The sequence below is a fragment of the Prionailurus bengalensis genome, chromosome C2 (assembly GCF_016509475.1).
Source record: "Prionailurus bengalensis isolate Pbe53 chromosome C2, Fcat_Pben_1.1_paternal_pri, whole genome shotgun sequence".
Taxonomy (NCBI): Eukaryota; Metazoa; Chordata; class Mammalia; order Carnivora; family Felidae; genus Prionailurus; species Prionailurus bengalensis.
Window position 1 is genome coordinate 26,166,077 of NC_057350.1, and position 72,089 is coordinate 26,238,165.

The 72,089-nt window shown below is 38.1% G+C and overlaps 1 protein-coding gene and 1 pseudogene across 3 annotated transcripts; one reads left to right on the forward strand and one right to left on the reverse strand.

Moving 5' to 3' along the window:
• The first annotated feature begins 2,567 nt into the window (after positions 1-2,567).
• Positions 2,568-36,127, forward strand: CC2H21orf91 (chromosome C2 C21orf91 homolog). Of its 3 annotated transcripts, none has more exons than XM_043593824.1 (5): positions 2,568-2,947; positions 3,852-3,985; positions 28,642-29,178; positions 30,194-30,256; positions 31,431-36,127. In XM_043593824.1, exons 1-5 carry the CDS (start codon positions 2,814-2,816, stop codon positions 31,595-31,597), a joined length of 1,035 nt encoding a protein of 344 aa, XP_043449759.1. In that variant the 5' UTR covers positions 2,568-2,813; the 3' UTR covers positions 31,598-36,127. The 3 variants fall into 3 exon arrangements, with proteins under 3 accessions (XP_043449759.1, XP_043449761.1, XP_043449760.1); XM_043593826.1 differs by lacking the exon at positions 2,568-2,947 and adding an exon at positions 2,987-3,212 and having other exon boundaries at positions 3,853-3,985; XM_043593825.1 differs by lacking the exon at positions 2,568-2,947 and adding an exon at positions 3,262-3,501.
• A 30,677-nt stretch (positions 36,128-66,804) lies between these two features.
• On the reverse strand, positions 66,805-67,738 carry LOC122490946 (annotated as a pseudogene).
• Between the last annotated feature and the right edge of the window lie 4,351 nt (positions 67,739-72,089).

Genomic DNA, 72,089 nt, shown 5'->3' on the forward strand with positions numbered 1-72,089 from the left:
GAAGCCCTGCAAAAAGGTAAAAGGAACAAAGAACATATAGAACAAATAGAAAACAAATAATAAGATAGTAGACTTAACCCAACTATATCAATAATTGCATTAAACATAAATGGACTGAACACACCAATTAAAAGACAGAGATTGTCAGACTGAATTTAAAAAGCAAGACACAACTATATTTGTCTACAAAAAAAAAACATGTAGTAATATAAAGACAGAAGAGGTAAAAATAAAAAAAAGAGAAAAAGATACACATGCAAACACTCATTATAAGAAAGCAGGAGTGGCATCAGAGAAAGCAGATTTCAGAAGAACTATTACCAGAAATAAAAAAAATTGTATAGTAATAAAAGGATTAATTCATCAAGAAGACATAACAGCACTAACTGCATAAAATGGTATAACTTCTGGGGCACCTGGGTGGCTCAGTCAGCTAAGCGTCCAACTCTTGACTTCAGCTTGGGTCATAACCTCATGGTTCATGGGATCAAGCCCTGCACCTGGCTCCATGGTGAGCATGCAGCCTGCTTGGGATTCTCTCTCTTCCTCTCTCTCTCTCTCTCTCTCTCTCTCTGCCCCTCCTCTACTCACTCTCCCTCTCTCAAAACAAAAAAAAACATTTTTTTAAAAAATGGTATAACTGCTTGGGAAAGCACTTGGGCAATTTCTTTTAAAAGTAAATATGCACTGGGTGCCTGGGTGGCCTAGTCCGTTAAGCATCCGACTTCAGCTCATGTCATGATCTCGCAGTCCGTGAGTTTGAGCCCCGCGTCAGGCTCTGTGCTGACAGCTCAGAGCCTGCAGCCTGCTTTGGATTCTGTGTCTCCCGCTCTCTCTGCCCCTCCCCTGCTCATGCTCTGTCTCTCTCTGTCTCAAAAATAAATAAAAACATTAAACAAAATTAAAAAAAAAAAGTAAATATGCACTTACCATATTACTCATCAATTCCACTCCTAGGTATTTACCTGAAAGAAAGAATACATGAAAACACAAAAAGACTTTTAAATGAATATTCATAATAGCTTTATAATAATAGTTCCAAAACTAGAAACAACTCACAGGGATAACAAATTGTGCAATATTACTCAGTAGTAAAAAGAAACTACTACAAAGCTCATCATAAATTGCAAAAACATGCTGCATAAAAGTAGCCAATCACAAAAGAATACATACCATTTAACTCCATGTATGTGAAGTTCTAGAAAAGTCAAAACTTGCCTTTAAGGATATAAATTAAATCAGAGGTGGGGGGAGGTTGACTTGGGAGAGACATAAGGGAATTTGGGGGTTGTGCAAAGGTTCAATAAATTGATTGGCGTGGTGGTTACACAGTGTGTACATTTGTAGAAATTCACTGACTATTTTTAAAATAGGAAAATTTTATTTCTGTAAATTAGGCCTGGATTTCTTAACTTAAACAACAACAAGAAGGGTCAGGAGTTTTAAGGAGAATTAACAGGGTAAAATGCCACAGGAAGTAAGATAATTCTGAGAAATGAAAAGAACTTGTTTCACTGCAAGAAGTGTGATTTTAGAAAACACCTTTATTGAAAAGATGTGTAGAATCCATGATGCAAGACATTTTGGTTATACTTACCTAGACTGAAAAATTCAAATAGAAAAGGCATAGACTATTCTATTTCAGTTAATGCTTCTCAAACTTCTATTTCAAATGTTTCTTTAATGTCCATAGGAATCACCTAAAGGTCTTGTTAAAATGCCGGTTCTGATTCAGGAAATCTTGGGTAAGATCTGAGATTCTACATTTCTAACAAAACACCAGGTGATTCTGATGCTGCTGGTTCATCCACTACACTTTAAGCATCAAGAACACAAATAACATTACTGAGGCATCGATGGTTTGTATCCAGTGCCAATTTGGTCTAGAAGTTTCCCAGATCTATGGAATCCATTCCTATCATCCGTTACATGCAGACTGACAACCCAGCCCGCTTCCTGTCTGTGAATGTAACCAGTGCAGGTGCTTATGATGCTGTGGAAAATAACAGTGATTTTACATCGGCAGCCCTGGGTCCAAGTCCCAGTTCTGTTTCTAACCAACTATAATCTGAGTTTGTCATTCATAGCTATGAAATGAGAGAATAGTTCCGGTTTCTCCTAAGCTGTTGTGAAGATTACAACAGAAAATGTAAGCGAAAGTATAGCATGAAGTACAACCTTAAAAAAATAATGGCTTAAAATGTCAAGCAAAGTAGGCAGAAGATTTCAAGTACCACACAGTTTGAGAACAGGGCGGGACCTAAAAATATGAGGCGGGGCTCTGGGATTATCCCGTGGGCGTGCAAGGAATAGACCATATTATACGGAAGGGAAGCCCCATTTAAAAAGTAAGCGTCTGTATTTAACATTATCCCTAAAGGATGAAACCTGAAATCTGAACTTTTCCCTTATTAAATGTTTCAACTGGAACCTAACTCGACGTTCAGTGATACTACTTTTTCAGTCTAGTGATTTCAAACAAAATCCTACCCACGCATTTCTGTCCCCTTCTCCGATCCATTCGTCACTTTTCTGCCCCCGCCCCCTGCGGCCCCCGCCCGAGGGCAGTAGTTTCCACTACGCTGAAGGGGGAGGTGGTAACGGACTCCGGTATCTACTTGCCTCGAGGAGGGGGGTGTATCAGCAACCGTAAGAGATGTGGGCCAAGAGACTCGGAATCACGAGAAAATCCTAGCCAAGAACGCGGCGTCGGAGCAAGCGGAGAAACGCAGGGCCTGCAGCCGCCTGGCCAGCGTGCAGCTTTGCTCTAGGCCGCGTCCTCCCCTGCGCGTCCCCCTACCAGCCTCCGCCGGATGGCACCGGCGGGAGGGGGCGGGGCTGGGCGCGCTGCTGCCTCCTCTGCTGCGGCCGCCTCCGCTGCGGCCGGAAACAATAGTGGAGGAGCCCGAGCCGTGCGGAACGGCTGCTGCGGCGCGCGAAGCCGACGGTAAAGACCTCGCGTCCCGATCCCAGACCCGCAAGCGCCTCGGCCCCGAGATCCCGCGGTTCCGCCGCCTTCGCGCTCCGAGCCCCGCGGCCCTTCGCACTGCTCTTCGCGGGGCGCCTGGACGGAAAGAGAGTCGGACTCGGGTCCGCGGCTTCGTGAGGGACGGGCGCGCCCCCCCAACGCCGGATGTGGAGTGGGGGCCTGGCTCCCCGAGGCGTTGAGTCCCGGGCTGTCCGGCTGCCTTGGCACTTGGACGCCTTCTTGGGTGGGAAGAAGTCCAGGGCGAGGGGTCCCCAAGACTCCTACCAGCTCGGCTTGGACACCCCGGCTCCGGCCGTGTCCGACCCGTGCGGTGGAGACGCTGCCCGGCCTTCGGTGCGGGTCCTTTGGACGCTGCCGGGACGCCCTTTTCGGGTGTTCGCGCTGGCACGTGTGTTTTTCTGCCGCGTATCTCTGATAGGAAGCCTCGCTACATCGAGTTAGCGAAACCCATCAATGAAGTTAGCAAAGCAGTGTCCCGAAGAGATCGTTTTTCCTGAGTTTAACAGTGTGAAGTAGGTTGAAAGACCCCTGGCAGCGCTGCTAAGCATTCAGTGCCAGGGCCGGGGATGGGGCAGAGCAGAACACCCGCAAACCGCTTTCCTTCAGCTCATCTCCTCAACCAAATGAAGTACGAGATCAAAAAAGGCGCTCAGGCTTAGTGACGCCTATGGCAAGGCTTTAAGTTTTACTAGCTTTGTGACTTTACACGATAAAAGTGTGATACTCAAGTACAAGCATGGCGATGCTTGTTTGATGGGGCTGTGACATTAGATAAACAGCATCCTTCCCCTAGAAGTTCCTGTTATTGCCATACCGTCAAGTTCTTGAAATTGCATAACCTACCCTTTCTGTTTCTTAACAGGGGCACTATGAACGAAGAGGAGCAGTTTGTAAACATTGATTTGAATGATGACAACATTTGCAGTGTTTGTAAACTGGGAACAGACAAAGAAACACTCTCCTTCTGCCACGTTTGTTTTGAGCTAAATATTGAGGGTAAGGATACAGTATAGATTCATTTTAATGGCGTGAACTTTACACAACTGATTTTGCTGAACTAACTATACGGAAAAACTAAAATTTCTTGAATGATTGGCACTTGTGCCAAGTATGATGTGTGAAGATCTGTGGAAGATAAAAATTTATGGAAGGGAGGCCGAAGTTCTCACAGCTGTGAATTTAAGATAAATCTTTTCCTTTTTTTAATTCCCAGGGTACTAACCCCATTTTTGCTAATATAAAAACAAGGTATGAGCATTGAGTAGGAAACGTGTTTTCTGGTTTGAGACCCTATTAAATTGTCAGGTGGATGCTTTTGTTCGTTGTATATTAAGAATGAACATAACCAAACATTTACATGGATGAGAAAATGTAATTTAATTCCTTTGGCCTCTCATGCTGGTACCTGACTGAGGTGAACGAGAACTCTTTTCCCCAGTCATGTCTTATCTGGAAAAACATTTTTAAATTTTTAGATAATTTCTAAAAGGTGATCACACACACCTTTAATAATTTTTAAAAACTAAAAAGGTTTTTTACATTTCTTAATAGTAATTTTGAAAGTATATGAAAGAGTTCTCCAACTATTAAAAAAAAGTCTCTTATTAAATGTACTATTTGTTTGGATTCGTGTACAGTTAATATGTGTATGGACATTAGTAGTTTGCCCCCAAGAAACATGTGGGATATGTTTCTTTAATCTTGATATTATGATAAAACTCAGGTTTTTAAAAAAAAATATTTATGACTCAAACTAAAACGAATCTTAATATTCTTGTGATTAAAAAGTTTATGTGTCATTTGAATTTTGAATTGTAACATATCAGTACAGAGATTTTGTTAGACTTTTAGATTTGGGACAGTTTCAAAACAGTATTTAATTTTTTTTTTTTTCCTGGACTGTATATTTGAAAAATTTCATTACCTTTACTTTTTCTGTTAAGTAACTAGAGATGTGAAATGTTCTTATAGTTAACCCTAATGTATTTGTTGTTACTGTTTTCAGTTTCCTTTTGAGATTCCTGTTAGGACTTTTCAGATATTGTTGTAGGCACCAAATTAATATATTTAGCTATTCTGTAGTAACAAGCCAAAATTGTAATCATAAGTAGACACTAAAATCATAATAAATTGCATGACATTCATCTTCCCCTTACGATCGTATTGGTTATGTTAGTTTTGCCATTTTACCTTCTGGAAGAATTGTAGTTCCTGAGCATGATAGTTGATGGAAGATCATAGATTTCTTGGGAATAAATAGAATACATATAACTTGGGCCTTAATAAGTGTAGTAATTATAACTAATTTGAAAGGACTGACTTAAAAATATGATTCCTCTATAGCATTTAAATTACCATGTCCTTGATTATGCCAAGGTGACAGATCTAAATTTATGTTCTTTGGAAATAGAGTTGGCCCTATATATTCTTCTACATTGTAGATTTTAATTTTGAATGGGCAAAGGCATTAGAAATGATCCAGCCCAAACCTGTATTTTAATTGAAGGAAACTGAGGGTCAAATAATAGAACTGTTCAAGGTTGCAGTGGTGATGGCAAACTGTCATTAGGTGCCAGGCACTGTAGTAAGCACCTTACGTGGATTATCGTATTGAATGAACTCAAAATAGCTCTGGGATGGCTTCTGTTATCCATTTTAAAGGTAATGGGACCTAACCATTGAGACCTTCAAGAAAGGCACTTTGAAGTCACACAGCAGTAATTGACATGCTGGGGTTTGAAGCCTGGTGATCTCCTTCCAGTATATATTTAAGTCCATTGATCTTTTGTCAATAGTTATTTTAATATCGGAAACCCATTTTCCTGAATCTTAATTAGCTATCCTTGCTATTGAGTCAGCCAACATTTCTTAACCAGTGCTTCCTAATAAATCATCATTAGTGGTGTTCATGCTGTGATAGAATTTTTCCACAGAAACCTAAACTTCCATAATTGCTTTTCTAGCCTTTCAAAAATATGCCTTTCAACTTGTTTTCTGTCATTATATAGAGAACATACAAATATTCTTCAGGTACCACCTTTGTAAATATTTCATCTCTGATAACATCTATTTTAATATATAAGCATAACATAAGTCATGTTGTTGAAATAATAGTGATGTGTAACTTAAAAAACAAAGAGTTCTCAATTTGAATCAGAACTGTTTCATTTTATGCTCTACATACACTGAAGATTTTATATTTTAAGATGTGAATTAAACTTCATGGAGAAAAATTATTTCAGAATTAAATTTTCTTCTCCATTTATCTGATGTTGCTCTTCCAAATGTATACATTTTTATACTTAACTACAGTGACAAGCTAGTCTATTATAACCATTTTAACTTAATGTCATAAGATTATTATAGGAGGAAAGGGAATGAGAACTCTGAATTCCACAAAGTTTCAGTTTTCATATCAGTATACAGGTCTTTAAAACTCAATGAAAAAAAGTGATAATAAAGTAATCGCATACCTGAAAAATAACAAGGTATATTCTGCTCTTTGTCAGTAAATCTTTTAAAGTGTTTTAAATTTTCTCTTCCTTATGAAGTTGTTAGCACAATACCAGCCAATAAATATTAGAATATAAGAGGAACTTTTAAAAACAATGGCATTTAACTACAGTAGTTTGGTGTAAGTCTTTGTAGTATGGTAATGTTGCTCTTACTTGTTTTTTTAGTTTACTAATTGCTAAATTTGTTCTAAAGCATTCTGTATTCTCCAAGAGGCCAGTTTGAAGAATAATAACAGTTTACCTAATTTTGAGTCCACACATTTGTAGTAAACAGGAAATTTTGTATCTTTTGGGTTGTTGATTACATCAAATCAAAACTGGTCCAATCAAATGGCCTGTTGTTTAAAGCTGTGTACCTGCATATATTTATAAATGAAGATGAAAGAAGAAAGAAATAACAAAAGACAGTCAAATCTTCTTGGAGAGATTTCGTATTCTGAGCATGGCTCTAAATTGCCTTTTTTCTGTGACTTCACAGTTATTAAAAGGAAATGGTACCTATATTTTTTATACTTCCTTGTATACTTCAAGGACCTAAGAAATGTACTTTGAGGACTTAACTGTTTTGAAATGCTTGCAAGATTGATTTTTCTTTGTACCTGTAATTCACATTAAAATAACTTGTCTACTTCTAGGATTAGAAAACAGATGCATAAACTTCCTAATACTCATGGCCTATCCTAGGCTCTAAGACACTATAAACTTTTTTATGCATGTATAATCAGATACTCTAATATGCATCATAGTTCATGATACTAAAATCTTTACAATTAGTGACCATATTACTACCTTTCCCTAAGCTATTGAGGCTGGGAAGAAGATAGCCCAGGATAGTCAGGAGCCAATAATAAAACTCAGCTGTAATGTAACAAAGTTGGAAATGAAGCTAGAGGGGACAAAAGTCCAGGACTCCAATCTGTTACTTCATACAGTTTTCATTTTCTGCCAAAAGACTGTGCAAATAATTTTTAGAGCATTCTTACCTTCCTCTAATAACTGACTTCCTCTCTTTTCTTTTCTGTGGAGATAAACTTTTTTATAAAACTGGATTGGGGGCGCCTGGGTGGCTCAGTCGGTTAGGCATCCAACTTCAGCCCAGGCCATGATTTCACGGTTTGTGAGTTGGAGCCCCGCGTTGGGCTCTGCTGACAGCTCAGAGCCTGGATCCTGCTTCAGATCCTTCACTCACGCTCTGCCTCATTCTCTCTCTCTCTCTCTCTCTCTCTCTCTCTCTGTCTCTCTCTCTCTCTCTCAAAAATAAATAAACATTTAAAAAATTTTAAAAAAAAAAGACCGGATTGGTTCCTCTTATGCCAAGCAAAGTTTTCAGTCTAACTTGATGGTTGATTAGTAAGCACCACCAATGCTTACTAGTTCGTCTCCGACTTCATTCTCCCCCTAATTTGTTGAAGCTTCTAGAAACTTTTCTAGAAGCTGACCCAAATTCATATCCTTGGTAATCTTTCCAGCAAGAAAAACCTATAGGTGTTTTCTCACTGGTGAACCCAGTGCTTACTTTTAATCTTGTTCTTCCTTGATTTTATGTCTTTGACCAAAACATTGTTCACATGGTTAGTAGTCAGTAGTCAGTGAGCAGTTTGAATCTCAACATTAAATCCTGATTCAGTTTGGTTGTCAAGACTGGTCATTTACTACTCAAAGTCTGCCAATAGCTCTTCCTTTGTCCTGCTTCTGACACACTAGCATCTTTCCACTTAAGTAAAAAGATCCACCTCTTGTGATAGGGAAACTGTATTTATAGCTAACTGTATCTGGCATTAGCCTCTTGTTTCATATAATTGCAAATGTGATATATTGGTATTAACTAAGAGAATACTTTTATTTTTTTTAATTTTTTTATGCTTATTTATTTTGGATAGAAAGAAAGACTGTGAGCAGGGGAGGGGCAGAGAGAGAGGGAGACACAGAATCTGAAGCAGGCTCCAGGCTCTGAGCTGTCAGCACAGAGCCCGATGTGGGTCTCAAACTCGCGGACTGCGAGATCATGACCTGAGCCGAAGTCGGCCACTTAACCAACAGAGCCACCCAGGTGCCCCGAGAATACTTGTAAATATAAAGCTCAGTGTGACTTTTAAACTTTAACTTGGCTATCTTTGATATACTTAGAAATACAGGCACAAAGTTAATTCTTTAACTGCCTTTTAATGTCACTTTAAATAAATTTGAATGCTTTTTAAATGGCTGCAACAGTAAAACCTCATTATTTGGACAGGAGTAGGGAGGGATGAAAGTGGAAAGTAGTTTTAACTGGTGATAAGTTTAAATTATAGAATACTTTAAAAGAAAAATAATTGAATCTAGGCTAACAGAATCTAATGAAGACTTGTGACTTAACTACCAACCCATTTATAAGGAGCCAGGTTCTAGAATCATCCCTGTGCTAATTATGTTTGCCTCTTTTTAGTTACTCCCAGCTTTTCCTCCCTTTTAACTTTGTGAAGCTTTCTAATTCTAAAGTCTAGGATGAATTTAAAACCTAGATCGTACACAAATTTTGATGGGGAAGATACATCCATCAGGAATGAGATCTGGCCGCAAATAACAGGAAATCCAAATAATGTGAAATAAAATGGAATGGATATTTATATCTCCCATATAAAAATAAGTTGGACCTGGACTTGGTATGATAGCTCCCTGATCAGAAGGACTCAAGCTACTTCTGTTTTTGTATTCCACTTCCCTTACCACATAGGTAACTATCTTCAAGGTCATCTCATGAGCCAAAGTGGCTGCTGGAACTCCAGCCATTGCTTCCTTATTCTCAGACAAGAAAGAAAGGACAGCAGGACATCTGACAAAAGATGCATATTAGCAATCTTGCATCTAAAAAGGGGTTTTTCGTGAAGTCCCAGCTAATAGTTTCTTACACATTTCATTGCCCCTAAGAGAAGCTGCTCCAAATAACGTCAGTGTTTCACAAAGATGGGACAAAGGATATTGAGTAGGCAAGAAGTAAAATCAGGCAGAGAGGGGCCTTCCTAGTAATTAAAGGTTATTCCATGTTGGAGACAAACTATTTGAGCTACAGCTAATACTAACAAGTAATGCTCTGATGATTCTTCCAGTCCTGGAGTTAGAACTGGAAGGGATTTTAGCGGAATGAGGGATTGTATTCTGAGGATGGGCATGCAGGCAGATCACATGTGGACTTGTTGCCAGAAAGCTGTAAGAGTTTTGAAGTATCTAACCTATCTCATTATGTATCATGTAAGGATTGATGTTACTGTTCTGAAAGAGGTCCCCCAATTTTTGTCTGGAAGAAATTTGTGTGGTTAAGCAATTTAGAGATTATAAACTTGGGAAAACTTTTCCCTCCTCTCTCCCAGACTCTGTTAATGGTAGACTCATATGGTTTCTACCTCCCTCATACTTTTACAGGGAAGATTGCTTTTCCGCAGCCGGGTGCATCTGCCACTGCTCACTTCTGTTCTGCTGATTAAGCACGTGGGTCCTAGACTCAGACCTGGCCTTGCATTTGACCCTGCCACATAACTAGTTGGGTTTTCTTGGCAAGATATCTAAGTTTTTGTGTCATACTGGTTCTCAAATGTCACCAGTAAGAGCAGTTTCCTATTTGTATTTCTTAACCTTGAAATTATTGTGCCAGAATCTCATTCCGAAGGCTGAACTCCCATAGTTGCCATTTGTTCCAAGAAGAGCACTTGGCAAAATAAGCAGTGGATCTCAGGTTTGTTCGTTCTTGATGCTGAGGATGAAGCTGCAGAGTAGCAAGCAGTGATTGGGAGCACACGTTCCTAAAACTGCTCCAGAGGCCCAACACCTCCAGCTGGGGCACACACTGCAGAGCCAGACTGAATTCAAATTCCCATTCACCAACCAGGAGAACTTGGGCAAGTTGCTTAAGTGTATTATGATCCTGTCAATTCAGCTGGAGGCATATGCCTATCTGAGTTTTAAATAGGAAACGATTAAGATTTATTTTCTCTTCTTTAGTGATACAGTGTATAGTTAAAATACCTGTAGAAATGACTAGAAAGGTTGGAAAGCCTGACTTTGCCTACTAATTTTTAAGCATAACCAAGCATTTATTAGAGCTAACAGAGCGCTCCCGTCAGGACTAAGAAGTAAGTGGTAATATTCCCAATATATATGTGGTGAAATAAAGGCTCTGGGGTCAAGCAAACTTGCCTAAAGTCACATAGACAGTAAACGACACAGAAGGGATTCCAATCAGGTGTCTCATCAGAGCTGTTGTACCACTGTGGGAAATGGACATTTCTGTTTCCTTTGTCATATTTTAACAGCTTAAATTGTAGACCAGCACCTCTATAATGATGCCATTCACTCATTCACTCACTGGTTTTCTTAATGTTTTTGAGTGGTCCTGATAATCTGTATAGGTCTCTTTAAAAAAAAAAAAAAAAAGAAAAATTTAATGTTGGCCTCCTCTGTCCTAGGCTTTTCATCCTCACTCTGGGCTTTCATAACCTTTTATATGATGAAAACTAACAAAACAACCCCTTGCCTCCTCCTCCTTCCCTTCACCCCCACCCCCAGCTATACATCAATATATGTAACTAATTTTTAGACATCTTCACCTATGTAACCAATAAGTACTTCCAAGTTACATGTCTAAAGCTTTAAGCTGTTATTCCTACCCTAGCCATATCTCTTTTCAGAGTGAGTGAATGAATAAATAAGTAAATTCCCCTTCTATCCCTGAAACCAAAAATATCAAAGTTGGAAGTCAAGGGTGGAGAAGGTAAAGATTTACATGCCTAACTAAAATCTGTGCAGGTTAGCTCCACAGAGAGAGCCTGCCTGTTTCTTAATTCTTAGAAAGTTACTTCTCAAAGGAGCCTTCCCTGCCTTTTAATTCTCCTCCCCCCAGCCCCTCCCCACCACCACTACTCTCCCCAATATTCTTTTCCTCATAGCACCCTTTTTTTTCATGGCACTTGTTATAATTGTTTACTGTAGTTCTTTGCTTGTGTGTTTGTTTAATGTGCTTCCCTCCCCCCCCCCCCATTTGTAATTCTGTAAGGACATGGATTTATTTTAGAGTGTGTTTTGTTTGCTAGTACATAATCAGCAGTAGCACAGGACTGGCAAAGAGAAATGAATAAATATTTGACTGAAGACTGACTGCATCAATCTAAAGGAGACTTTAGAGTACTGTTTCTCTTTACATTATTTTTCCTTTAAACTTGCTCACACTGAAACTTTTCTACTATTTTTCTGCCCTTTTAGAGAATTTCATGAGATCTTTTTGGAGTCTACTAGAAGTTTTATGAATCTTAACTAATAGAACTTTGTACCATATTCAAAAAAAGATGTAGCCAATAATACTAATAGTGATAATTGGTTCTTTTTCAGTCAGGGTAAAAAACAGACGTAAGTATTTTTCCCCAAATACAGAGCAAGAAGTTTTAACAGGGCTGTGTCAAGAATGGGAGTTTCTAGATTCATTTTACGCATTGCATTTCTCTTTTTCTGGACACCCCAACATAGTGTTGTGTGCTCATAATGATGACCCCTAGGCATTTGATGACCCTGAGTCCTCTTTAAATCAGTGATAAAAATATATTCGTTAAATCAGTGATTTAAAGTTGAAAACAAGGAAGCAGAATATACAACCCAGAATATCTTAGTAATAAGAACATCGTAATTATAAATAAAAAGGATTTGTTAGAATGTTAAAAATGTGGCATTCTGGTTCAGCTTCATAATTCTTTCATCCCATTGTGTTGACAAAGATGACAAATATTTTATGAGATATGGAAATACATTAAATCTAGATTGAAAATCTTTAATATGTAGGTCAAAATTATCTATTCTCAGTAAATGGATATGATTTATGTGACTTAAAATAATTTAAAACTGTTACTGAAAAGTTGATAAAGAGAAATCAGCTACCTAGAAATAAAAGGGTAATTTTTCTATCACATGCAAAATAATGTCCTGTGAAGAAAGAAGACAAAGATAGGTTTCTCTGTTCTCTGGAAGAAGTGAACTATCACTCTCAAGTTAGGAAGAAGCTAGTTCAACTGTCGGTAAATACTTAAGTGACTTGCACTTTCAGATAAGAGACTTATTTAAATAATAGGTATTGTTTGTCGAGTATTATACACTTTACATGCATTGTTTCTATTGTTATCCCAATTTGATGAATAAGGAAAGTGAGCAGACAGGCTAGGTAACTGGTCCAAAATTGCACAGCTTACAAGTTCAAACCCAAGGTCTCTGATTCCAAAAAACCAAGTGCCTAAATCATTTCTGCTTCCAAAGAAAATTACATGAACTATTAAAATTTAGGAGATATTAAGTTAGGCAAAGTCAGAGATGAATTATACAAATGTGAATATTGAGGCAAGGAACAAAATCTGGGTCTCAGGAGACAAAATTTTTTTAAATTATTTCTCCCCATGGTATTAATACATGTTCAGTGGAATATCTGAAAATATACATTTCTGATGACTTAAGAGAGTAGGATGATGCAGTCTCCACATGGATTGTAATCTCAATGTGTTGTAATCTCAACAATCTGTCAAGAAGATACAATTTTTAGAACCCTTGGATTGGGCTGGTTAATGATCAGAGAGAAGGGAACACACCTTGACTATCTTGCCGCTCCTGCCCAGAAAGGATAAGCTTATTGAGCTGTAGACTGACATTTGCTAGAGAATCATGCAGGTGTCGACTGGTAATGAGGCAGTGGTTCTAACACTATTCTCTGTCCTCCCAACCATCTGGGTAATGGAGGCTTATCCTGATTATCAGTCTTTCAAGAGGGAATAGGGATCTGAGTAAATGGATGCAGTCAGTGCAAACACAAGTGAAAATGTTAGCACCATTCCTGGAAATTGCACACCATGGTCCTTTTGCTCATCGGCCTCAATAAGTGCCTGGGGCACTTTCAGAAAGAGAAAAATAGGTAGTTTATGAGATGAGTTTTCTAGTTTCTGGGTTTAGAAGGTAATGAGCATTGAACTTAACTACATCAATAGAAGATTTTAGAAATACTTAGAACATATTCAGAAATACAGCACCTCTGCTGATATTCTGCTTAAAAAAAACTTAAATTTTCCAGTGTTTATTACTGAAAATAAAGACCTCATACCTTTATATTTGCATAGTACTTTAGAAAGTGAAAGGTGCTTTTACAGCACCTTAATCTCCACATTATATAGGAAGTTAACATTGTGAATTTCAAATATAGTAATACATGAAAAATGTATAAGTGATTAAAATCAAAGAGGCTAACACTGAAAACTTATCAAAATGTGGTAACTATAGTTCTAGTTAGAGTGGATTTAAATTATGCTAATCCAATTTGGCACACCATATGGTCCATTACGATTTTGATAAGGGGAATAAACCCATTAAACACAGCCTTGGATTTATAGTTTGTAATAAGGGAAACTTGCCTGTTTGTTTACAAATAATTTTAAACTAGTGTATCTCTGGTAATTTTTTGCATTCCTGTCTCAATTGTATACCAGTAAAGCAGAATAATTTGTGTGTACCCATTAAAATCTAAATCTCATAATTAAAGCTGTGTGGTTGGGTCCATAGCAATTTTTAAGCACAATTATTCAGTAAATATTAACTAAGCAACCACTCTGTGCTGGAAGTTATTCTAGTAGCTGAGTATAAGACATGGAATAAAACAAACATAAATCTCATAAAGCTTATATGAGAGGAGGGAAAAGACAATAGAATAAATTAATTATATAGTATGTTGGAAGAGGATATGGAATTATTTGCCTTTATGAAGTATAGATTAAATCACTAGTATATTTTTCCATGTATTACCTTACTTGAAATTTACACTTAATGTTCATTTCTTATGAAATAACGTGGAGATTAAGTAGACAGTGAAAGCACCTTCCAATCTCTAAAGTGCTATTCAAATATACTTAAATGACATTTTTAATATCTAAAACTTAGGATAACTGTTGGAATAATATCTACAATGAATGTAGTGAACAAAAATTGCTAGTCTGATTTGAAAACAGAACCCATATGTTAAAGTTTAGGGTATTGGGGAGTGTTTCAAAATTAACATAAAGTACTCTTCATATTTTTGTATTTCTATCTTTAAATACTTACAGATCTTTAAGTATTGGGTACAATGTAAAATATTTTCAAGTTTTTGTATTCTTTCTACTTCCTTACTAACACTGTTTGTTAATATATTTGTCCTGATAACATTTCTGTTTATTATTAAAATATTCTTTATAATCTTGATTATGTTACTTTGGCTTATTCAGAGTATTTTCAGGATATCAACAATCAGTTTTCAACTCCGTGTCAAGCAACATTTTGATTGTATTTCTGCTACGAAGTAGAATCAATATATATAGATTAAATATAACAGTATAGATAAAATATAATTCCTACATACTGTAACAGAAAGTTCTCCAAAAACTCAGTTTTAGGTTACCAGTGTATTAACTAAATGTGTCTGGTAAATACCAGCCGCAAGTATCTTGAGAAAGAAACTAAAATCTCACAATTCTATATCCAGTTAGGACTAGATGTAGAAAAATATGCTTTTTACAGACTGTCTTTTCTACCACCCACTCTTCTTAATTCATTTATTTACTCTCTCCTCCATTTGTTGTAACTTCTGCTTACTCATCATCTTGCCTACCTACAGTTACTATCTCTGTATCCTGGCAGATTGACCAAAAAGATGGTTAGAGTGGCAGAAATGCTCATGTCTCCCACACTTAAAAGAAAAAATCATAAACCATATGATTTCTTTCCCTGAAACCATAGTTCTTGGAAGAGTCGTGTTCATTCAGGGTCTACTCAGTCCTCCCATCCTATCCTTCAGTGCCCTTACAATTTGCCATCCTCCTTTACTCTCACTAGTGACCTCCTTGTAGTCAATGCAGTAAATAGTCTCATGTTCGTGCCATTATCAAAATCTGACATTTAACATTTTCTTTTGAAACACTTGACTCCATGGGTTCTGTGAGAAAAGAGCTGTGTCCTCTTATTTCTGCCCACTTTTCTGTCTTCTCGGGTTCATTGCCAGGTACAAGTCCCTAAAATACTAGTGTTTCATTGAATTCTGTCCTTCTCTTATTGCACTCATCTACTTCTTTCATTGACATGTCTTTAGCTATACCTCTGTACTATACCACAGACACATTGCCAGGCCAAACCAAATCTTTCTTCTGAGTGCCAGACCTGTATATTCAACTGTCTTGAATATTTTGTGCCTTCCATTTGAATATTTTGTACCTGTCTTGAATTTAAGTTCCTCAGAACTAAATGGATCTCTATTTCCATATACACATGCATTTTATATTTCATTCATCTTTGGTTCAAATGGAACTCTGGGATCCACATGCAGAGATTTTGATTTCATAGGTCTAGAGTTGATCTTGAAATTTGCATTTTAACAAGAGTCCCAGCTAACTATTCTGCAAATGACCTCAGGACCAAACCTTGAAAAACTGCCATTAGTGAATGAATGGTTCCTGGTTCTTCAGGACTTTCCATGTAGAGTTGTGTAGGTACAATGATAATGTAGCCTAGAATCTGATCTAGGCTCTGCTGTTCAAGCTGTGTACCCTGGTAGGGATGACTTTCCAATATATAAAGGCAAGTTGGCCTATGGCCTAGCAGCAGGTCCTGTCTGTTACCCGACGGCTTCCACCCGCCCTCTCTTTGCACTCTGTCCCTGAGTCCTATTGATTCTCTCCCATTTGTTTCCTACTTTTCATTCCCACTGCTATACTTTTGTCCAGGCCCTTTTTCCTCCTTACCAATATTACCCCAAGACTACTTAATTAGCTGCATAGATTTAATCTTTTTATCCCCACCGCTACCCTACCTCCCCAGTTCTTTCTCAGTATCACCAGAAAGGTCTTTTACTTTAAAGATCTGATCATGCCATTCACTGTCATAGAACTAACTATCCATTGACTCCTTGCTATTTTACTCAGATTATTAGCTTCCTAATACAACACATAAAACATGTCATGACTGGGTTATGTCTGTTCAACTGGCCACCTTCATCTTTCATTACTCTTCCAAAGGCACTCTACAAGCCAGTCTGTGTGCCAACTCTATCTCTGTCTTTCTCACTCTGGTTCATTCCCTCCATTTATTTCTCACTTTCATGTCTAAGTTTCCTCTGTCTTAAATTCCATTTCCTTCTCCTTCCTCCTAGTATGCAACTGCTCAACTTTTAGAGTACATGTATTAAATAAAGGCGATGATAAACAACATCAATGCCTGTGTTCAAGGAGCAGTGTGAGGGTCACATCAAATGATGAGTATAGAGGAGCCTTGTGGTAAATATAGTATATGAAACAAATGTTAGTATTTAAATTCAAATATTTAGAAGGATCTGAAAAGATGAAATACTGCTTGTATATTGAACATCTTCTCCATTGACAAAAATAATTTAATGTTTTATTGTACATTGAGGAGGTTTGAATTTACCTGATTTTACCTTTCTATGATTTGGTTTCATTAGGTTTTTCTGCTCTAGCTTTCATTTCTGTTTTGTAGCAGCTGCTCAGCAAATCCTTTCACCATACATTCTTTGTTTTTTTAATCAACAGTATGAACTGTCTTCACTCATCAGTGTCTTTTTCCCTTACTCTCTTTGGGTCCTTGGGTCATCACCGAGGATTGCCAGATAAAACGATAACATGGTTATGATTTTTCTTTGGAGAAGAGGAACTGCTTTCATTTGAAGGAAAATACTTTTCCTTGCTAGATACATTGTTCGCCTAAGAAAATTCTCACAGTCTTGAAAAAATTAAGAGTCTTAGGTATGTGTGTCTTTTACCATTATCAGTATCTCCATCTTTTTTCTTTCACTTAGTTCAATGGAACATACAGTCCAATACTAAAAGCATAATTTGTCTTAGACTAAGGAATGCAGTGTTCTTTCCCAAACCAAAATGTATTTATTCCTAGACATTTTTAAAAATGTTTTTCACTGAAAAAGCAAATAATGCCTATTACAGAAAAATCAAAATATAGGAAATAATAAGAATATTAAGATTCATAATGCCACTCATTTACCAACAGTCTCTTGATATTTTTGGTGTGTTCTTCTAAATTGTTTTCTGTAGTAGACTACGTATGTGTACGTGCATGCACACATCTGTAGTAAATTGTGTTTAAAAATGAAATCAAGCTATATATAGCATTTAATAATCAGCCTTTTCATTTAATATATTAGGAATATATTTTTCATGCTAGGTAAAATTTTCTACTTTTTTTAAGGTTGCAGTCCATTGTACCCTAATTCATTTAACCACTATCCCATTGCTAAATGTTTAGCTTGTTTGCAGTTTACCAGTACTAAAACATTGTTATATGTACATTTTTTATGCATGTCTGATTAAATTCCCATTTCATTTTAGTTTAAATTCCCAGAGGTAGACTTTTAGATCAGAGTCCTGTCCCAATTTGTAGTCCTATCATTTGTTTCAATGGCTTCCATTACTGCTGAATTAGGACCATGTAATCTTCCAGTTTAAAAAACAAAAAAAACAAAAAAAAAACTATTTGTTTCATCATGGGAAAATTTTATTTTATGTCAGTTCACCAACCCCTTTGTTTAGTTCTTTCTACTCTAGAATTACTATGATGCAATTATAACACAGTCATAATATTTCTATGTTTAGCATCATGCAATATGATTTATCAATTATTTTTTTTAATGTTAGTTTTTCTTATCAAATGGTTAATGAATTGTAATGATTGTTTTCCATCAGCCTGAATTTTTACCATTTACTACCTATAGTAGTAAGTGACTTATACATGTTTTCAAATTCACTAGCTATATATCCCTATTAGATGCTACCATTTAGCATCTATTTAAGGAATAGGCAACTAGAGTTTCAGGAACCATGATTCAAATTTATGCAAAAAGTTGAAATGCAAAACTGAGGTTTTAAAATAGCTGTTGGACAGCTTTTCATTTTTTTTTTCCTCATTTGTAAGAAAATAAATCATTCATAACCTTTACTGGGCAGACAAGGTTTCAGGAGATAAAGGGCAAAGAATTCATATGTCTATCACATTTCTTGCTTTGGAACCTATAATTTTACTTTGTCATTATGATTTTCCTTGTTTATCTGGTGTTACTATAAAAGTGGATTTCTTTTTTTTACAGTCTCTTTTGTTTAAGTAACATGTATCATTTTAACTTTATGTATCTTTAGGAATGTTGGGATTTTTTGTTTTCTTCTGCAAATTAGTGTCTCTTTGTGCCACATATAAAACAGCTCAATCATACTACAGTTAATTAGAGTAACTTTTTCTTAAGTTTATTTATTTTGAGAGAGAGAGAGAGAGCACAAGCTGGGGAGAGTGTGTGTGTGTGTGGGAGAGAGAGAGAGAGAGAAAGAAAGAGAGAGAATCCCAAGCAGACTCCATGCTGTCAGCACAGAGCCCAGTGTGAGGCTTGATCCCATGAACCGTGAGATCATGACCTGAGCTGAAATCAAGAGTTGGACGCTTAACTGACTGAGCCACCCAGGCACCCCTGATTTGATTAACTTTTTGGGAGTCTTTTATACAGCTTCATGCACAAAAACAATTTTTTAATGTCAGTATACTCAGAGCTCTTTTGGGGAAAATGAAACAAGTAGAGGTTTACTTGAGTCAGTTGGATTACTGACTTAAAACTTTTTATAGTATAATGTTTTTTGTACCACCAAAAAATTACAGTCTAAATTTGACTTATTTTAATGTACTAGACAAACAAATTTAGCCTTTTATATCGTATGCTGCTGTAAGCTTAGTAGCCCATATTAAACCATTAGTAAGAACATGGACAGCTTCTATCCATGTTCTCGTTCCAAGTACACTTTTGCTTAATTACTTCCAGACAGACTGCCCTGTCCAATTTGGTAGCCTTACCACAGTATGGTTATTAACCTTAATTAAAATTAGATAAGGTTAAAATTTTAGTTCTTGGTCATGCCAGCTACATTCAAATGCTTAATAATTGCATGTGGCAGTGGCTACTATTGGATAACAGTTATAGACCATGTCCATCATCACAGAATGTTCTGTTGGACATTGCTAGTTAAAAAAACAGGTAGCTAGGAGTGCTTGAGTGGTTCAGTCAGTTGAGCATCCGACTTTTGGTTTTGACTCAGGTCATGATCCCAGGGTCATCAGATAGAAGCCCATGTTGGGATTCAGATTCTCTCTCTCTCTCTCTCTCTCTCCCCCCTGCCCCTCTCCTCTGCTCGTGTGTATGTTCTCTCTCAAACAACAACAAAAAAAACAGGTAGCTAAATTAGGGAATAGAATTGAATGTGGACTTATTTTTTGTACCATTAGTAATAAACAGTTGTTATGTAGGTGTGTTTCCCCAGTTTTCCAACTGTTAAAATGAAAAAGTAAAATTCACAGAGAGGTTTTCTTTTTGACAAGTCATTTGCAGTTTATAGATCTCCTTTCATTACCAGACTCAGTTCCTTCATTATTAGAGATTGAGGTTTATCTTTTAACATTGTCTCTCAGAACTCATTGCTTACTGGAATTTGCCCTTATAATTCATTTACTGGGTTAAGCTGTTTAACAGCTTAATCCTTCTCTTAGCATATACAGTAACTTGAGAATGGAATAAACATCTCTAAACTGCAGTCTGCTGTCTAAAGACCACCTGTTGATATATCTTCCCTTAGGGCATTGGTTCTCAAAATGTAGAAAAGCAGGTTGCTGAACCCATCTGTATATTGGCTTACTGTGGTTGCCAGCAATTCCATCTGCTAAATGCAGAGATAAGCAATTACCTATTACTTTTTAACAGTATGTTCAGTACTTGAATATGACATACTCTTCAGTGGCTCCTGAGTTAGCTAAAGGCATGGGGTGGGAGGGAATAGGACACTGTTAGCATAGTAGTCACTAAAGCACTTGGGCATCCAATAAAAATAGAAGCCTGGCCTATTATGGGTGTGGAAAGGAAGTGGGTGCTCCAACTATGTATCGTTGCCTTCCTGCCTTTGGTCTAATTTCCCACCTTTAGCCCCATGGCAGGATAGACAATCTGAGCATCCTCCCACTGAGTGGCTGTGATGGGCAATAGATACAGTGGTAATAACTCTTGTTGAATCCTAGCTTGCCTGTTCCTGCTTGCTCATCAGATGCAAAATAGCCTGGTCAAGTTAGGTGTCAAAGCATCATTGGGACAAGCAGTTTTTGCACCAAAGCAATTCAGATCTGTATCACTGCACAGTCTTGGTATATAGCACACGTGTCACTAGTTGGCAGCCTGGCCGCAGAGCCTGCTGGGTCATAGGTACCCTGCACACTCAGGAAGGAAATGGTAAGGACTGTTTTGGATTAAAGAGAACTTGCCCTATTTTCAGATGGCAGCTGCTTCTCACTACTAGCCAGTTGCTGCCAGATCTTCAGATTTGGCTTTTAAGAGAAACCAAGAAACTGAAAACTATAAGTAGATATAATTTTTTTCTTCTTTTAATACACTTTTAGGCTAAACAAAACTTGTCTGCAGTATGGGTGTGGGTGTGCTACGTCTATTTACAGAGCTTTTCCTCTATTCCTTTTATCAGAAATGGGATCGGATCCTCCCAAAGAAGTAACATCTTAATCCTTTTAGTCTTTCTTAGCACAGCAAAGTTTAGCTCTCCTCCCATTTTTACAATTAACACTTTAAAGAAGCTCAAGATTACTTTAATATAAACAGCACATAAACATGCAGGTACTTGTACAACCCTTTCTTAGCAACTAAGATAAGATCATCATAAAAAGAAAAACATCTTAACTCTTGGAAAACTCTTTAAACTGGGCAAAATGTGAGCTTGCATAGAAAAGATTCTGAAGCAATACCACACGAATTGTTGCACAAATGTTGGTCATGTTTGAAGGCAAAATGTTTCAAATTTCTTCACAGCATGTTAACAGCCTGGAACTTAAATTTATAACTAAAATTTCCTTGCCTTATTTAAATATTAAGAAAGAACACACAAACCCACAGTTTGGAATACCAACACTGCCAGTTGTCTAATTCTGTTTTATGTTTGAAGTAAAACTTGAAGAGCTTGCTCTCTTAGAGCTGTCCAGTCTCCTACTGATGTGCTAACGTGTGTATTCACAGCTTTACATCCAACGACTGGTTGTGTTCTGTTTGCTCTGCCTAAGGAGCACCAAATTATATGAAGCCATTCCTTTGGGAAATGAAGTTAAGTAATCAAATTCAAATGAACTCTAATGGACGGAGTAAGGCAGGATTGGAGTAAGTCAGATGACGGGATTCAGGGATGTGTAAAGTAGAAAGCCATGTGGCATCAGTGTAGTCCACTGAGAAACAGTGCTGTTTGACAGGACCAACTGGTGAGCCATCAAGAAAAGATTGCTTTGTTTACCTCATTACCACCAAATCCCAAATAAGGTCTTCAAGAGGCTGGAGGTGAAATCCAAGGATGGGGTGCCTGCGTGGCTCAGTCGGTTAAGCATCCAACTACGGCTCAGGTCATGATCTCACAGTTGATGAGTTTGAGCCCCACACTGGGCTCACTGTTGGCAACTCAGAGCCAGGAGGCTGCTTTGGATCTGTGTCTCCCTCTCTCTCTGCCCCTCCCCTGCATGATCATGCTCTGTCTCTCTCTCTCTCTCCCAAAAATAAACATTAAATTTTTTTTTTTTTTTAATCCAAGGATAATGGGACATGTAATACAACTTGCTAAGCGTTTGGGTTTTGTTCCTATTTTTTAGTGCCACTTAAGAGTCTCATCTTATTAGGGAAAAAGAGACATGTTGCTACGATAGGCAGATTAAATATAAGCATGGAAATATCCTTATTTTAAAAGGGCAACCGTGGCAGGTAGACAGAAAAGTCTATATTTGAGTGACTTTGCTCTTCTGTGGGTTTAACCAAGTTTTCTTAAAAGTAAATTGATCTTAAAGAGGGACTTAAAGAATAGAAATGGGGATAGCATGCCAGATGGGTTAGTGGGAGGGTTTTCAAAGTATGTGAGAATGGTATAACAAAATCAGAGATAAAAGTGGGAAAAGATAAAAAAGAAAAAACTATTGAATAGGAACAGCTTAACTTTTTAAAATACCCCCGTTCATACGGAAATATACTGCCTATGTAATTCTAAATGGCCTCTCTCCAGAGCAGCTAGTACTTTAAAAAAAGCAGTCATGGTTGCCAATTAAGGTCTTGGTTCACTAATAATAATGACTTCATGACAAAAAAAAAAAAAAAATTACATGGACCTTTTTGAAGTATGATTTAAAGAAGTTTTCATAATAGTTAGGATGTCAATTACATTGGCCTTCAACATTTTTATTAGTGAGGAAGTTGTAGCGCAGTTTTTGTTGAACTGGTTTGGAAACTCCTTATAACTCAGCTCTTCAAAAATATCAACTCATTTAATTGCATTTAGATTCATTCCTTTTCAAAAGCTGCTAAGGAAACAAATTGGTGCTCAGAGCTGTTTACACTTGTAAATGCAATTAAAATTGAAAAGTCAGTAGGGAAGCTCACTGGGATCTCTGATAATAGCAATAGTTGTTTCTTTTATAATAATTCGAACTGATGAAGTGAAGAAAACAAAATCACTTCAAGAGTTTATCAAATGGCACGTATATTGCTGATACAAATTAAGTGGGCTACTCACATTCTTTTCTAGATTAAAAGGTAATTTGTTCAAGTATATGAAGTAATCAGTATATTGTACTTTTTGAATGTTTTGTTTCCTGTGCTACTGCATGGGATATTTTAAACTATGTTTATAAAACAAACATTTTCAAACTGAACTTTAAAACTTAGTGAGCTTCGGGGCGCCTGGGTGGCGCAGTCGGTTAAGCGTCCGACTTCAGCCAGGTCACGATCTCGCGGTCCATGAGTTCGAGCCCCGCGTCGGGCTCTGGGCTAATGGCTCGGAGCCTGGAGCCTGTTTCCAATTCTGTGTCTCCCTCTTTCTCTGCCCCTCCCCCGTTCATGCTCTGTCTCTCTCGGTCCCAAAAATAAATAAACGTTGAAAAAAAAATTTAAAAAAAATATAACTTAGTGAGCTTAAAGAAATTAAAGGTATTAATGAGGTACAGTTCACGTAAAACAGCCTTTTATATTCTCTACATGTAAATTTCTGTTAAAATTAATACAGTTGAGTAGAAGTTCATGGTTTTGCCTGGCAGACTGAACGATGCCACAAGATTGCCATCTGTGTATCAGTGCCACTCATCAGTTCTTCAGACTAGTGGCCCATTAAACTAAGCATAGGAGTAATTCCACTGAAGATGGCTTTCTTCAGTTAACTTCTGAGTAGCCTGGCAAAACTGCATATCCTGCTTCCCTTGCCCAGGATGGGAAAAAGTTCATTGTAGTAGACCTTGAATGACAATCGCTAATAAGTTTGTTTTATTTGGTTTTGATATAATTTAAATTTTCCTTTATTCATTTAACTGCTTTTTCTTGAGTACTCCCCATGTGCCAGGCATGTGCCCTTTCCCACAGAACTTACTCATAGTCGGAGATAAAGGCCAGTGAAGAGGCATTTGTGAAATCTGGTGTTCTCAGCTAACCCAGATGTATTGGAGTAAGAACCAGACAGGAGATGGTAATGACCCAGACAGTTCAGTGAGAGGGGTGATCGGGTGAAGCAGGATTTTGGGATGTTGTACCGCTAGATTTTATGGGGAAAAGAACCCTTTAAAATGGACAGCAAAACATTTGGGATAGGTGAGGGGAGGAGCTGTCAAGGAGGACACCTAGGTTTCTTGAGCAGTTGGTGGTGCCAGACTCAGGAAAAGAATCAGGTTTAAGGTTTGGGCACTTAGAAGAGGAAGAAGCATTTGGTCCAGGAGGTAGGTGTTTGAGAAGCCTATGGGCCATCTAAGTATAAGTGTTCCCTATACTCAGAACTCTTTCTTGCCCGTGATACTTTTTTTCATGTGTTTTATTTTTCTTTTGTAAAATGTTTATTCATTTTTGAGAGAGAGCGTGAGCAGGGGAGGGGCAGAGAGAGAGGGGACAGAGGATCCAAAGCAGGTTCTGTGCTAGCAGCAGAGAGCCCAATGCAGGGTTCGAACTCAACGAATCATGAGATCATGTCCTGAGCTGAAGTCAGACGCTTAACCAACTGAGCCACCCAGGAGCCCCTCATGTCATTTACAGGTGACTTTTACTCCTGAATATCTGAAAGAAATTTATGTTACATTTGTGTATTTGTACAGTAAATTGAATATTGTTCTCTGATTTGCTTTTCATCTCAAAATATTATTTATATGCATGTAATCATGTTTTTATTCAGGTTCCTAGCATTAATTTGGGTATTTAAGTAAAAACTAAAAGAAAAATTATTTTGGGGCACATGGGTGGCTCAGTCAGTTAAGCAACTCTCGATTTTGGTTCAGGCCATGATCCCATGGTTCATGGGTTCAAGCCCCACATAGGGCTCTGTGCTGACAGTGCAGAGCCTGCTTGGGATTCTCTCCCACCTTCTCTCTCTGCCCCTCCACCTCTCTCTCTCTCTCTCTCTCTCTCTCTCTCTCTGCCCGCCCCATCAAAATAAAAATAAACTTAAAAATTAAAATATTTTTGAAGAAAAGTTATGTTGCACAAATAACTAAGAAGGAACATTGGAAAAGAAAAATCTTTAAAAGTCCACGTTATCCTTCAAATAGACATCTATTAACCTGCTGTTGAAGCTCTGGACACATCAGGAAATTCATTGTTTCATACAATTTTGTATCTTTTATCAGTACAGTTTTTGACGTTTCTAAATAAATACCAGAAGCCCACAAGATTTAACAGCAAAAATTAACTTCTGCAGCATAATTTAAACCCTTTTTTTTATATGCTAAAGAATTTCTTTTCGGGGTGCCTGGGTGGCGCAGTCGGTTAAGCGTCCGACTTCAGCCAGGTCACGATCTCGCGGTCCGTGAGTTCGAGCCCCGCGTCAGGCTCTGGGCTGATGGCTCAGAGCCTGGAGCCTGTTTCCGATTCTGTGTCTCCCTCTCTCTCTGCCCCTCGCCCGTTCATGCTCTGTATCTCTCTGTCCCAAAAATAAATAAACGTTGAAAAAAAAAATTAAAAAAAAAAAAAAAGAATTTCTTTTCATAGAGACCAGTGAAACTTAAAATTTGCTATGTTTAATAGATTCAACTAAATCATGGCTTAGAGCTGTGGCAGTGGTCTGTGAAGACAGTTGACCGTTGGAGATTGGTTAGCCATCTGTTGGCAGTGAGACTGAAGGGAGGTTGCAGAGTAAGGCAGCTCTTGAAAAATCTTCCCGAGTTAGTAAAGTAAGCAAGTTCAAGTTCTCTGCCTACCTGCTGCTTATCCAGTGCAGTAAGTATTAGAATCAAACACCAGAGTGGAGCTATTTATTTGGGCTGTACTTTTGTACTAGCTACTTTTTTGTCTTGTTTGTGGCCTTAAACATATATAATAACACAACTTTTAATATTTTCATTCTAATAAGATTTGTGAACTTCCTTTTCGTGTTAATTTACCCAGTCTTGAAGGTGTACGCTCGTGTTATCAAACAGAGCTTTGAAGATTTGCACTTAAGTATCTTAATTTTGCTAGAAATTTGACCTAATCAGACAGTAACTGGTTAAAAAAAAAACAAAAAAAACAAAAAAACATACACACACAACTGCAGTATAAGTAGCAAAGGGATAAATAAAATGTGTATGAAATTCCATTTCAGGTCTGTTTTTGTACTTGGTGGAAGACAACGCTGAGATATTTGAGTTTGCTTCGTGAGAGCAGCTGTTCCCACATGCTTACATGATCATTGTTCAGGAGGTGTACTCCCCATAGCTCACTTGTGAGCCAGCGGATAGCCCATTTAGCAGTGGTTTTGGCAAACTCAGCAGGTCCCACTATTGGCTGATGTTACATCATTTTAGAACAAATTAATACTTACACGCCGTTTTATACCTTATTTAATACCATTAAAGTGCAAGTACTTCATTATCTTACTACTAGCCAAAGTTTGCAGTTCAGTTAATAAAATTGTTACAACTTCAATTTTTAAAACAAAGGATGAGTGCATGCAGGGTTTAATTTTTTCTGATAAGTCAGCTAAAACTTTTTTTTTTTTTTAACCTGCCACCTGAGTGGCACTCCACTTACCCTGTTTTCAAAGCTAAGCAGATTTAGACTGGTTAATTCTGGCAGGCATTAATTTTCAGCTCCACATCCCTTATTCACTTTCAGTATAAACATACTGCTGTTTGACTTTAATAATATGGCTTGAGTTTATAAAAATGTAATAAGGTATTCTGTATTATGAAATGTATTATGTCTTTGAAAATGTGTTCTATGATCTGTATTTTAAAAAACAATTGAAATAGCATACTTAAGCTTACTAAAAAGTTAGGACATAGAAAAATGTGATAAGAACATTTCTACTATTTATAGGATATCATGAAGATTTGTTGAAGAATTATACTGGTTATTGGAGCAGATAGAATCTATCGCTATGTGAAAATTAATTGTGTGTAATGCATTTCTTCTAGAGGATAAAATTATCTTGATAAAATTTTAGAAAGCTAAACAAATGTGAAAACATTTTAGATGCTTTCATTTTCTTAAAAAAATAAATCTAGGGGCACCTGGGTGGCTCAGTCAGTTAAATGTCCAGCTCTTTCTTTTTTTTTAAGCTTATTTATTTGAGAGAGAAAGAGTGCGCGAGCAAGCGGGGAGGGGTAGAGACGGGGAGACAGAGGATCCGAAGCAGGCTCTGTGCTGAGAGCAGAGAGCCTAATGCAGGGCTCGAACTCACAAACCATGAGATCATGACCTGAGCTGAAATCAACTCAGATGCTTAACCGAATGAGCCACCCAGGCGACCCTAAGTGTCCAACTCTTGATCTCAGCTCAGGTCTTGATCTCAGGGTCATGAGTTCAAGCCCTGAATTGGGCTCCATGCTGGGCATGAGGCCTACTAGATAGAATCAAGATAGATAGATAGATAGACAGAAAACCCACTTCATTGACTTTGTGAGGCTTTTATTAATGTGTATTTTTTTGGTTCTAGTATACCTTTCCCCAGTAAAATATAACTATAATTTAAGAACATGATCAACTTATGTTTTTGTTAGAAAAAAATTGTCTGGGAATGCAAATTGGTGCAGCCGCTCTGGAAAGCAGTGTGGAGGTTCCTCAGAAAATTAAAAATAGACCTACCCTATGACCCAGCAATAGCACTGCTAGGAATTTATCCAAGGGATACAGGAGCACTGATGCATAGGGCCACTTGTACCCCAATGTTCATAGCAGCACTCTCAACAATAGCCAAATTATGGAAAGAGCCTAAATGTCCATCAACTGATGAATGGATAAAGAAATTGTGGTTTATATACACAATGGAATATTACGTGGCAATGAGAAAGAATGAAATATGGCCTTTTGTAGCAACGTGGATGGAACTGGAGAGTGTGATGCTAAGTGAAATAAGCCATACAGAGAAAGACAGATACCATATGGTTTCACTCTTATGTGGATCCTGAGAAACTTAACAGGAACCCATGGGGGAGGGGAAGGGAAAAAAAAAAAAAAAGAGGTTAGAATGGGAGAGAGCCAAAGCATAAGAGACTGTTAAAAACTGAGAACAAACTGAGGGTTGATGGGGGGTGGGAGGGAGGAGAGGGTGGGTGATGGGTATTGAGGAGGGCACCTTTTGGGATGAGCACTGGGTGTTGTATGGAAACCAATTTGTCAATAAATTTCAGAAAAAAAAAAAAATTGTCAAGCATTTCTCTTACTGAGCCTTAAAGTAGAAATTTTTGCAAGTGTGTACTTCAGGAGGATTAGCAAAGAAAGCACTACACTATAAAGGCCAACATTTTGTAAATGTAAATTGCTAGTTTGGTACTACTTTTTTATATTATATGCAATAACCTCCCTCTGGAGCAAGGTTTAAAATGAATCAAGTCCTTGGAAAGGCTTTATTATTCATAAGAATTTAATATTACTGAACTATATAGTTAAACTGAAGCAGAAATTATTAGACCATATTTTATGTTATTAACACCCATATTCTTTAGCATCTTTCGTCTAATTTACAAACCTGATGACTGAGATCCATGTTTTACTAAGATCTGTATATACTCTTATCGCAGCTTTTAAAAAAACAAAATGTTGTCTTTTGTTTTTTTTTTTTTTTTTCTCTATAGGAGTACCAAAATCTAATCTCTTGCACACCAGATCATTAAGGGGCCATAAAGACTGCTTTGAAAAATACCATTTGATTGCAAACCAGGATTGTCCCCGATCTAAACTTTCAAAAAGTACTTACAAAGAAGTTAAAACTCTTTTGAGTAAGAAGATAAACTGGATTGTACAGTATGCACAAAATAAGGATCTGGATTCAGATTCTGAATGTTCTAAAAATACCCAGCATCACCTGTTAAATTGCAGGCAGAAGCCAGATAAAAAGTTACTCCCACAGTTTGACTCTCAAGTACCAAAGTATTCTGCAAAGTGGATAGATGCAAGCGCAGGCGGCCTCTCAAACTGTTCACAAAGAATATTGGAGCAGCGGGAAAATACAGACTTTGAGATTGCGGTGTTGCAAGATTCAGGTGCCACTTTATGCCACAGTAGTATATTGTGGCCTCATAGTCACAACCAGGCACAGAAAAAAGAAGAAATAATCTCTGATCCACATGCTAACATCCAGGCCCAGCATCCACATTACAGCAGAGAGGAATGTAAGTAAAATGGGGAGAAAAGTAAAGGTTGCAGTTTTGTTGGCTTTTCTTTTTTTTACATTTTTACATATGTGATATGTCAAGAATTTTGTTCTAGAATTATGGATTTTATAGAGTATTTAAATGACAGGTTCACCCTAGCAAAAATGAGGTGTCTTAAATTCTCCATCAGTTCTCTCAAATACTCCTTAGTATGTCCTAAAGAATTTGAATTCAGTCCCATCATCTTTTTTAATAAATTTAAAATAAATAAATTTAATAAATTAAATGTATTAAACTAAATGGAATTGACAAACAATTGGAAGTTTGAAGTTCATGTAGTTTAGAAGTACATCTTCAACCATTGGCTAACATACATTGTCGCGTTGCTCATCGCTACAAGATTAATCTACTGGGGGTGGCATTTCAAAAGCAAAAAGCTGACATTTCACTAAAGGACAAAGGTAATGTGTGCACTTATTTTAAAGTTGGGAAAAGTGACCCGTTCAGTTTTCATTTACTTCCACAAAAACTCACAGAAACTGAGATAATTCTAATTGACTTTAAGCCAAGTGATTTTAGAACTAGAAGGGACATTGGTGTATCTTTAATGCAACTTCTAAATTCTACACGAGTTATCTAAGGTTATATAACGAGATAGATCAGTTTTTCAGACTATTTCCACAGTACTTTAGTGTTTTCCCAACTGTGGATCATAAACTATGTAGTGCTTAAGCATAATCAGCTTGATGAGTAGTGGCTTCTAGCAGTTTACCAAGTATTCTTTGGCAAAACTTTTGATTCAGGTGGAGGTGTACTGGAAGTGATGTAAAATATGTTTCTTGCTGTGAGCTGTAGTTAGAATTTGAAAATATCCTCCACACTGTAGGAGTTAATGAATAAATCCTGGAGGACGGGTGAATACTATAATGGCAGTTAAGTGAATATTTTTTTAAATAGAATATTGTATTAGTGATGTAGACAATTTATTTTTCCAGGTTACTGTAGTAATAATTCACATATTTTCATGTTTCAGTGAATTCGATGACTCTTGGTGAGGTAAAGCAACTGAATGCAAAGCTCCGACAGGAAATACAGGGTAAAGACTCAGTGTCAATGTTCTATGCATGTGAAAATTTTGATACAGAAAATCCCTCATGACAGGACATTCTTAACTTTATCTGCATTTAAATTTGGAAAGGGGATTAGAACCCATTGGAACTTCCAGAGCAAAAGATTAAGAAAACGACTTCTTTATGAAATAAAGGGGAAATAAGTTTTTCTTTTTTAAGTAAAAATGGAGACAACTAAACCCATATCTCTTCCTAGCATATTATTATGCTAGACACTGTATGAGTGTGCTTCCTAACAGTTCCTTAAAGTTGTATTAGCCCTGTTTTGTGGAGTTTTTAAAATTATAAACAATGTCAAACACAAAAGTGGTGAGAATAGTTTAGTGAACCCCTTGACCCATCTTCACCAGCTTCAACTATTATCAAAAGCATAGCTAATTTCCCCTCATCTCTGCTCATACCCATTCCTTTCACCCCATGCCCAGCATGGATTATTTGACACAGATCCCAGACAAATTGTTTTGTCCACAAATACTCCAGGATTTTCTCTAAAAGATAATTTCTTTTAAAGGTAATCACAACCTCATTATCACACCTAAAAAAAAAACAACAATAGCTAGTAATTCTTTAAACATCATCAAATACAATGCTAACACTAATAACAGTTAATGTTGATATTCCCGTTGTTCCCTTTTTTTTTTTGAACAACTGATTTTCATTTTGGTGAGGAAATTACACTTCAGAGACATTAAGTTGCTTACAAAGATCGTGCGTTCAGTTAGTAACAGATTAAGGATTATATAACCCCTGCCTTAACTCCATGGCCAGTGGTCTTAATCACACATCAGCTGAGAATAATAAAATAGTAACAATAATAATAGGAATAGCAACTTCTGTTTATCAAGTGCTTATTCTGTGGAATGTACTTTATAGTATGACCTCATTTAATCCTCACAGTAGCCCTGTGAATTGCTTAGTATTGATACCAAGATTATACATAAGAGGAAATTAAAGCGTGTAGTTTTAGTCACTTGCCTGAGACTTATAAAAGTGTAGGAACAAGAATTCAAAAATGTAGGTAGTCTGAATCCAAAACCTCTTAAGAGGTATTTCCAGACCTGAGTATCAATGGTCACTTCCTGTCCCATAAGTCATAAATGAACCTATTTATATATTCATCCACCTTTTAAATCTTTACAGAAGTTTTTGAAGAGTTAACACACCAAGTGCAAGAAAAAGATTCTTTGGCCTCAGAGCTCCACGTCCGCCACGTTGCCATCGAACAGCTCCTCAAGAACTATTCCAAGTTACCATGTCTGCAAGTGGGGCGAACAGGAACAAAGTCACACCTACCCATAAACAACTAAACCAGACTTAACATTTCCTTCCTTGGCCCTCATGCCCCTACCATGTACTGGTCTGCCAGGCATGATAACTTTAAAGAAGTTGAAGAAAGTTATTGGTCCCATTTTTTTATGGTCCTTAAATTTGCAAAGCTGAAGGCAGTATTTAACATCTTTGTCAAATAAAGCAGATCGTTACACTCTAGTCTTCTAGGATTAATCATTTTGGTTCATTTTGGGAATCTTTCTTCCCATTATTACTAAATGGCCCTCCCTAACTTACCACATGTGACTACTGTTACAGTGTGACTTGATTAAACATTTTAATGCAATTCACCTGTCAAAACAATAGAAAATTAAACTCCTTAGATTAGTCTGAACTACTAAAGATAATTTTTAAGAGGGAAATGGAATTCATAATACACCTCTTATTTATTATGAGCAATATTTTAATATGAAAGTTTTATATATATAAATGCTATTTTAGGTACCTTTCCATTCTCTTTATAAATGTGTATTTGAATGCCTCTGTATATTATATTTACACTTTTCCTGTGTGAATACGTTCACTCATATTTCAGATCACTGCATTTTATTCTCTTAATATACTCTTTTTACTATTGTTTTCCAAAGATAGATGTATTTTGAAGTAGAAATCTATCTAGTTGAATTGTTTTGACTTCTAATAACTCTTAGGAAAGAGGAATTAATAACTTTTTAAAGCAAATATCCAAGAAAAAAAGTACATTATTTTTTTCTAACAAAAGCAGTTCTGAGTTTGTTCAGAAAGAAAATGCTAATCTAGTTTTCATATGTCAGCTTGTCTCCATAAAAGTAAAAGCCTGTTATATTTCATTATTACTTCCATTCTAATGACTTTGATGTGTTAGAATTTGGACAGAGTAAGTCACGCCTCACTTCCAAGTCCAGTGTAACATCTGTCAAATTGAATATGCTGCGATATTGTTGTCCTATCTTTAAAAAAAAAACTTAAAAATTCTTCTGTGTGCTACTTCAGATATAGGTTCAAAAATCCTTAAACTGTCCAAATTCTCTTGTCAATATTACTGACCTGAAAAAAGCATTATGAGGTGTTTTTCTAAACTTTAGAACTTAAAGAGAAAGAGAAGACTGCTTGACACAGGAAAACAAAACTCTAATTCAAAAAAATAAGCCCATTTTAAAAGGATATTCTTGTAAGTTGCCTGTGATGTTTCCAAAGAATTCTGAACTAGTATGTCGTCTCAGACAGCTAGGTAAGTTTTATAACAATGTGTTATATAGTAAAAGCTATAACCAATACAGAATTAAAATGGGCTCTAAATTCTGTTTTGTGTTGGTGCTTAGAATATATTTATGAGGTAAAATCTTTGCTTGAAAGAATTTACAGAAAAGCCCATTAACTTGGCGGCTTCATGCATAAAGATATGAATGACTTCTATTTTAAATTTGGCAGCCTGCTCTGGCTTGGGTCAGAGTTTAGTCTGAACACAAACAGTATTTGACTAAGCAAAGAAACGCCTCAGTAGTAGAAAACAATTTTTTGTAATACTAACGTGTTAAAATTGCCTGAGAGTATTAATTGATATCTCAATTGATTTCATTTTAAGTCTGACATAACTGCTTTTCAGAGGGAGCTTTTGAAAAATACTTTGAATTTCTCTCAGTTTTTCGAGGCATCCAAAATGAATTTGAAATCCAGGGAGTGTGGGGATACATTGCCTTAGTTTTGATAAGCTTTAAACTGAACGTGTGCAATATCAAAATCTTTATAAATTTACAAGTTAAATAAAGACATTTCCTGATGATGCCAGTAAATACCTTAGTAAGTGCTTAGTTGTTAGGTCACATTTTTTTAATTTGACTTTACTCTTTTTTGGCATAATTCATCAAGAATGTTTCCAGCCAGTGTGCTTGCACACATTTGTGCTTCTATTTAGATCACTTAGGGACAGTCATAAAAGTTTGGGATGTGTTGCATTTGATATCAGTAGTAGCCTATTTCCAGAGGATGAGCCATATGGTGCAGTCCTAAATGCAACAGTGTTAATCCAAAGAAAAGTGTTTGCTTTGTTTTTGGCAAATATGTAGCTTTACTAATGAGTTTGGAACAATTGGGTGGGATTGTGCATGTACTAAGTAAGGTCTTAACTGAGGATTCTGATTTATTTCATTTAGATATTTCTACCTAAGCTCTTCAAAGGAAAGGTGCTGTAAACAATCTGCGGTGCTGGTACTCATATTAGTGCTTTATTTGAATGAATACTGTAGTGAAAGAATTTTTCTTGAAGGACTTTGCACAATAGTTTATCCAACCATTTGGTAAACTTTGATTCCTTTGTTAGTTTTCTTGATTGAATGAAGATGTAGTTACTGTATATGCTAAAAGGAGGAGAAGGGACAGAGTTGAGTTCTGAGAGAATATGAAATACTACAAATATTGTTACCATCCTTGGCTATTCTGTACAGTTGTTAGTACTTTTTGAGGAAGTTTAGAAGAAAATCTCATATATACCATCAGTTTCAAAAATGGCAAAAGGGAGAAGACTGCCAATCTAACATTTCCAGAGCTTATATTATTAAGGGGAGTGAAATAAAACTAATGTTTTTTTCATGTTAGATTTCATAATTTTAGACAAATTAAGGATGGAGTTTTAAAATTCAACTTGAAGTCCAAAGTGATTTTGACCACACGAGATTGTTCACATTAGAGATTAAAGTTTTCAAATTTGTTCAGACTTTTAATTAAGGTAAAAATCTATTTTAATTTGAGGTTATCAGCCTTTGACCCTAACATTTAATATCCAAATTAGTCTTTCTTCTTTTGTTTTAAGAAAAAAAAGGTATGCACTTAGGACATCACTTAGGTGATACAGACAGCAAAATAGTGTTTCATTCCATTATGTATTCTTAAATGTTGGAGCAAAGAAATGAAATGTTCTTAGTTTTTCAAATTTATGCTCAATTCACCACAAAGTGCCCATTTTTACATACACTTGAGAATTATTTTTAAAATAATAAGTTCATGTTGGGAAGTGATTTCAAAAATACAGTCAAAATATATTTTATTGGCGTCTTGACAGGCATCTTGAGATTTCCTGAGGTTTTCATCTGACCACATTGTTTAACACTGAAAATGGTTTAAAGTGCTTTCTTTTCTCGTTTAGATATTTTTTACCTTGGCATTTACACTGTTGAGACTTGTCAGTTTTTGCTAGGATTTTTTTAATTAATTTTTGAGGATCTATTTGTGTTAATGTTTACCAGTTTTGCTTTTACTTTGTTTTGTATTAATGTTATAAAATTCAATTTAAAATGTATACGCTCTAAATTTAAGTAAGAACTATTAAAGAATAAATTATTTGTATCGCTTAGAAGGAGGTTCAGTTGGTGACCATAAAATTGTGACATAAAAGTTTTCAAATGGGACAGTGTAAAGGTCTAATAGTGTTTCTTTTTTTCTGATTTACTGACAGATATTGCTTATACTGAAGTAAGATATCTGAGTATTTTTAAGTACTTAATAAAAAGTTTAGTACTCTACAATTTTTTAAATTTAATTTTAATTTTAATTGTGTTATTAACTTCAGGTTGGTGGGAATAATTATGGAGGAAATTTGTGGTGAGAATCAGTGAGAGATAAAATCTTCAAAAGGTTATTCTTGCCATGTTAAGTTTTGTGGTGGTAGCATGGGAAAGAGGTTACTTACCAGAATAATAAGGTAATAGAGCTCCAGCACAAGGAAAGGTACCTTGGAGGAGGGCTCTAGTACTGTGGAATAACAAGGGTCTGTCCTACATCTCAGTATTTCCATTCACTTCATCCCTTCCTAATTGCCCTTATTAGAATTTAGTCTAACGTATTACGCAACTTGGTCATCTTGCTATGAACCAATCATAGCAAGTCTCTAGCATTAGATTTTTTTTAGCACCTAGCTTGTAACCTACTTTTCCCTATTCTTTTTGGTTTAAAAAGAGTCCAGCCTACAAATGCATTTTAGTAACACTGAATTAGTACACAATTTTAAGCTTACCAAAGTAAAACAAAAAAATCATGAAGATGAGTATTCCCCACCCCCTTAAATTGTTAGTTGAACTTTCCTCAGCTGCACACACAGCAAAGGGAATTTTAGCAAATGTGTGTTTCTTTTTTCAAACTTGTGTAGAATGTTTATTTCCATCTGCTGCCTCCAAAAGAGGCACTTTACAAAGTATTCAGTAGTGACTTCTGTTTAAATGCTGCCATCCCTACTTTTATAGTCCGTATGTGTGTGTTAAACTTGTTTTAAAGTAGCATGTACTACGATCATTGAACTTATCTTTGCTGTTAGAAATTTATTTTACAAAATTGTGCTAGGGTCTTTGGGAAAAGAAAATGAAACTACTGGCAAAAAACAAGTTGGTTTTAAGAGGGTTTCAGACATTACTGGCTATTTTTTCTTTTAAAACTGCAATAATTTATATATTTGTATTGTTCTGCTTTGGAACTGTAACTGCATATGCTTGTCTATTTTTAATTTTACAACAATAAAATAAATATTTTGTTATCTGTTAGCTTCAGTGGATTTTTTTTTTAATACTTATTTATTTTGAGAGAGACAGAGAGTGCAAACAGGGGAGGGGCAGAGAGAGAAAGAGAGAGAGCAAATCCCAAGCAGGCTCCGTGCTGTCAGTGCAGAGCCCAATGCGGGGCTCTATCCCCCATGAATCAAACCATGAGATCATGACCTAGGCCAATATCAAGAGTCAGGTTTAACCGACTGAGCCACCCAGTGGATATTTTTAAGTGTACTTTCTTTTTCTTTCCTTAAATGGATGACCTATATGAAGCGTTTTGTTTTGCAGGCTTAGGGAGTCTATACTTAACAATCATCTTCTAGCAATTTATCTTAATTTTTTGTGAGAATCTCTTTGAGAGTTAATATTCCCTCTGTATCAAGAGCCCAGAAACAGGAAATAAGATTCTTGTGGCTTACTGGGTGTCTGTGCAACTTTTTAAATTGGAGTGTAGTTTGCATACAATAAATACACAGGTTTTAAGAGTGGTATTTGAGTTTTAGCAAAGGTACACAACTGTGTAACCATCAACCTTTGTGATCCTTTCCAGTCGTCTTAACTCCCCATTTCCCCTCCACTGTTCTGACTTCCATCACTGTAATTTGCATTTGGCTATATTAGGACTTTACATAAATGTTACACAGGATGTACTGTACTCATTTGCCTTTGGCTTTTTTCATGCAACCGGATGCTTTGAAATTTCTTCCATATTAGGCAGTCCTGAGAGGAAAATACATTGCAATCCAGGCCTATCTCAAGAAACAAGAAAAATCCCAAATACAAAATCTAACAGCACACCTAAAGGAAATAGAAGCAGAACAGCAAAGACACCCGAAACCCAGCAGAAGAAGAGAAATAATAAAGATCAGAGCAGAAATAAACAATATAGAATCTAAAAAAACTGTAGAGCAGATCAACGAAACCAAGAGTTGGTTTTTTGAAAAAATAAACAAAATTGACAAATCTCTAGCCAGGCTTCTCAAAAAGAAAAGGGAGATCACCCAAATAGATAAAATCATGAATGAAAATGGAATTATTACAACCAATCCCTCAGAGATACAAACAATTATCAGGGAATACTATGAAAAATTATATGCCAACAAATTGGACAACCTGGAAGAAATGGACAAATTCCTGAACACCCACACTCTTCCAAAACTCAATCAGGAGGAAATAGAAAGCTTGAACAGACCCATAACCAGCGAAGAAATTGAATCGGTTATCAAAAATCTCCCAACAAATAAGAGTCCAGGACCAGATGGCTTCCCAGGGGAGTTCTACCAGACGTTTAAAGCAGAGATAATACCTATCCTTCTCAAGCTATTCCAAGAAATAGAAAGGGAAGGGAAACTTCCAGACTCATTCTATGAAGCCAGTATTACTTTGATTCCTAAACCAGACAGAGACCCAGTAAAAAAAGAGAACTACAGGCCAATATCCCTGATGAATATGGATGCAAAAATTCTCAATAAGATACTAGCAAATCGAATTCAACAGCATATAAAAAGAATTATTCACCATGATCAAGTGGGATTCATTCCTGGGATGCAGGGCTGGTTCAACATTCGCAAATCAATCAACGTGATACATCACATTAACAAAAAAAAAAGAGAAGAACCATATGATCCTGTCAATCGATGCAGAAAAGGCCTTTGACAAAATCCAGCACCCTTTCTTAATAAAAACCCTTGAGAAAGTCGGGATAGAAGGAACATACTTAAAGATCATAAAAGCCATTTATGAAAAGCCCACAGCTCACATCATCCTCAACGGGGAAAAACTGAGAGCTTTTTCCCTGAGATCAGGAACACGACAAGGATGCCCACTCTCACCGCTGCTGTTTAACATAGTACTGGAAGTTCTAGCATCAGCAGTCAGACAACAAAAGGAAATCAAAGGCATCAAAATTGGCAAAGATGAAGTCAAGCTTTCGTTTTTTGCAGATGACATGATATTATACATGGAAAATCCGATAGACTCCACCAAAAGTCTGCTAGAACTGATACAGGAATTCAGCAAAGTTGCAGGATACAAAATCAATGTACAGAAATCAGTTGCATTCTTATACACTAACAATGAAGCAACAGAAAGACAAAGAAACTGATCCCATTCACAATTGCACCAAGAAGCATAAAATACCTAGAAATAAATCTAAGACAGCCTCTTTAACAAATGGTGCTGGGAGAACTGGACAGCAACATGCAGAAGGTGGAAACTAGACCACTTTCTCACACCATTCACAAAAATAAACTCAAAATGGATAAAGGACCTAAATGTGAGACAGGAAACCATCAAAACCTTAGAGGAGAAAGCAGGAAACGACCTCTCTGACCTCAGCCGTAGCAATCTCTTACTCGACACATCCCCAAAGGCAAGGGAATTAAAAGCAAAAGTGAATTACTGGGACCTTATGAAGATAAAAAGCTTCTGCACAGCAAAGGAAACAACCGACAAAACTAAAAGGCAACCAACGGAATGGGAAAAGATATTCGCAAATCACATATCGGACAAAGGGCTAGTAACCAAAATCTATAAAGAGCTCACCAAACTCCACACCCAAAAAACAAATAACCCAGTGAAGAAATGGGCAGAAAACATGAATAGACCCTTTTCTAAAGAAGACATCCGGATGGCCAACAGGCACATGAAAAGATGTTCAGCATCGCTCCTTATCAGGGAAATACAAATCAAAACCACACTCAGGTATCACCTCACGCCAGTCAGAGTGGCCAAAATGAACAAATCAGGAGACTATAGATGCTGGAGAGGATGTGGAGAAACAGGAACCCTCTTGCACTGTTGGTGGGAATGCAAAGTGGTGCAGCCGCTCTGGAAAGCAGTGTGGAGGTTCCTCAGAAAATTAAAAATAGACCTACCCTATGACCCAGCAATAGCACTGCTAGGAATTTATCCAAGGGATACAGGAGTACTGATGCATAGGGGCACTTGTACCCCAATGTTCATAGCAGCACTCTCAACAATAGCCAAATTATGGAAAGAGCCTAAATGTCCATCAACTGATGAATGGATAAAGAAATTGTGGTTTATATACACAATGGAATGTTACGTGGCAATGAGAAAGAATGAAATATGGCCTTTTGTAGCAACGTGGATGGAACTGGAGAGTGTGATGCTAAGTGAAATAAGCCATACAGAGAAAGACATATACCATATGGTTTCACTCTTATGTGGATCCTGAGAAACTTAACAGGAACCCATGGGGAGGGGAAGGAAAAAGAAAAAAAAAAAAAAAAAGAGGTTAGAGTGGGAGAGAGCCAAAGCATAAGAGACTGTTAAAAACTGAGAACAAACTGAGGGTTGATGGGGGGTGGGAGGGAGGAGAGGGTGGGTGATGGGTATTGAGGAGGGCACCTTTTGGGATGAGCACTGGGTGTTGTATGGAAACCAATTTGTCAATAAATTTCATATATTAAAAAAAAAATGTCTTCCATATTAACAAAAAGATCACTAATTTGTGCCCTCTTTTTTTTTCTTCTGACCAGTATTCTATTACTGTATGAATGTATTGTAAATTGTTTATCCATTCACCTGTAATGGACATTTTAATTGTTTCCAATATGGGATTAATATGAATAAAGCTGTTGTGAATATTTTTAAATTGGCTTTTAAAATAATATTAAAATAGAAATTAAAGTATTCAAGGTCATTAATTGTGGTTAGCATTATTAATCCAAATATTCACAAATTACAGTTTTTCCCCACAAATGATTTTTAAAGTAATGTATATGCTTTTGCGATAATTTATTTTTAAATTTTTTTATTTTAATGTTTATTCTTGAAGGAGAGAGAGAGAGACAGAGTGTGAGTAGGGGAGAGGCAGAGAGAGAGGGAGACACAGAATCTGAAACAGGCTCCAGCCTCTGAGCCGTCAGGACAGAGCCCGATGCAATGGCTTGAATTCACAGAGTGCGAGATCATGACCCGAGCCAAAGTCAGACACCCAACTGACTGAGTCACCCAGGCGCCCCTGCTTTTGTGGTAATTTAAAACTAGGAAACAAGGACAGTTGTACAAAAAAGATCAGAGGCAGAATACAAAACAAGGGATGTTTGAGAACTGAAACATTTAACAGGTTGCTAAGAGAATAGTAATCATCCTTGAAGGTCTTTTCAATGTCTAACAGTCTAAGATCACTTTGTTTTCCAGAAGAGGCAAGTGAAGATCAATGGAGTCTGGTTTGGAGAAAGTACTGGAAAGAGCACGAGACCACAAGTGAAATTGCTGTCTTGTTTTAGCTTTAACTACTTTGTGATGTTAAGGGAAATTCATCACTTAATTTTTCAAAGCCTGAATTCACCAAGCTAGAGCAAATAGTTGGTAGAATGCAAGCTTAGTGCCCCTTTCCAACCTTTGTTCCTGCCCAGTTGTCAAGCCGTCTTGGGAATTTTAAAACTAATAAAATTTGTTCTCCGTCATCTTTAAATGTCATGATAGGGCCTGGAATTCTTTGCAGGTAATTTAGAGCCTAGCAAGTAGGTGTGCATGTGTTGGACAGAACAGAGGGAGAGCAGCAATCAGAATAATATCCTTTCTATATCATTTATATATTGGATTCTGAGTATTAGTAAAAGGTTTCACTTTTGGTATCTGATCTAGATCATGTCTTAGATCATTACTATCTTAAATTACACGACTCATAAGTTTATATCAATGGATCTCTCTCTCTCTCTCTCATTCGTGCTCCATTTGAATTCCATTCCAGTGTTCAAATGGCACAAACCACCTTGACTTCTAGAAGCAAAAACTTAATCCCAACCTCTCTTACATCTGGGACACCCCACTCTGACTGGCAAAGCAAAGAAACTGGGTAGGAAAGGTCCATGTTGAGAGCAGCAATGTCCCCCAAGAGGACAAACATCCTACATCCAGTATCCAGTGGGGGCACCAGGTAAGCTCCTGGCATCTGGTGTTGAGTAGCCATTGCTCTGTGTAAATCTGGTCATGAATCTTGTACATTTTGTTCCTTCTGGTTTCCAAGCCTTTTGCGTGATCTCTGCCCATTGAATAAGTTCCTTTTCAGCCTAAGTGAAGTGGTTGCTTTCTCTGGTTTGCAACTGAGAACTCAGTTATTCACTTCATGCACTGGGTCCATGTCCAATTTCTTCTGCTCTGAAATCTTAACAACATTCGTTTCTAAAAGTGAACTGAAAGCCTTCAGGACCACAAGGTCTGCCTGCTGGGTTAGCTGAATCTGATGGGAAAATTTTGAAGACAAAGTAAACCTTTTGGTAATGTGGATGTCTTTTCTAATTAAACATTTTCATTGTTCGCACTTGGGGTGACTTTGGAGAACTTCTCACTGCCCTCCACTGATTACTGAAAGTGCTTACGGTTTGTATCTACAAGGATCTTGGAAGAGGTGATCTAATAGAAAGAGTGTTGGTCATAATTTTAGCTCAGGGCTTTGCCTGTGTTCTCCCTGGAAATACTAAATGACCTTTAGCCCAGTAAGCATCTATTGAATGAATGAGTGAATGAGACTTCATAGGCAACACTAGGATTGCATGCCCTCTAGAGGTAAATCAGTTACCAAAACAATGCCTAAGGCATTCATCCAGTGATTGAATACACCTCTCCATGTATCCCACTTTTCACAACACCTTCATGACTATTTCAGGACTTTGATAACTCACATTTGTTCTGTCTCTGTTTCTTCTCCAAAATGCTGGTTCTGAGTTTCATGGAACATAACATCACGCGGCTGCACCTCCAGTGCTTCTGAATCAATAGGTCAGGGGTGGGACCTATGAATTTTTGTCGAACAAACTCCCAGGTGATGCTGATGCTGCTGGTCTACAGAGCAGTTTGCAAACCACTGCTCTAAACCATCAACTGCCCCAGAGTTTACTTCCCACGAGATGTAATACTACTATTTCCCTGCGCAGTCTTTTCTAGATTACCATTGCTCGTGTAATCAAAACGAATCCTCAGAGCTCAGCATTAAAAGCCTTCACCACTTGGCTCCTGCCTATTTTCCATTTAAATTTTGTCATCAAACTGAGACTTTTATGTGCCAGGAATTCTAACACGCCCCGTAGGCTTTGGGTCCAAAGGATACAAAAGCCAATAAGGTTTTATTGGTCAACTGAAAAGGATTACACACCAAGTTTAAGTCAATAAGGACTGAAAAGTGTCCATCGGATTTAGCAACCAAAAATTCAATAAGAAGTGTTTTAATGGACCTATGGGAGAAAAAAGTAGAGCACGATGAATTGAAGTGTGGGTAAAGCGGTAGCATAGTGGAACTGGGGTGTGATCTCTAAGAATTTTAACGATAAATGAAGGTGAAGTCAGAATGTGGTTGTGCTTTTTAAGTTGAGAAGTACTTTATCATGAGTAAATACTAAGAGGACAGATTAGTGGAAAGGCTACAGATGGAGAAGTAGCCATAATCAAAGGAGTAGAGTACTGAAGAGGCAGAACAGGCTAGCATATCTAGAACAGGTAGTCTTTGAAGAAGTTTAGGATCGTCTCAGGCTTTCACATAGGAGAGAAGACAAAACTGCAGATGCACGTGTTCGAGGGAGATTCATTGAAGAGTAAGTTGAAAAAGCCCCTATGTGGCCAATTCTATTTTCTCTGAGAGAAAAGAAAAAGATGATGGGGTCAGAGGCTCAGGAGAAATGGTGAAGTGCTAAATAGCTGCTTTCTCAGGCGTGAGAGAGATCCTGGCTACCGGAGGCAAGGTTGCCAGACTGTTTAGAAAAGGTGGAAACTGGGGTCTATGACTCGCCATTGATTGAATTTCTCAATTTGCATTCAGATTTTGTTGCTGTAAATACATACAGAGTAGGAATATTTTTGCAATTATAAACTCAGCTGAAAGCACTGCTGAAAATAGAATCTGAAACTCAGATAACATTGTGACTCAAAAACAAAATTCACAAAAACCCTACCCACTAGATAAAATTCCAAACGTGGGGGGAAATGAGAAAATTTGAAAAGTTACTGCAAATAGTGTGTAGCAGAAAAAATGAACTCTGTAACTTTGACTTAAGCAATCATTTTCAAGCAATTATTTTTGTTTGAAGGGTGGATTAAGACTGTTGTCTAGGTCGGTTGGTGTCAAGCTTCAGCATAGAAGTGGGAAGTATCTACCCTAGATAAAAAGCAGTTTAGAAGAAGCCAGTAGTTATACAGAGTGTGGAGGAAAGCCAAGGCCTAGCTAAACACGGTTTCAGATCTGCAACTTCAAAGCCAAGAAAAGGCAACGTGAAGGAGAAGGGCTCTTCTAGGGAAAAAGAGGCAACTGAATGGAAAGCGGTAAAGGCAGAAGAGGAAGTTGTAATGAGGAAGGCATTGCTAAACTGACATTCGAGAACTTAGGTTCTGACCCTCTTCTGTCACTGCTGGGCACCACTCTAACTCTCTTAGGCTCTGTGTTCTCATCTGTAAAGGGTGGCATTGAACTCGGTGATCAGGGGAACTGCCAGCTCATATCCTAAAAGGATCATGAGGGGCGCCTGGGTGGCGCAGTCGGTTAAGCGTCCGACTTCAGCCAGGTCACGATCTCGCGGTCCGTGAGTTCGAGCCCCGTGTCGGGCTCTGGGCTGATGGCTCAGAGCCTGGAGCCTGTTTCTGATTCTGTGTCTCCCTCTCTCTCTCTGCCCCTCCCCCGTTCATGCTCTGTCTCTCTCTGTCCCAAAAATAAATAAACGTTGAAAAAAAAAATTAAAAAAAAAAAAAAAAAAAGGATCATGAATTTTAAGAAGCCTGCAATGGAAAATCTCCCTAGCCCCGGCATGAACAGCAGAACTGAGCTGAAAAGAATATAAAGGAAGTGTGGTTTCATTTAAGAAGAAACTGTGAGGTGCTTTTACAGCAAGATAGTTGTATGATCATCTGTGACAGAAGAGAAAAGATAGCAGAATCAACCTGGCTCATAAACAGCTATACAGTTCTCTATGTATTGTCTGTAGAAAGAAAAAAAAGACTAAGTCTTGACACCTTATTACTGTCCCACATTTTTTTTTTTTTTTTAATCAAGGAAAAGTATTTCTCTTAGGAGTAACAATGGGTTGATTCTGTCACACAGTCAGAAGTTGGGTCATCTACAGCTCAGCCCCTAATAACTGGCTTGGACATTTCCACCTGGGCATGGAAAATGAAAATGTAAAGCAGTATGGTAATCTGTGTAGTAGAACATAATTCCATCAATACATCTCACCTTTATTCTGAGATTATATCTTTCCTATTATGGGAGTGGAAAATTGTTCTTTCTTTCATAAAGTGATAGTAATAGTAGACGGTAGGTTTTTATTTGTGTTTATTTCTTAAATTTTGAGTCCTTATTTGGTAAAAATTAAAACCACAAGCTTATGTAGATGATTAACCCTAGTAAAATCACTACCCAATAATTTTAGATAAATTATTGAAAGTTTTAGAATATTGATTGTTTGTACATCTCTTATTATCTTTGCTCTCTCCTACCTCTACCACACAAATAATTCTCCAGAGAGATACCACTAAATCTTAACCACCATCACCCCAAAGCCAACATCCTTGAAACAAATTTGCTTAGTCCTGGGTGCTCCCCACAATTAACTGGGTAAATAAGTTTCTGGCTATCTCACTGTGGGGAACTTGTTCCTTTCTGTTCTCATCAGATAGCTCTGAAACTAGAAAATCCAGCATCTGGGCCCCCTGCTAAGTTGCTGCCACACTGCCTCTCAGAAAAGCACCAGAAGAAATGTGGGGCCCTTGTGCACTGCTGAAGCCCTTCCGGAAGAAAGATCGGGGAGTTTCCTTTAACAGAAAAGAAAATGTAGGCGGAGTAGAGCTAGTGACATGTAAAACCACATTTCCTTTGCTTCTTCCATTTCTTTTCATCTTCATACCTGTGTGAACAAAGCACTAGCAAACAGAAAGTTCACATCCTGCAGGGCTACCCTGCTTTTCATCAAAGTGTGGAGGGAATTTCTGTCCCAGATTGACACAGACTGGTCTCATCTCAGAGAACAAAGTGAACCAGCATGTGACATACATAAATATCATAGGAAACCACTAAATATGTAGTGCTAAAGGGGACTTCAAGAGTCCTTTAGCCTTTATTTGACTTGATTTTGTTTTATTTTAGGAGAGCCTTTCAAAACAAGAAGTCCTCTAAGAACATAAATTGTAACGTATGAAAGTAGAGTTACTGCTCTGCATGAAAGACAGTGGAGATTCTTGGAACAAACTGCCTTCACATCCTTCTTAGTGACTGCTCCCCACCCCCAGGTCCCCCAAACTGTCACCTACACCAAAGCTGTAGGTCAGCTCTGAGTGATCTATAGACCTGGGTATCTACGAAGCCCTATAAGAAACTGCTTAACTAGTCTCATCCCCTTAGGTGGCTTAAATTGCTTAAGAAACTTCCAAACATTCTACAGCTCTTAGTAGCCACAGAGGCAAGGACCAAATCCCAAATCTCCCCATTCCATTTCCAGCATTCCTGTGATATACCACCTCTATCCAGGCTTCTAGTTTTTATCTCTATCATATAAGATGTTCCATCTAATGGAATTGTAGGATATTTCTTCACATTCTGATGGACCACAGAAACAGCCAGAAGAGAAAAACACAGGGAAAAGAAAAAAACAGGGTAAGTTTTCCCTGCTAAGTTAAAGCAAGGCTTTGTTGGAACCAGGACAACTGCTAGTGAATCCAGAGAGTATCTTAGATGTCCTCACTGGGAGGGCAACCAGGATAGGCTATAAGAACAGTTCCTATCAGAACCTGAAGACAGCAAGTGCCTTCCTTACATCAAAAAGCCAGTTTCAGCAAAATTCATTCCTAGGAAATATGGAAGCTTCTAAATGTCCACTGCAATTACCTAGAAAAAAAGGAAAACATATGCCCATTGCTCCTAACTGGTTCTTCAAAACAGAGGTGCTAAAGTCCTATATTATTGTAGCTGTATGTTCAAAGGGCTATGCACAATGTGGGTGGGATTTCCTTGACAACAGAAGAAAATGACAACAGCATGTATAAAGTCCCAAATGTCCCACTCTATATTATATTATATTATATTATATTATATTATATTATATATTAATTCTTTTGCAGAAATGACATATTTCTGTACCACACTCTAGAACCAGTGAGAAGAAAGCTAAGGTAGGTGGACCAGCAAAACTCAGTAAGCCAAATTCCAATCCCATACCTAAGTGAATTTGATACAGATGTGTAGCCAGATACAAAGAAACTTTAGAACAAGATCTGAGACTGTTAGTTAAGTAACCCTCTTCTTAGTCATTACCACTAACTTAATGCTCATTAGAAGTAAAATGAGGACCTATCCCATTACCCACTGCTTGGTTTCCTGTCATGCTAACGGACAGGAAGAGAATGAGAGACTGCTATAAAGAAAGAATTCATGTCTGAAAGCAGCCTGCAGCTTGGCCACATGTCTGGCTGTGCTAAATTGTTCTGAGCAGTCAACTTCACTGAAATCTCATTACTGGAGATGCCAGAAATAGCACCAGCAAAATGCCCTAAGAAAATTCAGGAAGTTTGTGTTGCTTCTTCCCCTTTCCTTCTAGACCAATTCAGCATAGGAACTACTAGGTGAGACAAATAAGCCAGCTCTCCAGAGGGTGGGTAGTGCTGCTGGTGCGAGGTGTTAGAGCTGGGGGGGTGGAGGCAGCTGATGCAGTCTGACAGACCACCAGAGAGATAAGGAGGGCATCCATGGGGGCATCAGGAGAGATGGAGGCCTGGCTGTGGGGTGTTAGAGCCTCAGTGGGCTGAAGAGGGCATCTGCAGGAAGAAGGGGGAAAGAGTGGCGATGAAGAGTTGGTTACATACACAGAGGTTGATCAAATGAATATATTAAGGATAATGGGAGCCTGGTTTCTCATTCCTGAAAGAGTTACAAATTGGAAAGGGAGAATACTAGAATGAACTCTGTGGGCTTGACTGGAACTGAAGATAATAGAGTGGACTCATAATTTTTAAGATAGATAAATGATAGCTAAGTAGATAGAGGAATACAGGTGCATATGTGTAAACACATTTATATGTGCTTGTCCACTGAAAGGGGCTGGGAGACTGACCCTGGACAAAAGCAATAAGCATCACCTAGAACCCAAACCTTAATTTCTACAAACCATTCTTTACTAAATCAGGCCCCTTGGGGAAATGATTGACTTTAGGACTAGGGCAGGAAAAGAACAAGATGAGTCTTTTTGTTCCCAAAAGTACAAAAGTGTTTAAAACATGATGTGGGCATGTCAAAAGAACACAGAAGCCACATTAACAGGACTCCATTGGCTAAATCAGAAACAGTTTAAGTATCAAAATAATTAGTGAATCATTTGAATAAATGGGAAAATAGGTATCCATACTGATTTTAAAAAGTGAATAAATTGAGTTTGTTGTGAGAGATAGAGGAGTTACATAATCTCAAAACACCTCCCCTAAATAATTATGACTTAACAAGTGGAAAAGAATAACTTTAAGGCCCCACCTTAATCAGGTGATTAAGTGATGGAGGATGAAGGTGGGGTGGGAAGAGGCACGGGACTGCTATTTACCATAAGAAAATGCAGTTTGATTTTTTTTTTAATGATATAAATATAAAACTGATAAAAATATTAAATTGGAAAACATTTGGTAAAAATTTTTGGCTGTTATTCTTAGGGCTTATTCACTGAAAGCTAGAAAAGAAACAACAAATTTTATGAATTAAGACTATTCTGGGGCACCTGGGTGGCTCAGCCAGTTAAGCATCCGACTTCGGCTCAGGTCATGATCTCGCGGTTCGTGAGTTCAAGCCCCGCGCCGGGCTCTGTGCTGACAGCTCAGAGCCTGGAGCCTGTCTCAGATTCTGTGTCTCCCTCTCTCTCTCTGACCCTCCCCCATTTATGCTCTGTCTCTCTCTGTCTCAAAAATAAATAAACGTTAAAAAATAATTATAAAAAAAAAAAAAGACTATTCTGTGGGGTGATGAGCATTGAGGGCACGTGTTGGGATGAGCATTGGGTTTATACGTAAGTGATGAATCACTAAATTCTATTCCTGAAATCATTATTACACTATATGTTAACTTTTTTTAATTTTAAAAATTAAAAGAAAGAGTATTCTGTGATAACAAAGCACTTGAAACGAAGGGGGGGGGGAATCATATCATGGCTCTAAATACAAATCCTGATCCTTAGAGTTTCAAATTTAACCAATGTGAAAAAAGCAATTCAAAAAGTTAGTGAATACTATTATTCGTCATTGTAGATAATAAAATACTGACATGTATGGAGTCTTCCTAAAGAGCAAGCATTGTTCCTCTTGCTTTATACACATTGTGACATTTAACTTTCAAAATTTCTTTGTGAGGTAGGTATAATTAATTTCCCCACTCTACAGATCAGAAAACTGAGGTACCTTAATTCTAACCCTGCTATTTAATGTCTTGGTCATTAAGGAGCCTTCTAATTCTGTTACGTGCTCAATGTTTGCGTGCCTCCAGAACTCATGTATTGAAGACTTAACTCCCAATGTGACAGTATGGGAGCATGCCGTAGCTCATCTGAACCTACAAATTAGGTTCCTGTTAGGCAGTGAGGCCTTTGGGAGGTAATTAGGTTTACATGAGGTCATGATGGGATTAGTATCCTCCTAAGAAGTAGAGAGACTAGAATGTTCTCTCCCCCAACACATATACCTCCTTCCTCCTTCAGCCCCCTCAGCCTTATGAAGCCAGTGAGAAAGCATACATTTGTAAGCCAGGAAGAGAGCCCTCCCCAAGAGCCAAATCACCCAGTATCTTGATCTTGAACTCCTCAGCCTCCAGAACTGTGAGAAATAAGTTGTTTAAACCACCCAGTCTATGGTTTTTGTTACAGAGCCTGAGTTGACCAACATACCCCCACTCTGTCCAGACTTTCCCCATCCTAATCCGTACACCAGCCTATCTCCCAAGTCAGCTTTCAAAGACCTTTATCCACATCACATTCATACTTAAAAAAGTGTGATGGTATGTTGCCTTAGGTTGGGTTTTAAACCCACCAGGGTATCCAAAGCTCTGTACCTTTGGACCCAATTACTATTACTAACTTTACTTCTCCCTACAGTTTTCAATGAAATGTTCCCTCCAGCCAAGTCCCCAAGCACATCCTATGCAACCCCTTCTCTCTGCCTCTATACATGCTCTCTGGCTGTTTCTGGAATGTCCTTCCCCCGTTCTCTCCAGAAATTTATTTTTCCCTTTTGAGACCCACTCTAAGTGTTTAATCTTCTGAAAATATTTCTCCAAATTTCTGTGCTCCCTTAACACTAGACTTATGGATCCATTTTGGAAAGCATTTATTTAGGATCAGTTTCAGCCAAAGACTCAAAATGCCCCAAGGGCAAGGACAGTATCTCCTTGTCTTTGTGTCCTCGACCCTAGTAGAGAGACTTGTAGTAAATGCTCATTAAACTAATGTTGAGGGAATGAATTGGATCTATGAATATACTCTTTCTAAATTTTGATAGCCATTAACTTTGGCTGCAGTAGTACTTTTAACAAGTTGAGGCTTATTTTAGAGATAAACTTGCTTATCCAATTTCCTAACATTGCACATTTCCTGCACTTTTACATCAAGTTCACTGATCTACTATCAAACTGAAGGATTGCTTGTCATTACATCTGCAGTGAGTCACTTGCCTGGGGAAAAGCACATGTCACACATTTACATTTTGCCCGTAAGGTAAAGGCACTTTTTTGTTTTCAGAAAAGAGCAAGAGTCTTGCAAACTAAAACAGTAAATCCAATGCTGACTATGGTCAGTGATGAAAACCTAGTTCTGCTTCTAAAAATGTACAATTTTTGGAGGCACGTTCCTGGTCTTGAGCTGGTTATTTGGGACTATTATTACTACTGATGAGTTGCAAATTCCAAAGTCCCACTCAGATGACTTGTGCAAACAGAGCCTGGAAAAAGCTCTTGGGCCAAGATGTTTCTTTGAGGTTTGTCAACTGCTAACAACATCACTGGTGACCTTAAAACTTCCACTAAAAGAAGAGGCTCAACATTTGTATGAAAGGCCACTCAGGGGGAAGGCAGTGAGAGTGATGGCCTTTAAAGGACACATCACTTAGGAAGCACCTACAATATTCTAGATGGCCTTCCTCAATGGAAGGAGACAGAAACAGTTCTTTCAAGGTCCCTGCTGTAGCATGATTTGAAGTATAGACTGCTATATTTGAGACACACATGCACATGCACACACATACACATATTTTTCCAGTTTCTGTGTTTACCAGCATGATGTAGCTCATTTGAACCTAGAAATTAGATTCTTTTCTGGGCAGCAGTCGTATAAAAGAGCATTAAACTAGACATCAGGAACTTGGAGTAAATGATCATAGCAAATAATAACAAAGCAACGAACAGCATGTGCCACAAATTGCTCTAATGATTTACACACAGTAAATGAATTAGTCCTCTTAACAAACCTAAGAGGTGGGTACTATTACTTTACAGATGGGAAATTGAGGCACAAGACTGAGTTGACCACATCATGAGGTTCTAAGTGGTAAAGCTGGGACTTGAGACTAGACATTCTGGTTAACAGGGTCTGGGCTCAGCTGCTAGCTCCAACATTTAGTAATTTCTAGTATCTAGGTACAAAGTGTCCTTATCTTATATCCTTTTGTGATTCTTCCCATTTGTTTGGGTTTTTAAGCATCAGCAGATCTGCCTTGCAAATAACCCTCACACTAAGGAGTATGAAAGGAGATAGTATACATCCAATTAATGTGATATTAATTAAATGGGCCAGATCATAGATGATCTTTTAGCTTAAATACTAGGAGACAACTAATAAAAGATGCTATTTCTTCAGCCAGCATTCACATTCCTATTCATAAACCTATCCCTAGGTCATAAAAACTACCATTTTGTAACAGACACATACACAGGCATCTCCTACAATTCAGTGATCTACACCTCATCACATCCTGCATTCCCTTTAATCCAACAGTGAAAAATGCTTCTCTTAAAAAACCGGAAAGTAGAACCATGTTGAAATCACTGTAGCTTTCACCCCTCTGGTACTCCAAAGTGTCTTCTGTTTGGAAAAGCTCGGGAAGCACTATTTGGTTTGGTCATAATTCTTGCAATATTACATCACTTTCATACTAACAATCAACACAAATAAATGTTCAGAACTTAAACCAAGTGAGAGCAGTGGAGTGCGCTGAATGAGATAGGCCCCCAGGAGGTTTGCAGTGCTTGAGTATCTAGCAACCTGATCTCAGCAAAAATGTCTGGTAAACTTGATTTGTCTTATCATTTCACAGCTCCACTGCCACCAAGATTAAACTTCGGGATTTCATTTCTTTACTCAGAGTGGGAATGTATTCAACTGTAGCTGCTTCTCTGCCTGCAAGTTTTATGGTGGCAGTGAACTAGAGTATATTGTTATTAAACCCTAACCAGGCAGTAAATTACAGAGAGAAAAACAAAAGCAAATTCTGCTGAGGAGGATGGTTTTTGTTTTTTAAGCGAACGACGGACTCTACCTTACTCTGAATGAGCAAATTGTGAAACATTTCTTAGGGATTTGTCATCATACTTCATCTTTATTTTGTCTTGAGTTTAGCAGTGGAAGCAATATTTAAAAGAAAGTTGCTACATGGGGGAAGGTCAGCTGAGAGAACACTGGTGCCCTAGCAGTTGTGACAGTTACCAAGTAAACCCTGTTTCAATAACTCTTAGGACTGTGCTTTTAAATCCATGGATAAATATGCAGAGGAAGAGAATGAAACCCAAATATTTCAACATTTTCAGCTTTCCTGAAACTGCTGAGTATAGGTAGCAGTATCTTTTGCTCATGGATTTCAGATTTTTCAGGGGGAAGTGATGAGGAAAGGAGGAGACAGAGCAATGCCATAAAATAGACAAAACCATTCTTTGCCTAAGTTGCATAAAGACCATGGGGAGCAGAAGGGAGAATGGTAGCTCCCTGGAAGGCTGAGAGTGTTGGCCTCCCATGAAACCTATTTCTGTGAGTTTTTTCAACCCACTTCCACCCCCAAAGTTGGAGCAGAACTTGGGAGATGAAGAGCAAGGCATCTTTGCACCAAATAGGGAAGCACAAAACTCAGTAGCTCTATGCTTCCTTCAATAGTCCCTGCTTCCTTCGATAATGAACACAATCACCAAAATATCCTTATGAAACACTCGTGTGTATTACACTATAAAATCAAACAAAAAGAACCCATACGTGGTATGTTCCCCACCTATCCATGCCCCCCATTCCCATTATTCAAAACAACATTGAGGGAATAAAACTGAAGTGACAGGTTCTAAGAAGTTACTGTCCTCATTCCCACAAAACTTCCAAAGTTCCATTGTAGCAATTTTGAGAACGCAGAATTGCTGTTCAAGGTCAAAACTGCCTTAAGGAACCTCCCTTTTTAACAAGTCCTCAGACTATGAAGAATTGGAGGGATGAAACTTTATTATACCCTTTTTCTTTTAAAAAGGGTCCCATTAAAATGTTTCCCCAAATTAATATAACCATAAAAGTCTTAAGTATTATATGGTTTCTTTAGAAACAGATTCTCTTTCACCCTCTGTAGAGAGAGTTAAGGAATCTGTTTGCATCACAAATGACCATCAGCAAAAGAAATTTCATCAGAAGATAGGGGACTCTTACTGGAAATTGAAGAATTAAGAAATGTATAAAGGTCTATGAGTTTCAAAGATGATTCACCTTTAATTTTGCTGAGAAAACTAATTAGCTCTTCCTCAGGAGCGTTCTGCAAAACAGGGCTTTTTCAAGGATCTTTGAAAAAAGAAAAGGAGCAAAGAAGAAACCAGTATACGAGGGTGGTGAGGACAGAAATTATGCTCCTTAATAAAAATATTAAAGGACAGTCTTCTCACCACAACAAACAGAACCATGTGGTCAAAAGAGTTATGTGTCGGAATTGCAAACAGCTGAGTGCCTGAAAGAAACAAATAGGGTCAGTGGAAATATGCGCTTGCTCCCAAACGTTTTCAGGCCATCTCTTCAATCCTCTGCAAGGAACGTTAGGGATTCTTCCATTTTGGCTGACATACTTAGAAGAAGTCTGAGGATATTTCCAGGGAGCCCATCCACCACTTCTGGAGACACTCCTCAGGTGCCCCTTTTCTGTGAAATTCATCTCAACTCTGCAGGCAGAGGGCAGGGGCTCCTCTCCTAGGTTCACAGAGCCCCTTTACTACCACTACCATTTCGGCACACGTCATAACCACACTGTTATTTCTTTACATGTCCATGATCACCAGATGATAAGGTAAGAATGACTACTTATGTCTATTTGTGTGTGTTAAGATCCCCTGTGCTTATTAGCAAAGCCTGACTCGATAAATGGATGTTAATTAATTGATTGCTCAGTTAAATGACAAATAATGATGTGAAAAAGAAGGCCCAGACTTATAAATTGGCTATACAGATGACACAGCTACTTTGTGTCAAATTAAATCTTCTCAATGGTCTTAAATTTTTTGCACACATATTCTAGCAAAGGAATTTACTATAACAAGAAAAATTCCATAATAAAGCTGGCAAAACTTTAGCTCATAACCCAAATGTGTGCCTCAAACTAGCTATCTTCCTTTAAAATATTTAAACAATGACACTGTGCTAGACACTATGGAGAACATTTGAAGTTTTAGAGCAAATGTCAGAAACAATTCTGTTCAGTTTTTCAACATAATTGTACCTCGCTTTGTCTGTGGGCCTAGTGCTGTGCTGGGAACAAGGACACCAAGACGTGTGGGGCAGATCCTGGCTTCCAAGGAGCTTGCCATCTAGTAGACGCTTAATGGAAAACCTATGGATTCCTTTATTTTTTTTTAATAAATACAAGTTTTTTTCCAAGAAAAAAATTTTCCACAGAAAAATAATATATGTCATTTTAGAAGAAAATTTAAAGGTCACCTGGGTGGCTCTGTTGGTTAAGCATCTGACTCTTGATTTTTGCTCAGGTCATGATCCCAGGGTTGTGGGATGGGGCTGCATATTAGGTTCTGCACTGACAGTGTGGAGCCTGCTTGGGATTCTCCCTCCCCCTCTCTTTCTGCCCCTCCCCTTCTCATGCTCTCTTGCTCTCAAAATAAATAAATAAACATTAAAACAAATTTTTTTAAAGGAAGCACCGGAAGAAAAAGATACACTAAAAGGGGAGAACTGCATCCACTCTAAGTTCAGGTAGGCTCCTGGGGTGACTGACCTACTGCTCCCAGCCAACCTGGCTTTTCTCAGGCTCCTCACTGCACTCTGCAAGGGGAGGCGGGTTGGTGGTGTCTTTGGCATTCTTTCTTAACCCATCATGGGCCGTATCTCCTGAGGGACACACCATCCCTTCAGTGCTCTGTATTCTGAGGGGGGAAAAGCAGCACAGTAACAAAGTGGAGGGAAAGAAGGGCCTAGAAAGTCAGCTCTAACTCCAGCCTCCTGATCCACCATTTCCACATGCATCGTACAATTCCTCTGCCTCGCCCTGTCTCTTTCCCTGGCATTTGCTTTCTCTTCCAGAAATGGCTGGAAACCCTTCCACGGCCAAGATCAGGACCAACTTCATGGAAACGCGACCTGAGCAGTCACACAGGCTCTACACTGAGAAGGGCCTCACACTTGGCTTTATCCTCTGCTGTTGCCACCTTGAAATTCATCATCATTCTTTATCGAAAGACCCCTCATTTTCATTTTGTGCTGGGTCCCACAGATTATATTCTTGTTAACTTATTCTTTTAAAAATCTAGGCATTAGGACCACACAGGTTCCATGTCAGTACAATGCTGTAGCTCTTTGTATACCATCCCAAGGCATGGTCACAGCAAAGTATTGAGTTTAAATAGTGGTGTATACCATCCAAAGGCATTATCACAACAGAGTATTGAGTTTAAACAGTGATTGACCTCCAAGTCTACTGTCCTTCCTCAGGGAGGTAAGGAACAGGGGAAAAGGATTTCTTTAGATTCCCTCACAGGTTCAAGGGAGCAACAATTTCCAAACAATGCCAGCCACGAAGGTTGGTCTCATTGGTCACAGTCTACTGACACACTGGCACAGTCCAAACTGTCTCTGGAATGTATCAAACATCCCCTCCTGAGTAAACAGACCAGAGCTAATTGGACAAAAGTGACTGAGGAATAATTATGTTATGATACTTATACAATTAATAGCTTATTACAGTAGGTCTCAAAATGTGGTGCCTGAACCTGCTGCATCAGCATCACCTGGGAATTGGTTAGAAATATACCATCTCAGATGTACTGCATCAATGTCTGGGGGCGGGGCCCAGCAATCTGAGTTTTAACAATCTATGCAGATGATCCTGATGGCATTGAGAACCACTGGCTTATCAGAAATGGAGGAAACATTATCTTCTGGTTGCATCAATTGTAAGAAATGTTTTCCACCATTCAATTAACAAGAAGAAAGTTACACGTCTTCATTCATTCATTCACTTCAGTCATAATTGCTTTAGGCATATGCTAAATACATCCACGTGTGTGTGTGTGTACGTATGTGTGTGTGTGTGTGTGTGTGTGTGTGTGTTTAAGCTCTTCAAGTGAGTCAGGCACTGCAATGGATAGAAGGATAATGGTTTGTGCTATAAGAGGGCTTATAATCCAATGCAAGAGAAGACAAGAGGCAAATTCATAAACAGAATGAATGCTCTGCCCAGAATGCCAGATGAGAAGTATGAGAAAGTGCAACGTGCATTTGGCCAAGGGAGAGATGACATAGAGCTTGTCAGAGCAAATTTAGAGAACACTTAATGAATGCACAGTGCAGCTAGAATTTTGATGTGTAGTAAGTGGGAAGAGAATCTTCCAGGCACAGGAGAAGCATAATGACATGACATGGAAAAGAACAGAGTATGTTACCAGATGAGCAGATAATTCTGTGTGTTAGGAGTGCAGCTTCTGTGAAAAGAATAAATCTGAAAATAAGTCAGAATAGTGTGAGAACTACTTTTGGAGGGAGGGCCCTGAATTTGAGGCAGAGTTCTTCTGTCTTCTCATGAGACTGCGAACAGAGGTGTGAGGACTGTAGGGAGGCAGGCAGCACAACCTTCTCAAATTCTTGCTCCTCTGGCCACATCTCCATTGTGGGATCCCAGTGCAAAGCTTGAGAAGAAAAGCTACAAAAACCAGATAAAGGGGCCAGTCAGATGTCCGAGGCTGGATATTCTCCTTGCATGCTTTTGGCTTCGATAATCTTGCTTGCCTCCCTTGTCCACCAACTGCCCGGATAGCATCGCTGATAAGCGCCCTCTCCCCTTTTTCTTTTGTCTCTCAAACCCCTACCATCCCAGCCATAAAAGGAGGCCAATGCCAGGGTTCGGGGCTCAGCCTTTGGAGGTGACTCTGCTGGGCCAGCACCAGTGTGCAATAAACAGTCTTTTCCTGATTCCCCAATTGTGTGTGGCTTGTCTCTTCCTGGGCTCTGAGTATTTGCTGTAACAAGCTCTCTGAGACTCTATTTTACTGAAGAGAAAGACATATTTGTCCTTTTATTTCACAGGTATAATGAGATGGGCAGAAACAGGTCTAGAACCATTTGGAGACAGAGCTGTTTTGCCAGGACCACCCCTGGGAAACTAGATTTCTTCATGGCTGTAGTCAGCCAGTGCACAGGACATTGTTTGAAAATTGCTTTTTTATTCTTTCACATCAGAATCGTTCGTGAGAATGGTTTGGGGCTTGCTCTTTCTTTCTTTCTTTCTTTCTTTCTTTCTTTCTTTCTTTCTTCTTTTTTTTAAGTTAAGAGTAATTTGTAGTTTGGACAGTTTCCTGAGCGAGGCTATGTTTAAGCTTCTGCTTTTAGATACCAGACTTCCAGCTCATCTCTCCCCACCCTCCTGTCCTGCAGCCACAGGCCGTTTTAAATCCAGGAGCAAGAGACATCCAAGACAACATGATGGGCCCTGGGGCAAGGGAGGACTACCATTTGTTAACCACCTTTCTAGCTGTTTCTGCCAGTTTCACATGCTCACTCTTCCCAACTTTCCTAAAGCGAGACAAAGAAATGGGGCAAGTAAATTACAAAAAGCTGAACAGTCAATTAAAAAATATGTATGTACTTGGAAAAAATACATCTCTATTGAATGCTAGTTCCTAAGGGCCAAGACCATCTATGGTTAATTCTACACAGCACTTAAATGATATAAAGTAATTTGATGCTTTGAGATCCTCATTTAAGAAGTAGTACAAAAATAGCTAGGAAAATGTAAATTACTGCTACTTCTATGGACAGCAAGTTGGCAATGCCCATCAAAACCTAAAATACATGCACAAAGTGAGCTGAAAGTTATACTTCTGAGGGCTCTATCTTACAGATAAACTCAAATAGGCAAACTGGTTCTGTACAAGGTTATACTATTCATACTAATAATATTTTAAAAGATTAGAAACAACCAAAAGGACCATGAAGAAAGAAGTGGTTAAATAAAGTATAGCCCTAAAATACTTGGCAACTGGAACAAAGAATAGGGAAGCACTCTAGTACTGATATGGAGAAAGCTCTAATATATACCATTTCTGACAAAAGGGGAGGCAGCACAATGTGATGGGTATGTTACCATAAAAAATCAGAAGAAAGAGTTTATATATACTTGTTTGCTTATACAAAAAAAAAAATACCCAAAAATATAACACAAAAGAATCATAGTATTGGCAACTTCTAAGGGAAAGGAACTGGGGACTAGAAGAGTTTTCATTCTATACTTTTTGTTCCTTTTGCATTTAGAGCTGTATGGATGTATTATCAATTTTTATTTTTTTTTTAATTTTTTAAAATTTTGTTTTAGAGAGAGAGAGAGCATGAGCAGTGGAGAGGAGCAAAGGAAGAGAGGTGGAGAGAGAGAAAGAATCTTAAGCAGGCTCCACACCCAGTGCAGATCCCTACACAGGGCTCAATCCCATGACCCTCGGATCATGACCTGAGCCAAAATCAAGAGTTGAATGCTCAACTGACTTAGCCACTCAGGCACCCCATTTATTATACATTTTTTTAAGTTTATTTATTCATTTTGAGAGAGATAGCATGAATGGGTGAGGGGCAGAGAGAGAGGGAGAAAGAGAATCCCAAGCAGGCTCCACATTGTCAGCACAGAGCCTGATGTGAGCTCGATCTCACAAACCATGAGATCATGAGCTGAGCTGAAATCAAGAATTGGATGCTTAGTTAACTGAGCCACCCGGGTGCCCTTATATTACCAACTTTCAAAAAGTTAAGTAAAATAAGAATTCTAAATAGGTTTAAAAAATAAATAACTAAATTATTAGCCTGAAAAATAAAGCCAAAATTCCAATGTTTCTTAAAATAGTCATCCTAAAAGCCTGTCAACTTCGAAGCTCTTTTTCTTAAAAGCTCAATGAAACTCCAGGGTGCCTGGGTGGTTCAGTCTGTTAAGCGTCTGACTTTGGCTCTGGTCATGATCTCATGGTTTGTGGGTTTGAGCCCCATATCAGGCTCTGTACTGACAGCTCAGAGCCTGGAGCCTGCTTCGGATTCTGTGTCTCCCTCTCTGCCCTCCCCTGCATGCACTCTGTCTCTCTTTCTTTCTAAAAAATAAACAAACATTAAAAAAAAAAAAACACCTCAATGAAACTCCACTCTAAAAAAAAAAAAGTATTTTTGTTTGTTTGTTTGTTTATTTTTTATACTGCTAAGAAAAACAGAATGAATCCAACTAGCCTTCTTTATCCTTAATCCACAGACACAAAACCAAAGAGATGAGCCAAGGAGGAAAAGTCACAGGAATAGGGATCATGAAAAAGGAGGACAATTTGTGGAAATGTGAAACAAGAAGCTACGTTAAGTCAAGGGTTTATTTTCATGCCCCTGTTACAGAAAAAGATGTCATCTGACTTAGTACCCTATATACCACACAAAAATACACAAAATAATACATGATCCACAAAACAAACCAATAAAAAGTAACCAGTCACTTAATGAATGCAGTTTTGTAATGAAACCACAGAGAAAGTTATTGCATGTGACCTCATAAAGAAACCACCACGCCATGAAATGAGTAACTGAGTCAACTATAGCCTTATCGTAGTTAAAATAAGTTCACGTAGCTATTATTTATAATATCTTTAGGTGTATGCAGAAGTCATAACAACAAAACATAATTATATAAAAGTCATTGTACAAGGGACCAAAACAATGGAATCCAGACAAACAGCCCTGAGATGATCTGTTTAAGTTAAGGATGGATTTCAGATCATCTGAAGAAGGGAAGGACTGCATATTCTTCAAGCTGTCCTCCATAAATATTACTCTTCTCAGAGGGCTTTTGCTTCATACTGAGTGGCTGTGAATTTAATGTTATACTTCCTGACAAGTGCCTGGAGATATTCTCTGGTGCTGCTGTAGGACAGAATGATGGGTTTTAATCATCAGCAACGCCAGAACTGAATTAACATCCTTTAACAGAAGCTGAAGGCACTTCCAGCCCCATGTGGAAACAGAAGATTTAGCTACTATCCACAGAAATGAGCCTATAAGAGGATTAAGATTCCCCTTAAAGAACATTTTAGGCCCATTTCAATGGAGGCTCAAAATGTGACCAAAGTTTAGTATTTTTATCTGTAAGAGATAAAGTTATGTATTATCAAAAGTCCGTCTTTTTTTAAAGCCAGAAAAGCACCCAGAGGACATTGAAATTTGACCAAATGGCTTCATGGTAAAGACCAAAATAAACTGGTTGCAAAATGCATGTCTTGATAATTAAGTCAGTTGACTTGCAGTACATGGGTGTAAGCAAAAAAACCAAAAACCAAAAAACAACAACAACAAAAAAAACCAGTTAAATGTTAAAGGATACTTAAATAAGAAAGCTGATTTGGCTTTATTTTATCTGAAGTTATTCTTTCTGGCAGTGGATCAGTTAGAATAACTGATTCAGCCTCACTTAACAGAACAACCAAAATAACAGTGGCTGAAACAAGAAAATTTTATTTCTCTCTCACATGAGAGAAATCTAAAGCTAAACAATTCGGGGCTGGTACAGAAGCTCCATCATCATCAGGCTCCAAAATTCTCCTCTTTCCTCAACACCTTAGCCATCTTAGGGAGGCTTCCATCTTCAAGGGCACCTGCAGAATCCAAGATAGCCACAGCTTCTGCCAACATGCCCAAATATGAAGAGGGAGAAGGAGAAGGACACAACTCCACTGCATGTGAGGAAAGAGAATGAAAAACAAAATCTTCTTCCAGTCCAGAAATCCTCTCCACGAAGGCAGTAGAAAAAGAAAACAATTTTATTATTGAATAAACATTAAACTGGAATGTGATACACATTACAGGGAACCTGATAGGAGACTGCAGAGGCAGAGAGAAATTCCACCCTTCAGCCACATAGGCAGATACAACTCATTATGCACACATTCTCAAGATAAACAATAACTAGTCCCTAAGCCATCAGACTTGACAGCAACGTTCTATTTCACATAGTTCATCCTACATTTACCTGGCAACTGAAGTGCTAATCTGTGTTAGTTAACTGACAAAGGAAAAACAAACTTCTCATATTTTTGTGATAGGAGGTAGTTTTACAACTGGGAGCCAGGTCAGCTCCAGTTAGGCTCTTACCCTTCTGCTGAAACTTGGAAATAGGGTGCTATCTTCCTTGGATGTTTACGTGGAAAAGAGATGGTTCCTGACTTCTTGAGAAAGGCATTCCCCAAATTGAAAAGCTGACAACAGGCCTATCCAGTTTTCATAAGAATTTATATACAGTTCAAAGAGAAAAGAAAGCATTTCCAATTAGAAGTTTCTAAAAGAAATGCTTTAAGAAAAAGAAGGGGAGGAAAACCTCTTCCCTTATTTTCAACGGGAAGAATTAAACCTCTTACTTTTAATCTGTATTTGTCCTTACGCGTGTCAATAACTTTGAAGGGATGATCTCATTTACAATACCAACAAAAACTGCAGAACACCTAGGAATTATCTTAAGAAATAAAAACTAAAAGTAGAAAAATGTAAAACCCTCTGAAGAACACAAAAGAACTGATCAAAAGGAAAGGCATACTTTTAATATGAGAAAAACTCAACATCATATAAATAACATTTATCTGTAAGTTTTTTTATTCTTTTAATACAATAAATAATGACCTTTTTTAAAACTAGATAAGATAATGCCGAAGTACATTTTTAAAAATAGGCAAAAACAGAGAGAAAACTGACAATGAAGAGCAATGTAGGAGGACTGGAACTTCTAGATATTGAAATACAAAGCTTTAACAGTTAGCATACTGTTATCTGGCCCATGAATAAACAGACCAAGTCACAGAATAAAATGTCTAAAAAACAGATAAAAACACATAATAGGATTAAGGATAGCAATTTAGATCAGTAGAGGAAAAGACAAGCTATTTAATATGTGCTGTTGGGACAAGTGGGTACCCATCTAGGGGGAAAATTAACATAGAACTCAAATTTCACAGTGAACATCAGAAAAAATTCTTAACGAATCAAAAAATGAAGTAAAAAAAATAAAGCTATAAATGTACTAGAAGAAAACAAGGAAAGATCTTTCTGACAATGACTCCAACCTCCAGAAGTCTTAAAAGATTGATAAATTCAACCACATAATCAAAAGTTCTGTGTGATAAAACAAACCAGAGAATCAAAAACAAAAAGGCCATATGCGAAGTTAAGACAAATGACAAATTGGTAAGTATATTTGCAATGTACTGTGGACAAAGACCTAATATTCCTAAAATATAAAGTGTGTTTCAACAAACAAGAAAAAAAGCAATACAAATGGATAAAGGATATAAATAGATAATTCACCAAAAAGGAAACATAAGTGGGCCTCAAATATATGAAAATGATGTGTAATATCCCTCGTAATATAAGGCATACAGATTAAAACTGTCCGTGTTATCTGTTGGATGGATTTAACAAACTAAAAGTTTGATAATACAGTGTTGAAAATACACTGTGGAAAAATTGGCACTCTCATAAATTGGTGGGGCTATAACTTGGTACAACCCCTCATGGATGTAATTGGACAACATCTCCAAGAACAACAAATTCATAATATACTCTTGGAATCAACAACGCCAATTCTAACATTTTATTCTACAGAAATACTTGCACATATGTAAAGTGATAGATGTACACAGTTACTCACAGATGTATTTTTTGTAACAGCATAAAACTGAAAACAATCCAACATAATATAATGCAGCTATAAAAAGAAAGAGGAAGCTACTCATGTACTCTTATATAATTATCTGCCAAATATATTAATAAATATGAATAAAAAGATGTAGAACAATTTGTACAGTATGCTGCCTGCCATTTATGTAAAAAGGGGCAGAGAATAACACTTGTATTTATTTATGTATTATAAAGTTAATTCTCACTTGTCTCCTTCCCCATCTCCCCCATTAAAATGCAATGAAAATTTCAGGATAAAAAAAAAAAAGAAAAAAGAAAATTTCAGGATTAATGAAATAAATGTGGTTATATTTATGGAAGGAGGGTAAACAAGAGAAGGAAAATCAGGAAAGGGAAACCAAGGGAGGATTGGGTGGGAAGGAGCCTTCTCAATGTACAGAATTTCATAGGTATTTTTAATCAACAGATCTGTTATTATTTTTAAAATAACAATTGGGGCACCTGGATGGCTCAGTCGGTTAAGAGTCCGACTTCGTCTTGGGTCATGATCTCACGGTTTGTGAGTTTGAGGCCCGCATCAGGCTGTGCGCTGGCAGCTCGGAGCCTGGAGCCTGCTTCGAATTCTGTGTGTCCCTCTCTCTCTGCCCTTCCCCTGCTCATGCTCTGTCTCTCTCTGTCTCTCAATAACAAATAAACGTTAAAAAAAATTTTTTTTTAATAAATAAAATAACAATTAATGGGGCACTTGGGTGGCTCAGTCAGTTAAGCATCCAGCTCTTAATTTTGTCTCAGGTCATGATCTCATGGTTCATGGGTTCTAGCCCTGCATTGAGCTCGGTTCTGATAGTGGAAAGCCTGCTTGGGATTCTCTCTCTCCCTCTCACTCTGTCCCTCCCTCTCTGTTTCTCTCTCTCTCTCTCTCTCAAAATAAATAAATGAACTTTTAAAAAAAATTAATAAATTTTTAAACATGATCTCTATTAAGCACATGTAAATTAGGCCATAATTAAGTCTGCTTTTAGAGTCAAAGCTAAAAAAAAAGTAAATTAAAATCATAAATGTCTGTATTTTTCTAAAACATTTCTATACCTAATTATTTTGATGGCCAGTAGTAGAAGCCCTATGTCTAAAGCCTATTTATTGAATGCTTCTCTGGGAAGCTCAGACTTGCAATTCATCAGGAAGGGAACAGGCATGTAATTTAGATGATATTTCCATTTAGTTAACATATTTATAATTTAGTAAAAGGGCTGCCCTTTTACCAAATGCAATAAATTACTTTCTCAATTCAGCCAGATGGAATCACATTGGTAAAACTGATTTAAAAAAAGAAAAAAAAATTAATTGGCTAGGATTTGATCGCTCCCATTTATAGTCTTCCCAGGGTAATTTCTTTGAGATTTTTAAATTATGTATAAAATAGAAGGGAGCATATATGAGAGCCTGTTGGAAAGCCCTCAACATCTACAAAGTTATGGCAATTGACCTAATTATTATATTTGGTTAAAGAGAGCCTTCTAAGAATTGAATTTCCACAGCCTCACTCACATAATTTGTAATTCAGGTAAGTATTTCACCGAATTTGTTCAGATTACTAAATCTAATCGTCTTTCCACATTAATGTTTTTATACCTGAGTTTTTGTTTTCTGAATCAATGCAAAGTTTTATATGAAAAATGTGAATGCAGTAGGATGCCTATGCCTGGGACAAACAGGTTGATGTGGTTTGAAAATAAATTAGAGAAAGTTATGAAAAAGGAAATTATCTCTGTTTTAGGAAGTTTTGGTCTTCCTTAGCTAGTAAATCCCTCAAGGGCAACGGACCCACATAGGGTGAGTGAAGGACTCCACAGAATGAAAAAGTAGTTTTTCTTTTCCAAACAAGATTTTATTGTTTGAGGAAAAGGCAGATAGCAAAGCTGTCACTTGGTGGGGTGGGGTGGGGAAGGATGAATCTTTTTACATAAAGAATCCAGAGTCTGGGGCACCTGGGTGGCGCAGTCGTTAAGCGTCCGACTTCAGCCAGGTCACGATCTCGCGGTCCCTGAGTTCGAGCCCCGCGTCGGGCTCTGGGCTGATGGCTCAGAGCCTGGAGCCTGTTTCTGATTCTGTGTCTCCCTCTCTCTCTGCCCCTCCCCTGTTCATGCTCTGTCTCTCTGTGTCTCAAAAATAAATAAACGTTAAAAAAAAAAAAATTAAAAAAAAAAAAAAAAAGAATCCAGAGTCAGTAGACTGAGCGGCTGACTCTTGGTTTGCTTAGGTCATCATCTCATGGTTTCATGAGTTCAAGCCCCACATTGGGCTCTGTGCTGACAGTGCGGAGCCTGCTTGGGATTCTCTGTGTCCCCCCCTCTCCCCCCGCCCCTCTCCTACTCATGCTGTCTCTGTCTCTCTCAAAATAAATAAATAAACTTAAAAAAAAAAAATCCAGAGTCTTCTAGGAGAGAAGGTATCCATTGTCGAACTCTGCTCACAGAGCCCTGAAAGTGGAAAAACTGGGTGAACCAGGGTGGCCTTGGAGACTGTTACCTGGAAAGGAGAGTCAGTCTGACTGAGGACCTGAGGTGAAGCACCGGAAGTTTGTTAGAGGAGGAAGTGCTAGTTTGAGCACAGTGTGCAACTAGCAAACCCAGCCTCAGCAGTTAACAAGCACTTAAGCCCGTGAGTACCACCAAGAAAACCGTGCCAACCAACTCTATCATCAGTATCAGATGCTATTTGCAAAGTCTCTTGTTTGCAAATATGGCTGCAGTCCTTCAACCAATTGGGTGGGTCCTTAAGAGGTTCTAGGGTTCTATTGATAGGCAAGTGGGTGCTGAAGACACTAATTGAATAAGAGGATGTAGCCATCTGCTTCTAGTTTTAAGCTAGTGATGTGAGTTTGGAAACATCCTAGTTGAACTTGTGCAATTTTGTTTATCACATCAGCTCACTAACATCAGCTCATTCAGCTCACTGTGCTTCTTTGTTTCCCAGGTAGTGACAAAGGGTCAAACTCAAAGGGCTTCAGGTATGAGCCCGGTAAAACAATTGTGTCATAGAATAAACAAGGCAAACTGGAGGGTGCATCTCCCTGCCAGGAAATCAAAATTCATTGTTTTTTTAAAAATCTGAGCTAATTAAGCCAAAGGAAAAGAATATATATCATAAGCCTATAGGCTGAATTCAGCATCTCAACTAATACTTTGATACTCTACAATTCACTATACCTAGAACCCATTTTAATTTACTCAAATCTCTTTCTGTTCCCCTAAGGTCACTTTAGAAGACTTTTAAAGAGTCCTATACATTAAGCCACAATTCAGCTCCAAGCTCTAGGTCCTAAAGACCCAGAGGTGACAAAGGCAAGTCCATTCCTCAAGGAACTCCCACAGGTTGGTATTGTGAACACCCATTTGTTCAGTTTCCTGTCTCCTCCAATCATCAGGAATACTTCTCTGTAACATCATTGGATAAACCTAATTTTACCTTTTTTAAAGCCAGGTTTTTGTGTATATTTATAGGACTCATTTCTTGTATTGTAAAATATTAGAAACCCATTCATATCATTGCCTGCTCTTGTCTACACACATCCTACCCCACAAACCCAGATTTCAACTGACCTCTGCAGGCCTGGAACTCTGGCTAATGTTCTTGGATCTTTTTCTTTGTGAGTCTCTTAAAATGGACCTGAATCTTTGGATGTCAAGCCCATTAAACCCATACCTAGTCTCCTGGACTCTGAACCCTGCCTTCTCTCTAGTGTTAAAAAACAAAACTCAACTGAGTACATTTAAAGATCAAATTAATGTTATCAAATGATTCTTGAATGGGGTGGCATCACATTTTAGCAGATAGGGAGTTCCAAGGAGCTGGGTGTTCATCCTGGTTCTTCTCAGCTTGTCCCAACCGCTTTTTATTCATAATTTGCCTGATACTTTTGAAAGTATCTTTCTATAAAGTTGCCTTTAGAAAGGCAAAAATTTAGATTGCAAAAATAGAATAGTAAAAGATGTAACTCATACACTAGAGACTTCATTTTTAGAGAAAACTTAATTTCCACCATCCATTAAAAATGGTAATGCATCAATAGGAAGATTTTGGCTGAAGAAGAAAAGACCTTCCTATATCTAGCTTATTTGTCCCAGTCTGCTTCCCTATTTATAGTCCTCACATTATCTGTCTTTCTTTCATCAAAGAAAATATCCATATGATTATACAATTATGTGATAGACCATTTGGGGCCACTTAATCACTTAATTCCTTTCTGAAAAGCTGTTCGCACTTTACTCTAAAGAATTATTTCCTGGGTGGTTTCCACTGCAAGTTTTTAATTGTAATTAATGAGATCCATCGCCAATCTTGAAGCCACAGAACTTTTCTACCCTGTACATTCAATTTCAACAATACAACAACTTCTTTTCTTTGTCACCCATTTATTTCTCACTAACCCCCAAAGGACAGCAGTGAATAAGGTTCAATAGACAACATTTCCTTTAGGAAGAATTTCTAAAAAACATAAATAACCTAGAATTATTGTACACCTGAAACTAATATAACACTCTATATAAATGAATTGGAATTAAAAAATTTTTTTAATTAATAAAATACAAAAATACATTTTTATAAATAACCTAATAAAACACAGTATACTTCTAAATCTGCTTGGGTCCTCTGCACGAGACTCAGGTGTGGGTCTTTACAAGATGGTCAGTGAATTCCTGATAAGGAGAGTTAGTGAACACAGTCTCTTTCCAAAGGTCAGGGGTGAGATAGCTGTAGGTCTTGGAAATGGCATCAAAACTGGCATCAAAAGTTGCCCAGGGTGGCAGTGCAGGCCCTGGCCAAGGTGTGGCAGTTATCCATACCAGCCATCATCAGTAGCTTCTTGGGTACAGGGGCTGAGATAATGCCAGTGCCTCTGGGGGCAGGGATGAGGCGCACCAGCGTAGAGCCACAGGGGCAGTCACCTTTCATGGGACAGTGTGGGACTTGCCAATCTTGTTCCCCCAGTAGCCTCGCTGAACCGGGATAATGGAAAGCTTGGCCAGGACGATGGCCCCATGGATGGCAGCAGCTACCTCCTTGGAGCACTTAGCACCCAGACCGATGTGTCAATTGTAATCCCTGATGGCAACAAATGCCTTGAACCTGGTCCACTGGCCAGAATGGGTCTGTTTTTGCAGAGGCATAATCTTCAAAATCTCATCCTTGAGGGATGCCCCCCGGAAAAAGTCAATGATCTCGGATTCCTTGATGGGGATAGATCTCCTCCAAAGACTTGATCTTCATGTTCTTGACCAGGTGGCCAGCTTGGTGACCGGGATCCACTCCTCACCTTAGGCTTTGCCTCCACTAGCTCCGCGGCCCCGCCCCAACCCCACCCGCGCCCCAGACCAGGCCACCTTCCCACCCGACTCCCACCTTGGCCTGCCCTGGCCCCAGATGCGGCTGCGGAAGGCACTGTGGCCTCCCATCCCAGGGCCCCACCAGTGTCATCCACCATTTGGTGTTTTCCCAGAGAAGAAGCTAAATCTGCTTTCTAATATACATTGAGTCTTAGGGGCAGGAGTGGTGTAAAAGAAAAGTCAAAATTATTCCTAGTTACCTTGATTTCACAGGTTTCACATAGTTATCTTTTGGTGAAATTCTAGAATTACAATACTTTGTAAATATGGGATGAAGGCCACACTCGGAAGTCAGTCTTCTGTACCTCGCCATTCACTTTTGACTTGATGGCTATACCACGCCTATAACAGTAGTCTATTTTGTTTCAAAACTGCTATATTTCTTAAAATCACCATTTATTTTGATACTAAGTGAATATAAATAGTATAGGAATATGAATAGTGCCAGAAGTCCAGGCAATTACAATTTTCCCCAAATCACCCCCAAGTCAGTTGTTCAACATACTTTCTATGCAACCATTATCATGTGACGATTAGGTTCCAAGGCACAGGGGAGAATGTATTCACTACGTGTGGAGGAATTCTACCATGTAATTCCTAAAGGGAAACACATTTAGAGTTCCATTTGAGACTATACCAAGTACATTATATTCCCAGAGTTGTGAAACTCAACTCTCCCCTGGCACCAAGAAGAGGAGTGACAAGATGGGTTACTACTGGCAGTGGGGCTAGGAGGGCCGAGGTGGCAGGTCCGTGCAGGGCGGGGTATGAATGACCAGAGGATTTTGTCAAGTGGAGCAAGCAAGTCCCTGAAAATGGGGAAAGAAGGAACTCGACAGCAGCCACAAACCAGAAAGAGCACATGGAGGATGTTTCTAGAATGCGTGTTCATAAGCAAGAGAATATATGCTTTATTTGACCTTAAGTACTTTTGATGAAATATCTGGGGACTTTTCTAAGAAGAAAACTGTAATTGCTTGTTATTGCCAGACACTGCCTGACAGCATTGGAATTTGCTTGGCTTTTTGTGGCTGCTATCCCAAACTGGTAACCATTCAGTCAAATATAAGCTAAAATTAAATTACTTTTCCTTCATTGTTTATGTATTTCTGCTGAATGGGGACATTTCAGCAATGATTTTATATTCATTAGGAGGATGGAATACCAGAGCAAGTCAATCACAGTCATAATGAAAATACCAAGATATTCCTGTCTGTTTTTCCACAGTCTACTATGTTCGGTTGGAATAAAATACAGGATCTCTAGTGACATAACACTATATATAGATCTAAAGGCACTTTTTCTCTCACTGTGAATAGATACAGATGACAGAAAGTTGTGAGTTGTGTTCAGTAGCTTCCAAGGAACACACCTAGATGTCTCGCTACAAAAGCAAATTTTTCAGAATTAAACTAAAGCTATTTTTTAATAACTAAAAATCTGAAAACTGTTCTTCTAGAAATAATCAAGGAAAAATACATATGTTTTCAAAGTGTTCATCAAACATATTTATCAAAGTGGAGGGTGGGGGAATATGTTATGTAGACATACATTAGAAGCTTAAACACAAAAGGGTTTAAAAGAGAAGAAATAGATCAGTGATTATGAGTTTTTTGGAATTGCTACCTACCATCCACAATTACACTTTTTGTTTCATGATATATTTACATCCTCTAGAAGCACGCAACAGTTATTACAGTTAACTGTGTTTGGATATCAGTTTAAGAATGTAACTATGCATATGCAGGCATGTAACAAAACCAAGGTTGTTATCAGATATAGCCAGGACTTTCTGTGAGTAATCCCAGGCATGCTTGACTCTCTCCATTAGAATTATAACATGTTCAACTACATTATCCAGTTCCTCCTACTGAGAGCTCCTAAATGGACTCTCACTTAGGATAGGAAAGGAAGGTACAGAAAATTAAATTCAGAGCATACTAATTAAGAAGAAAATTTCCCACAGGTTTAGAGTGCAATGCAAAATAGTTCTCGATAATATCTGTATAGTAAAAGAAAACTTTTGCACTGAGAAGGGATAGGTATTAGACCCTGCTACCATTTACTTGCCATATTTTTGCAAATCTGATGAATCTTCTACTCCTCTATAATGTGGTCCATGAGGGTTTTAGGATGTATGTATTTCTTTGAAATAGTTAAGAAATGTATTTATTTACAAAATATTTAACAAGCTCACGATTACAAAAGAGGATGGTTTATTAAAGAAGAAGATGAGGATGTCTGAGGTGCATAGTTGAGAACCCCAACCTAAACTAATAGAAAAGAAGGGGCAGGGAGATTCTCCTGGGGGCTGAGTGGGGGCATGCAATCCTGAAGGATGAGAGAAAAGGGATTTGGAGAGTGAGTGAAGGTCTTGGGGAGTCAGGGGGGAAGTAGGGCATCTTTTAGGGATGGAAAGAAATGGCCAAGGGGTCAATGGTGGGGAGAGAAATAAGCAAGATAAGGGAGGGAAGCAGGAGAGAGATGGTGAATAAGAACAACAAGGTGGAAATGCCAAACATCTGGCTGGGAAAATATGGGTAGACCAGATCTGGCAAGACTAGATCTATTATCAGTATTTTTCAGGAATTTTGACTTTTTTTTTCCTTACGCGGGTCGGGGGATGAAGCTACTTAAAAGCCACATGTGGAACCAATACAAAGAGAATTACATCTCAGAAATATCACTGCCGCTGCACTGGAGACTGTGCATTAGTCCAGAAGAAGAGTAGTAGTACAGGAGCGCCTGGCTGGCTCAGCCCAAAGAGCATGGCTTTTGATCTTGGTGCTATGAGTTCAAGCCCCATGCTGCATGTGGAGATTACATAATACATACATACATACACTTTAAAAAAAAGAAAGAAAAATGGTAGTAGAGGGTCACACCAGAAAAGTGGTAGTGTTAGACCCGAATAGTAGAGAAAGAAAGACATGGATGGAATTGAGTGCATTTAAGAAGCAGACTCAGCAGGACATGGTGAAAACTGGGACATGAGTTTGAAGAAGGAGGGAATTAGGTGGGGGAGGAAATGGGGATATAGGGAAATAGTGCTTAACAGGAGATTAATGGTCAGAGGGAAACCACGTATAGACAGAGAAAAGTGGATGCTGACAAAGATCATATACATCAAGTATTCTCTGAGGTCTTGCCTTTTGAGTCCAGACAAGATTTCCAGGAATGGATCTTAGATGAAAGATACGAATGGATAAAGATGTGGTTTATATATACAATGGAATACTACTTGGCAATGAGAAAGAATGAAATCTGCCCATTTGTAGCAACGTGGATGGAACTGGAGAGTGTTATGCTAAGTGAAATAAGTCAGGCAGAGAAAGACAGATACCATATGTTTTCACTCATATGTGGATCCTGAGACACTCAACAGAAGACCAGGGGGGAGGAGAAGGGGGAAAAAAAGAAGTTACAGAGAGGGAAAGAAGCAAACCATAAGAGACTCTTAAATACTGAGAACAAACTGAGGGTTGATGGGGGTGGGGGGAGGGGAAAGTGGGTAATGGGCATTGAGGAAGGCACCTGTTGAGATGAGCACTGGGTGTTTTATGGAAACCAATTTGACAATACATTTCATATAAAAAAAAAAGATGAAAGATAACAGTACAGAGCTATCCATGGATTGGATTGGATTTAGCCAAAAGATCTCTTCAAAGAATGGACTCTGGAATTTAATTAAAATTAGATGTCTTGGCACAAAAACAGACACATAGACCAATGGAATAGAATAGAAACCCCAGAACTAGACCCACAAACGTATGGCCAACTCATCTTTGACAAAGCAGGAAAGAACATCCAATGGAAAAAAGACAGCCTCTTTAACAAATGGTGCTGGGAGAACTGGACAGCAACATGCAGAAGGTGGAAACTAGACCACTTTCTCACACCATTCACAAAAATAAACTCAAAATGGATAAAGGACCTAAATGTGAGACAGGAAACCATCAAAACCTTAGAGGAGAAAGCAGGAAAAGACCTCTCTGACCTCAGCCGTAGCAATCTCTTACTCGACACATCCCCAAAGGCAAGGGAATTAAAAGCAAAAGTGAATTACTGGGACCTTATGAAGATAAAAAGCTTCTGCACAGCAAAGGAAACAACCAACAAAACTAAAAGGCAACCAACGGAATGGGAAAAGATATTTGCAAATGACATATCGGACAAAGGGCTAGTATCTAAAATCTATAAAGAGCTCACCAAACTCCACACCCCAAAAACAAATAACCCAGTGAAGAAATGGGCGGAAAACATGAATAGATAGACACTTCTCTAAAGAAGACATCCAGATGGCCAACAGGCACATGAAAAGATGTTCAGCGTCGCTCCTTATCAGGGAAATACAAATCAAAACCACACTCAGGTATCACCTCACGCCAGTCAGAGTGGCCAAAATGAACAAATCAGGAGACTATAGATGCTGGAGAGGATGTGGAGAAA

Coding starts and splice junctions, on each gene's coding strand:
- CC2H21orf91 (XM_043593824.1), top strand. CDS start 2,814: ATGGCACCGGCGGGAGGGGGCGGGGCTGGGCGCGCTGCTGCCTCCTCT. Junction 3,986..28,641: donor TTTTGAGCTAAATATTGAGG/GTAAGGATACAG, acceptor TTTTCTCTATAG/GAGTACCAAAATCTAATCTC. Junction 29,179..30,193: donor ACATTACAGCAGAGAGGAAT/GTAAGTAAAATG, acceptor TTCATGTTTCAG/TGAATTCGATGACTCTTGGT.